At 48.0% G+C, this 70,918-nt stretch overlaps 1 protein-coding gene and 1 long non-coding RNA gene across 4 annotated transcripts in view; both read left to right on the forward strand.

Moving 5' to 3' along the window:
• Nucleotides 1-21,918: 21,918 nt before the first annotated feature.
• BMP4 (bone morphogenetic protein 4) lies at nt 21,919-25,469 on the forward strand. 2 transcript variants are annotated; one of them, XM_009558787.2, is made up of 3 exons: nt 21,919-22,065; nt 23,091-23,467; nt 24,431-25,469. In XM_009558787.2, the coding sequence occupies exons 2-3, from the start codon at nt 23,098-23,100 to the stop codon at nt 25,270-25,272; spliced, it is 1,212 nt and encodes a 403-aa protein (XP_009557082.1). In that variant the 5' UTR covers nt 21,919-22,065; nt 23,091-23,097; the 3' UTR covers nt 25,273-25,469. The 2 variants fall into 2 exon arrangements, with proteins under 2 accessions (XP_009557082.1, XP_053925076.1); XM_054069101.1 differs by having other exon boundaries at nt 21,925-22,069.
• Nucleotides 25,470-69,075: 43,606 nt separating this feature from the next.
• Nucleotides 69,076-70,918, forward strand: part of LOC128852308 (uncharacterized) — an 8,685-nt gene continuing 6,842 nt past the window's right edge. For both annotated transcript variants that reach the window (XR_008450054.1, XR_008450055.1), the window contains exon 1: nt 69,076-69,169. This is a non-coding gene — a long non-coding RNA (uncharacterized LOC128852308). The remainder of the gene's footprint in view (nt 69,170-70,918) is intronic.

Below are 70,918 nucleotides of genomic sequence, written 5' to 3' on the forward strand. Positions count from 1 at the left end.
TATACACCGTATTGTGTATCAGCTTCCTGACTTCTAGATGTGCTGCCAGATCACTGTAAATGTTTGTGTCTTGGTGTGAGAGACTCTGGGACAGGTGCCTTACTGGCTAAATCCGTCTGAAAACCAAGAATTTCATGGCAATCTGAGGGCACAAGGCCACGAGGTCCAATTGATACCTCAGGAACGTAGGATGAGACTTGCCTTTCATAGCTTTGAATGGCAGAATGAGAGGTGTCCATCCCTGTGCTTGCAACTTTTTCTCATCAGTAGAGGGAAGTTGTGCTGCAAGTCTTGAACCTGAATGCCTATTCTTCATCACTATGAGACCTGCTACTCTCGTGTCCACTGGGATCACCACCTGTAGATGTCCGCCTTCAGGGTCATGAATATCCTGTCCTAAACTGATTAGTATTTACTCTCTGGTCTCTATTTTGCCATTTGTGCTACTGAACCTGGGCTGCAGGTTCCACAGGGAAAGCATTATCCGTTCATACACAAAGTGAGAGCAGAATTCAGCCGTGCCAGTTCCAGAATGGGAAAACTTGAAGATAAACCTCAATTAAGGCCCTCATTCAGTAGGCTGTGGTTTAAAGAAGCATGGCTGTGGGGTTATTGTGTGACTTGGGTGGTGGTGCTGTAGAGGTTATACATCTGTTGGCCTCCTTGGTGGGTTTGATTCGAGAAGGAGGTTAAGTAATAGCAGAAAACCAATCTTAAACCAGTGTGAGTAGATAACAAAATATTCCTAATCAGCATCAACATGATTTTATTTAATCTCCTCTGCCCCTACAGCCAGTACTAATACTTAGTAATAATACTTCGTTGTTAAAGAACTGAGTGAGGAACACAATAGGATCGTGAGAGAATCATAGAGTTGGAAGGGGCCTCAAAGCCCATCCAGTTCCAACCCTCTGCCATGGGCAGGGACACCTCCCAGTGGATCAGGTTGCCCAAAGCCTCATCCAACCTGGCTTTGAATGCCCCCAGGGAGGGGACAGCCATAATATCTCCTGGATTTCTCAAATCTTTTAGAAATATTAGTATTTTCTAACCATTTGAGACACTAAAAGCTGAATCAAAACCATCAGAGGGAGACAAAATGGGAAGACCTCATAGAAGCCTTCGAAAGGGTATCGAAAGGGGCTCCAGGAAAGCTGGGGAGGGGCTCTTGATCAGGGAATGTAGGGATAGGATGAGGGGGAACGATTTTAAGCTGAAAGAGGGGAGACTGAGAGGAGATCTTAGGAAGAAATGTTTTGCTGTGAGGGTGGGGAGGCACAGGCACAGGTTGCCCAGGGAAGTCATGTCTGTCCAGTCCCTGGAGGTGTTCAAGGCCAGGCTGGATAGGGTTTGGAGCAACCTTATCAACTGGATGATCTTTAAGATCCCTTCCAATCCAAACCATTTTATGATTCTATGATAGCACATGGAGAAGCACCCCTTTGTTTGTTTATAACAAATATTGCAGATGCTGATTGTGGCATGGAATTTCTTGCAGTGGCAGGAAGTTGTGATATGTTTTTTAAAAGCTCTTTCATCGTCCTTTCCACTGGAGCTCAGCTGGATGGGTTGACCCAGCTGGCACTAGCAGAGCTGGGGTTCAGAACCAAACCCTGCACATGCTATGGGATTGAGTTGTCCATCTTGGGAGGAGAGGGACCTTGTCTGCCAAGGTTAGCCGTCAGTGCATGCTCAGAGAACAATGCAGTTCCATGTTTTCTGCAAAACTCTTATTCAGAGCAGTTCACGGTGGGGTGATGTATGTGGTTGTGGCTATGAGATCCAAGGATATGAGGTGGAGGAAGCCCTCTCAGTCAGGTGTTCATGCTGGCTGGTTCTGCATCAGTTCCAGACAAGACAGGGTCTGCTTGTTTGGGAGTCCCACATCTTTTATCTGGAGGAAAGCTTTTGAATGGGGCACAGACATATCATTTCATAGCATGAACCATAAGAAAAAACACGTGCAGGGGGATAGGTCTGTAAAAATATTTCTTCAATTAATTTTCTAAATGGAAATAAATGTGTGTGTCTTCAAACACAGATAAACCCAGCAGTAAATATCTCTGGGAGTGTTCAACTAAGATTTTCTCTTTCTCTGCTATGGAACAAAGATATTTGTGATGATTTTGACCGGTATAAATAGATACCAGTAGGAAAAAGGGCAGAGGGGATGTTGAGAAACCATCTATCCCTCTACCACAAGGCAAGATTTGCCAGGTCTGAGCCGTTACTGGCAAATCTTCGCCTGAACGGTGACAGAGAGAGTGTGTAGCTCCTTGACTCATTTACTCCAGTGCTCACCTGTCCTTCCTCTTAGGAAACGTATCTCATGTTTGACCTAAATCCTCCTTGCTGCAATTTAAACCCATTATTTCTTGTCTTATACCCAGCGGACATGGAGAACAATTTATTACCTTCCTATCTGCAACAACCTTTTACATAGTTGAAGGCTGTTATCATGTCTCCCCCTCAGTCTTTTCTTCTCTAGACTAAACAAACCCAATTCTTTCAATCTTTCCTCATAGGTCATGTTTTCTAGACCCCTGATCATTTTTGTTATGGAAATAAACATCCTTTAAATCAAGTTCTGTGAATCAATCTTGTGTAGAAAGGAAGGGAAACAGAGAGGTTAGAGTCAGCGTTGGGAACAGGAATCTGGTGGTGAAAGAAGTGAATTTTCTGAGGTCTGTTGAGAGTGCAGCCTTCCACTCTTCTTTGGGTTTGAGAGGTATATGGAATATTTTCTTTCCTCCAAATTTCCTTGGGAAACTCTTTTTACATATCTGCTACCAGAAGGAAGAGTGTATTCTATTTCCAGTGGTTGTATGTAAAGTGGTCCCTGGGAAAGCATTGGTACCAGAGAGATGGTATGGCATGTCCTTCATGCAGGCTTTCTAAAATCCACTTGCCTGCAGTGATATCATCCTTTGCCTTCCCACCAGGAACGTAGATGACCCTCAAAACGTAGTTTTAAAGTAGATCATAACTCTTGGACATTTAACACAACCAGAGACTCAACATGGAAGATGCTCATGAGTATTTACCTTCTGTTTTGGTTGTAATTTTCTCTTTTGTTACATGAGCTGATTAGAGAGCATTGGAAATACCACTACAACTGTTTAGACTACAAAAACATATACCAGGGTATAGCCCATTTGAAAATCTATTCTTTAGAAAGGAATGTTCTAAGGATTGCCACCATTTTCCTTTGTAAGGGTGAATATTTGACAAGAAGGAGAAGATGGCTCTTGCTGCTTCCGTATTCAGCCATCCACCAGTGCATGCATCTACCAGAGCCCAGAGTCTAGCCTTTACCTGCTTCATCAGCTCGATGGAGTATTAGCCTCTGTATAACATCCTAAATGGCTCAGACCTCCTGAAAGCTTAGTTCTCTACATCTTCTTGACCGCTGATTGGATCATGAAACTGAGAGAGAAGCGAATAAATGTCCTATTCTAAGTATGCATGGAAATGTGGGATCAAGATATTGATCCAGCAGGTCCTGAGCAACCTGTTCTAGCTGACCCTGCTTTGAGGAAGGGTAGGACTTGGAGACCTCTAGAGGTCCCTCCCAAACCCAGTTAATAAGTGATTCTGTAATCATAACATTGAACTTGTGCAACAGGTGATTTAGGAGAGTGCCTCATAGTTTAGTGTCAATGGCTGAACAGGAATAATCTTTAGATGGGCGTTCTGAGCCCTTTTCCTTTGGGTCTGCTAAAAGGTGGATCTAATTCTTCTTCCAAAAGTTTCAGCTCTTCTGTAGAGTCATTATGATCTGGGTCTTTGGTACTGGAGAATCAAGGAGGCAAGTAGATTACCACTGTCAACTTAAAACCTGGGGGCTGCAGAAGGATCCACGAGATGTTTCCTGTGCTTATCATCCTTTCCATCCTCAAAACAGCATAGGCTGGGCTGGAGCTGGATTTTAGGTGGTGTTCTAGACCCTGGATTGTGGAGGACTATGCTGCCAGTGCTTCTCGACAAGCAAAGCCTGCAGCATCCTTTTGTTCTTTATGGTTCAAATCTGTGATGCATTGACTTGCAGCATCCCTGTTACTCAAAGGTAAGTGTGAAGCTGTGGTAAATCTCGTTTCAGATCAAAGGCACTGTAGCCGCATGACGTAAAGCACTCAAATAATCACTTTTCTTTTTAAAAATATTCTTCTGAAGGCTTTATGCGGGGTTCAGATATCACCTGTCTTTCCCCAGCCTGTATAAACAGTAAAGCCAGCAGGAGCACCAGACTGCGTGCTTTGGCTAACTTGAGAGAAATGTTGTGTGCTGACATCTGATCCCGATTCCTCATTAATGGACATGGAAACATGGCCTCATTGTTCAGCCTGAAGAACAACGAATGTGGGACAGCACAAATTTTTGTAGGGAGAGCCGAATGGTGAAGACACATTGAAGTGGAGTGCAATGATGCACCTCAAAAAAAGGAGTTCGGGAAGATATGTTAAAAGAAAAAGAGATGGGGTGTAGAAGCCACAAAAGCAGAAGTTTCAGTCCTTGGACGGGAGATGCTGAAAAAGAGAGAGCTTTCACAGGATCATAGAATGGTTTGGGTTGGAAGGGACCTTAAAGCCCATCCAGTTCCACCCCCTGCCATGGGCAGGGACACCTCCCACGGGATCAGGGGCTCCAAGCCCCATCCAACCTGGCCTGGAACCCCTCCAGGGATGGGGCAGCCACCACTGCTCTGGGCAACCTGGGCCAGGGCCTCCCCACCCTCACAGGAAAACATTTCTTCCTAAGATCTCATCTCAATCTCCTCTCTTTCAGGTTTCATGTTATCCGGTGTGTGGTATGTATGTGTATGTGAAGTAATCAGTTGAAAGCATAAGGAGTTTTCAGGCAAAACTCTACTGAAAGGACTGTTTTGCAAAGAAACTTCCCAAACGTTCTCTCACCAGAGCCGTGTCACACATGTTAAATTTCAGGCCCTGTCTGTGGTCGGGATAGCTGAGAGTGCTAACGCTCTTTAGCACAGGTCCAAAATAAACAAGGTGTGGTGAAGAAAAATGCTCTTTGCTCTGTGCAGGTTACGGGGAATGGTCTTCCTTTTGCTGTTTGACTCAATGGTAAAGGCTCGCTTATCTTCCAAGAGCCAGATTCAAGAGGATGCATGAGTGTTTCCTTTAAGAAAAGCGAAGGAGGCCAGGGACAATATTTTTGCTGAAGTGAGACGCATTTTCTCTTGAGATGCCAGTAAATACACACATTCCAAAAAGTAGTTTTACTTTGATGTGTTTGGTCATCGTGATGGGACCGTGTCGTGTAACAGCCAAGAAAAGGCTCTTGTTTTAGTTATTTTTACAAATATCTAAGAAACTCTTAATTCCCTTAACTAATTGTAAAGGGTATTGTAACAGAATCAGTCTTACAGCCATTAAAGACAGGCTTCCAACATGAGACACGATACTAGAAGTTGCACTTCTGTGATGGTCTCCATGTAATTTCTCCCATATGGACCCTAAAAGGCCATATGCTCTAAGATGTGTTTAGGGCCCTGTAAGACGCAAGGCCATCATTAATTAACAAAGACCCTGAGCACGTGTTTAATTTTAAGCATGTGCTTTTCTCTCCCAGGAGTCCACAGGATTTAAAGACTTTAAGTGAATGATTTTAGGGATATGCTTAAAGATAAGCATGTGTTTAGTTGCTTTCTTGTACTGTGGCTTTATTTGTTTTTACAGAAATAAGAGAAATGAAAGATCTTATTACAGATCAAACACAAATAAATGTCCAAAACACAGCAAGGAGGCTTTAGGTCTTGGTTCAGAGCCCAGTGAGTCAATGGAAAAACACCCCAACACCTCAGTGGACTCCGGAGCAAAGTCCTTAGAGAACTGATGATGAACCCACCACAGAAACTTGTTGAATACCTCATGTTTCTTTGCAAGATCCCCTTATCTTGTATCCAGATGTTGCTAACAAGGATTTTTATTAGCTGCTGAGAAGGACGAGAGTGACAGGTTTTCAACTCTTAAAATACATGCACATATAGATGAGGTAGAAATAGTTAGCTCTGCAGTAGCGACTGTAGCCTGTGGAGCTGTGAGCGTACTTCAAAAGTTTCTTGGTTCTTGTCAGTGGAAGCATTTCTTGGTCCCCCTGATCTTCAAATGTTTGTTCTCTTTCTTTCATGAAGTGCAGTGGGGCAAGTGTGACACAGTCCCTCGGGTAAATGTTGCCTCTTTGTAGAGGTGAAGGTTTACACAACAGGAACATCAAGTTCCTTTGAACAGCATTCATCTTTTCTGCCTTTTATACCTACAGCAACACCCGAGTTACTCATTCAGATTTCCTTCTCAGGTGTGCAGCAGAATAGCTACTGTTTGAGATCAATTGGATCTATTTTTGATGTTCATTTCAGGATATGATGCTGCTGAAGATTTCTCCGGCTGGTCAGCTGGTTTTCCACCCACACAGCTGGATTTTGATCCTATGTTTCAGGCTGAAGCTTTCCTTTCTCCTGCAGAAGCTGCCCCGACCAACACCAGCAGAACCACCTGAGCCATCAGGGAAATGATCATGCGTCTTCTTGTCAGGCTTGTCATGAAGGTAAGTGTCATTAGAATAGGTGCCATTAGAATGTATGTGTTACTGCCTCGTCCTCGGAAGTCATACGGGTGGCAGTCCCAGAGCCATGGGACAGGCTTTGTCCAAGCTAGCAAGCAGAGTGCCCATCTAGAGCCTCTGGGGAACTGGTAAGCAATTAGCACTTGCTCAGCTGATGTTACTTCCTCTTCTATTATTGTGTTTGCGAGGTCAAATTGACACTGCTCTGCAAGGATGTGCTATGGCCACATCAGAGTACCCATCTCTAGTCTCCGGAGGATTGTTAAGCTGTTAGTACGTGCTAAACCCACGCCGTTGCATTGTCTATGATTGCCTGGGTTTGCTAGGTCAAAATGACACTCATCTGCAAGGACGAGCTATGGCTACACCTTTATTTTGCTCTGGAGGAATATCCTCTGTCATCCTGGGCCTTACTTCCCCATCAATGAAAACCTTCTGGTGGTCTACACTGACAGTAGGTCTTGAATTGGTAACCTGGGAAAGGGTCCTGTACCAACTGCTTAGCACGATGGAGTTGTGCTCTTCTAGGATTAAAGATAATAAAGAGATACTATATGCAGCTTGGGTGCTCACCTGGTGAGCCCCACAGCATTCCTTTGATGTTTTATTCATGTTTGATATCTTGATCTTTAACCGAGCCCCCGTTTTAAGGCTGGAGAAAAAAAAATGCCAATATTCACCAAATTCTAAAATGCAAAATCAAAATGTTGGCTGCGCTTTTTCTTTAACTTCATGGTTCAGAGATTTCAGGGAAAATGATTGGAACCATTTCCTCCTTTTAACGCTCTAACAGAGCCTGGTTTTTAAATAAAAAAAAGGGAAGCGTTGAGTGCTGAGAGCTGTCTTTTTCTTTCCAAGCGTTTCACAGCACTGGAAGATGGAAAGCAGTAGGTAAACGTGCAGCACTAGTACTGGAATTTACTATTTATAAATTATTATTTCTACTTTTCTTATGATTATGATGATAAGAAACATTTACCTTTTCCCTAGAAGAGTTACTTCTTCTACCCAGTCTTAAATTTTTGTAGTCCTCTGAACAGAACCTGCAGCCCTTACTCACATAAAAATGACCCCATTGGCTTGAAAGGATAATGTTTAAACTTCTTCAACAAGTGGAAAAATACTTCTGCTGCTTAAATGTAGGTAATTAGACTGAGGACTTTCTCCAAAGTAAACCCTGACAATCTAACTATCATCTTTGGCTTTTGCACTGCATGGAGTTTCTTTTACATTGTTAAACGCATTCCATGTTTCAGTAAATGACACCAGGCTCACCAGTGGTGACTGAGTGATTAGTTTATCATCCTCTTAGTGCAGCCATCTAGATCTTTAACTCTTTAAGCAGTGGTATTTAAGTCTTGAGAACACCCAGGATCACGCCTGAGGCTTTAGACATTCGCAATTCAAGCAAATCTTGGATATCAAGTGAAAATGAAGGAAAGAAAGTAGGTGGGTGCATCCTGATAACACTTTAAACAAGTCAGGTAAGCTAAATTGCAAATAAACACCAGTTTTTTTTACAGAGGGAGCCAATTCCTGGGACCACTTATATCATTAGGTGTCTGAGCAGCATAAAATTACACAGAGAAAATCTAACAGCATGCAAAGAGAGCGGAGAGTGACAAATCTACGTTTCCTAAGACTCAGTGATGTCGGGCAGGTTTTTTTTGGCTGGATTTATTCTCTTATGTGGCAGCTAAATGAACAGTTTGAAAAACAATTGATTATAAAAGAAATGACGTGAGCTGAAACATTCAGTAGTCGTGCCCTTGTACTGAAACCTCGCCCACGCAGAGATGTGTAAGTACATTGGTAGCAACGAAAGTCTTTGGAGAACGAAGGGCCTCGACTTACTTTGGAAAACAAAGATGCGGAAGGATTTTCAGACAGAAGGAAAAGGCTTTGACCCGTGAGCTGCTGCCCAGCTGCGCCTGCTGCTCAGCATCACGGATCCTCACCTATCATCTGATCCCGCTCAGTAACGCGAGCCAGATCGCCGTGTGTGCCCTCTGCCATGGGAGACAGCGAGCTGCTCACCCTGTAGAGACAAAGTGTGTTGGGAGCACTGTTACTGGGAAGAGTCTGAAAAGTACGAACGCTGCATTTACACGCCTCGAGCAACAGAACAGAGCCCGGCCTTTATTTATTTTATATATCAAAAATACTTTTCATCCCTTGGCTGGATTTTTAGGGCTTGTTTTGTTGGTTTTTTTTTCCAGACGAGACTTCAGGTTTTGCTGGTTTGGGTGAAAAGAGTTTTTGCCCAGAAGGGCAAAGGTGATCCTGTGTGGACAAGGAACAGATGATGCTGGGTGAGATAAATTCTCTGTATCCTGAAAAGGATTGAGAGCGGAGTGGGAACTACCTCTGAGATAACTAGAGCTGTGCCCCTCTTGCAAACATAGATAGTTTATTTAGATCTCTGGTTTTCTAGTGACTGTTACTCAGCCCCAGGCCAGAGCCATTCTCAATCCTGTAGATATGTTCAGGCAGCTGCCACAAAGATGATCCGAGGGTTGGAGCACCTCTGCTGTGAGGACAGGCTGAGAGAGTTGGGGTTGCTCAGCCTGGAGAAGAGACAGCTCAGAGGAGACCTTAGAGCAGCTTCCAGTTTTTAAAAGGGGTAGGGGAGGGCTGGAGAGGGTCTCTTTATCAGGAAGTGCAGGGATAGGATGATCAGGAATGGTTTTGAACTGAAAGAGGGGAGATTGAAGTGAGATCTTAGGAAGAAATGTTTTCCTGTGACTGTGGGAAGGCCCTGAAACAGGTTGCCCAGGGAAGTTGTGGCTGCTCCATCCCTGGAAATGTTCAAGGCCAGGTTGGATGGGCCTTGAGCAACCTGATCCAGTGGGAGGTGTCCCTACCCATGGCAGGGGGTGCAACTGGATGGGCTTCAAAGTCCCTTCCAACCCAAACCATTCTAAGATTCTATGATTCTATTATTCAAGTACTTCTACCTAACAGAAAATATGATAGAAGTGATCCAATTGTGCCGTCCATTTCAAGGTACCTCCTCTGTGGTGGTCTCATCTTGGGGTCTTGGTGGCTTACCAGCTGGGGAACTTCTGAAAAAGTAATAATGACTGTGCTGGTGGCTGCCAGTGATCCCAAGAGACAGAAACTGTCCTCGTGGCACCACACTGAGAAAGAGATTCTGCCAGGTTCACCTCAGATGGCTGCTAATTTGTGCTTTGGGTCTAGTGTTTGTCTCCACTACCATGACTCAAGTCTACACTCATTGACTCTAAGTCCTCCACTCTTCAAACACCTGTCTTAATCCACTTCATTTTCATCTTGCAGGCCCTCAAGCCCCACCTCAACCTTTTCTTTGTCCTTCCAGTGCTCAGCCCAGTCTGAAGTGGACAGGCAGCTGGATTTCCCACTCCACTGTGCATCTGCACCTAACTGGTCTGTGGGGAAAGTTGGCAATGTGCGCTCGCAACCCAGAAGGCCAACCATATCCTGGGCTGCATCCAAAGCAGCGTGGCCAGTAGGGCGAAGGTGGGGATTCTGCTCCTCTGCTCCGCTCTGGTGAGACCTCATCTGGAGTCCTGTGTCCAGTTCTGGAATCTTCAACATAATAAGGATATGGAACTGCTGGAATGGGTCCAGAGGAGGATCCATACAAAAGATGATCGGAGGGCTGGAGCACCTCCCCTATGAGGATGGGCTGAGAGAGTTGGGGTGGTTCAGGCTGGAGAAGAGAAGGCTCCGAGGAGACCTTATAGTGACTTTCCAGTACTTGAAAAAGGCTGTCAAGAAAGTTGGGGAGGGACTGTTCACAAAGGGTTGTGGTGATAGAACAAGGGGCAGTGGGTATAAACTGGAGAGGGGCGGATTTAGGCTACACCTAAGGAAGAATTTATTCACCATGAGAGTGGTGAGGCCCTGGCCCAGGTTGCCCAGAGCAGTGGTGGCTGCCCCATCCCTGGAGGGGTTCAAGGCCAGGTTGGATGGGCCTTGGGCAGCCTGATCCAGTGGGAGGTGTCCCTGCCCATGGCAGGCGGTTAGAACTGGATGATCTTTATTGTTCTTTCCAACCCAAACTCTTCTATGATTTCATGGTTCTATGAAAGCGTGATGGGCGATGGAACGACTTGCTCAGGGCCTCTCAAGACACGACAGATGACTCTGGTTTTTGCAGCCATGGCGTTAGCTCAGTGTGGGTCTCTGTGAGGAAGGTTTATAAGCTGATGACACATCTATAAATGACATTTACCCTGTGCAGTATTTCTTCAAATTGGGGCGTGATGCCACTAGCGCACATTACCTGATTCTGAGTCTTGTTGCCTCATCAGGTGTGTGTACAGAGGGTGGGAGGGAGAAGGCAGCAGATTCAGCATGGACAGAGTTGGAACAAGCAGGAATTCAGGGAGCTGTCAGGAGAACAAAGCAGTCTTCATGGAAGTTGCGGCATCTTAGTTCTGCTTTCTGTGACTCGAAGTGTAACCCCGGTGTGCCCTGGGGGCCGGTCCTAGGGGACACCAGTGTTATGCCAACCCCAGACCCTGCACAAGCAGAAATTGCTGGTTCATCCTGAGCCTTCTGCACAAAAATCTAGTTTTAAGCCTATTTCTCCTCATGTCTGGGTGATGCTGTACACCTGCCCATTGCGTCATTCCAGGTTGTCTTTGCAGACCAGTAGCGAGCCTGTGGTGACACCTTGGTGCCTTTGGCTTCGGTCCCGTTTTCTAGAATTGCACTTGGCCCTGCCTTGGCCCTTTGCCCAGACTGAATTTGTCTTCTTAGTTTTCACTTCTTTCCCATATCGGTTTGCTCTCCTGCCTTCCTGCGTGTCCTCTGGGGTCTGGCTCTGAAAACCCTTCTGCCCAGGTGGACCCCTGTGTGGATGAGCAACCCCTCACTTCCAAGGTCCTTTCATACATAAGAGAGCGTGAGATATGTGATGTCTTCACATGCACTCCCTTTTTGCCATTTTTTTTTCTTCTTCAAACTGATTTTTAGGGATTTCTCTCCCTTTTCTCCCTTTTTTTATGAGCCTCAGTTTTATTCCTCTGTAAGCTGTTTGGTGACTGGTATTCTGAAAAATAAAACAAACACATCCTGCATCCGACCTTTAATAGGAAGCCTGGTTTGCATGTGGGATTAGACACGCACGGTACGCACGTACAACGCTGGTTTGCCTACATCGTTTGGATAAGGTATCAGAGAGTACAGACTGTCTTTGCATTGAAGCCTGCGGGTCAAGAAATTGGCCTTGCTTCAGTTCACGGGCTGTGTGGCTGCCAGCCAATAATCTAAAGCCCTGATGACTATTTCTGGAAAAAGCTGAAAACCCACCTCCTACTACAATGTGTTTAATTCCTACTTTCCAGGCATATTCACTTTCTCTTCTTTCTTATGGAAAAGATTCTGCTTCTGCAGTTTTTGAAATGTCTCACAGTAATCATAGAATCATAGATTCATGGAATCATAGAATAGTTTGGGTTGGAAGGGACCTTAAAGATCATCCAGTTCCAACCCCCCTGCCACGGGCAGGGACACCTCCCACTGGCTCAGGCTGCCCAGGCCCCATCCAACCTGATCTTGAACACCTCCAGGGATGGGGCAGCCACAGCTTCTCTGGACAACCTGTTCCAGTGCCTCCTCACCCTCATTGAGAAGAAATTCCTCCTTATGCCCAGTCTAAATCTGCCCCTCTCCAGTTTATACCCATTGCCCCTCTTCCTGTCACTGTAACCCTTTGTGAACAGTCTCTCCCCAGCTTTGATGATTCCTTTCTGCTCTTCTTCTCAAGCGGGTGCGACAGAGAAGAGTCTGCCCAGGTGTTTCTTCTGGAGAGGAGATACGAATCACTGGGTGTTTCTCTACAAGCGATGGGGCAGCACAACTTCTCTTTCATGTGCCGTAAATGAGAGATCATACACAGTTGTTGTGTCGTGTTGTTTTACCAATATGTTCTCAGAAGCCCCACCGAAATGGTTTGAAAGCCTTCTGTTTGCTGAGTTAGAAATTGAGGACCAAACTAATGTTTGGTTTTGCTTTATTACTGAGAATGCTGCAAAATGCACGTGTTTTTTCCAGAATGGGGGCTCTGACATACCTTTAATTCTCATTGCCCCCTTTCCCCATTTTTTAGTTATGCTTCATTGTTAAAGATATGCTTAAACGCTTGGATAAAGGAGGTTCTTGGTGCTTAGAGACACAGTTCAGCGGTTGAGTTGGCAGTGTTAGGTTTATGGTTGGGCTTGATGATTTTAAAGGTCTTTTTCAACCTAAACGCTCCTGTAATTCTTTGATTCAGAAGCACAAATATGAACTGCTGAAGTCCAAATGAACCCCTTCATCATTAGGCCAACTTCCTTTGGGCGACCCAGTACCTACAAGCGCTGCACCAGATCTGTTCCCTTTGATCGTTCCCCGTAGCTAAAGGTCTCTTTTGGGCTGCTGAATAAGTGTCTGTGTATGATGGAAGCAGTGAAGGGGAAAACAGATGATTGCTTACGTAGAAGAGAGCCAAAAATGAAACCAAGTTTCACTGCTGTTGTCACAAACTGTGCCGCTGCTCCAGTGCTTTTGGATTTTAGTTGTTTGGGAGAAGATGTGGGCTTTGATTCTGCTTACAAATATTTTTTTTCTTGCCCCAGAATGGAGCAGAGGAGGTAACAGTAAGTAAGAATGTCTCTACCTTGACAATAAACCTGACTAACACCTCACTTGTTAGCTTGCTTTATCAATAATAAAACAGAGAGCCTTGCAGCACTGTAGCGAAGTAGGTTCTACTAAAAGCTTTGTCAGAAAGGACTGCAAGTTCCTTTAGCTTCTTCCTCTGCTGCACAGGGCATTACCCCTTTCAGAAGGATTAAACCTGCAGGGTATTTGGAGTGAACTGGGTTGTCCTGACAAAGCTGCTGCGCTAACATGGATTGTTTTGTACCGGAATAAATCATCAAGGGCTCACTTTGGTTAGGATTCTCCTGCTCTTAGTATGTTTTAGCCAGATAAGATGGATATGTGTATGTGTCTGTGTATGTGCGCACATATTTGTATACTCATGAGTGTGTATAAAAGTACGTATGAGACTGAGAAGTGGGACAGCACATAACAAGGAATACCTGCAAAGCCCTTATGAGCTGCAGCCTCATGTATGGCCAGCAGGAGCAGGGAAGGGATTGTCCTCCTGTACTCAACACTGGTGAGGCCACACTTGGAATCCTGGGTTCAGTTTTGGGCCCCTCGCTCCAAGAAGGACATTGAGGGGCTGGAGCGTGTCCAGAGGAGGGAACGGAGCTGGGGAAGGGGCTGGAGAACAGGGGTTATGAGAGGCGGCTGAGGGACCTGGAGTTGTTTAGCCTTTTCTCTTAGAAGAAGAGGAGGCTGAGGGGAGACCTCATCGCTCTCTGCAGCTCCCAGAAAAGAGGTTGTGGTGAGGTGGGCACTGGGGTCTTCTCCCAGGTAACAAGTGACAGGATGAGAGGAAATGCCCTCGAGTTGCACCAGGAATGTCTTTGCTGAAAAAATGGTGAAGCACTGGCAGAGGCTGCCCAGGGAAATGGTGGAGTCTCCATCCCCGGAGATGTTAAAAAAACACGTAGCTGTGGCACTTGGGGACGTGGTTTAGTCATCACGGTGATGTTGGGCTGACGATTGGACTGGATGAGCTTAGAGGTCTTTTCCAACCTTGATGATTCTATGGTTCTTTGATTCTCTGTGTGTGGAGAAGGAGCCTTTCCATCAGAAGTTATGTTTTTCTTGTCACCTGTCATACTCTGGTCATAGAATCATATGTTTAAGTTAGAAAGGACCTTAAAACCCATATAATTCCACCCCCCCCCAACCATGGGCAGGGTCACCTCCCACTGGATCAGGCTGCTCAAAGCCCCATCCAACCTGGCCTTGAACACTTCCAGGGATGGGGCAGCCACAGCTTCTCTGGGCAACCTGGGATAGTGCCTCACCACCCTCATTGTGAAGAATTTCCTCCTTCTGTCTGGTCTAAATCTTCACCTCTCCAATTTAAAGCCACCCCCCTCATCCTGTCACTACAGGTCCTTGGAAGAAGCCCCTCCCCAGCTTTCTTGTAGCCCCTTCAAATGCTGGAAGGTCACTATAAGGTCTCCTCAGAGCCTTTTCTTCTCCAGGCTGAGCAACCCCGACTCTCTCAGCCTGTCCTCGTATGGGAGGTGCTCCAGCCTTGCTACCCCAGAGGTGTCGTGTGGCTGTGCACAGTGGTAGATTTCGGCAGTGTTGCTTAGACGATGAGGAAGAGCGTTTGAAATCCTGGAGTCACAGCTGAACACAGACAAAGCCACCTATCAGTGCTGGAGACACCCTGCACTGGATGTACAGTGAGGGAGCTGCCAGTGCTCATGATGTTCTCAAAAGGCATTCGTGACTCAACAGATCCCAAACGAATCTGCTTATCTTAGACAGCCAGACGGCCATATGGCCTTCGTTAGAAGAATGATGGTCTTCATTAGTACCAACTACAATCTCAGAGCAGGAGGAATGTGTTCTTCATCTTCTGGAGGTCCTTTTTGGTTCTTAGGGATGAGGCTTTGATGGAGTGGGGAATAATGCAGCGTGGAAGCAAACGTGTGCTAAAGGCAACATTTCTTTCCAAAACATGCATGAAATCAGTGCATATTCTTCTTGTAACATTGATCAAGGACACCAGTCGATGTGTGGATGATTTACAACAGACCGCTTGAAGAGATGTCTCAAACACAGTTGAGGACAATTTTAATAGCAGACCATCAAAATGGCTCTACCTTTAATTTGAATCATAGAATCACAGAATGTCCTGAGTTGGAAGGGACCCACGAGGATCATTGAGTCCTATCCCTGCATTGGACAGCCCCAACACTCACACCATGTGTCTGAGGACATTGTCCAAGCACTTCTGGAACAGTCAACATTTTCATAGCGTTTGCAAAACAATAAAAATCATCGCTAAAATCTTAAAAATAGAAAAAGAGACGAGCCTACTGTTTCAGCTGCTGTGTATCTGATTACCAAAGACTGTCTTTTTATAACTCTGGGTTTTTTTTTAATGTTCCCACACAGTGGTTTTTGTATGTATTTGTAAAAAAAAAAAATACTTGGAAAAAAACACAGCAATCCTGAACCTGATTCTCTTCTTAGCTCAGGAGTGGTTCTAGATGACACCTCCACAGAGAGACATTGATGAAAGGCCAAATTAAAGTCCAAGCTGGGCCATGTCCTCTGCTTCAGGAGAAGTTTGAATTTCTTTCTTTGGGAGAAGGCAGAAAATTCTGGTAGAACTGGGCAGCTCTGAAGCTTTCAGAGAAATCGTGACAGTCTCAGAGTGGCTGTAAAAAATGTTCCTTTTTACCGTTCAAGCAGCTGCCCTTGTTTTCACTGGTTGAAGTCCTGGTCTTTAGTGAAGAGCTGCTTTGGAAAACGTAATCCCTTGGAGTTGTTTGTTCAGTTCTCTTTGTTTTAATTGACAGGCTTAGGCAGTTGAAAGGGAAGGGTAGAAGGGAATTGATCTTAGCACACTTATGGGCATCTCCTCCTCTAATTCATGTCGTTAAAACATCTCTGACATATGACTTTATTTATTTATTGATGGTTTTAGGCTTGTTACTGCTTAAACACAAATGTGGTGAGACAAGTTTGGGTTTCTTTTTTGTTCCCAAGGCAGATTGTTTGCAAACTTTGGAGCCCAAAAGGTGCAGCTGCTTTAAAAATAACATGGGATGCAAGAACTGGTTTGGGAAGGTCTTTCTCTGCCGAGTCCACAGACATCTCCTGAAATGCTGCCATTAGAGGGAAAGTTTGCCTTGTAAACAGAACTGGCCTAATTTCTAGAGGTGCTGAACATGGACCTGCAGTGCTTGCTGGTAGGTCCTGACAACACGAAATGTGGAAATGGGTCAGATGTTAGCGGTTGGGATTTTATCAGGAACACGCCTGGGCAAATCCACAGTTATGGAATTGGAACAAAAGAGAACAAATAATTGCCCCTTGGCTAGTGACCTCTGGGTACTAGCATAGCTGGGTGCCCAGACTCGGAGACCTGCCAGCTCCTGGGCTTCTTGCTGCCACCAAGAAAACAAGTGTTTTGTCACAGTCAACGTCACTCCGTAGATGAATCACCTCTTTGGCCATTCTTTTCAGATCGACGTCTCCAATGACCTGGTGCTTAGCTTAGAGGAGCCCAACAGGCTTGCTGTCCGGATTCGGAGATATAGACATAAGGAAGAATTTCTTCACCATGAGAGTGGTGAGGCACCGGAACAGATTGCCCAGGGAAGCTGTGGCTGCCCCATCCCTGGAGGTGTTCCAGGCCAGGTTGGATGGGGCCTTGGGCAGCCTGATCCAGTGATAGGTGTCCCTGCCCATGGCAGGGGTATTGGAACTGGGTGATCTTTAAAGTCCCTTCCAACTCAAACTATTCTATGATTCAGAGTTCCCCAGAAGGTTTTTCATGGAAATCAGAGAGGAAGGAGTCTGGCAGCGGAATCCTAAATACAGCTGGGACTGGATCACAGGCAAGAACCACACCAATCCCTTCTCTCACGAGATGTTGTGCAGGGGGAAGTGTGTCTTGCATTGAGCATAGACATCATGTTCTCCATTTTTGATGTGCTGGATCTTTAAAACACACACAATGTTGTATCTACCACTGAATTAAGCAGTGTTTGCTTTTCAAACCTTCGGCATTTGTATTTTTAGCTCCATTTTGGCATTCGCCTTTTTGGTTGGAGTATATAACACGCAGTTGTTTAGCGTGCCTGGACCAAATTCAGCCTATGTGTAACTCCACGAGCTTTGAGCTGAAGCTATATTCGAGGTGAATTACTCTCTCTGGGGCTTAGGAAATGCAGCTTCTGTAGAAACGCATTTCAGCTCCCTCAGTAAATGCTACACTATTTCCATCCATGGTTATTCCTTTGTGGTTTGGGTTATGTATTTACATTTTAGGGAATAAATACTACAGCTTTCCCCATGACTAACACTTCTTAGTAACCAATAAGCTACTCAAATGCACTGTTGCCTCCTACAAGAGCCTAAACCACACTGCTCTCCACCGGCTCTCTGTCCCCAGCTGGCCACCTCCTTGCGCAGAGCCATGGTTAACCAGCATTGCATAAGCAACGTTTCGGATCTCAGTTTCACGGAAGGGCTTACGAGAGCAGGCAGGGGATGCCGTGGGACTGAATTCCTCAGTGACAAACATTTCAAACACGGCTGCTCTCTGATCCTAACAAAACCCCAGTGAGGTCTGTAGACAAAGAGAGTAATGTTATCGCTGCTGCTCCCACAAAGAGGGAGCGGGTTGCTTTCCCAAATCCGGAGGTCTGTTTTAAGAGCAGGGCTATACAGGCCCTTGCATCAACTTTGTTTATAGACGGGAGTATTTTCAGTGAAAATGTTATTTAACTTTAGAAAGTTGCACAGCGGCTACTCCAAAAATTGTTTTCCTTTGCGAAGAATAACACACAGTGTGATGCATTTGAAACGGCGATAGCAATATTTCACAAATTTTGATGGATTCATAGCCCAAATACCTTGCTAACAGATGTTTCTTTTAAACTCGGAGTGGTATAGGAATAACTCAGAGATATTACAGTGTCAGCACTGCCTTTTATCTGTGCGTGTCCTTTCAGTGACATCCCTGGGCTTTTCTAATGCACGGGTCAGGTCTGAGCTTTAAAAAGAAAAAAAATCAAGTGAAATATTAAAAGAAGTTGTATCGGGATCGTGTGTGAGTTTTGGGGCAGTGCTGTGAGGAAGCCGACGTGTGCCGCTGCGGGCTTGCTCTACGCTTCGGCACAGCGGGCTGGTGGTTTGTGGGAAGGCAGTTCATTGCTTCTGAGCTGGCTTTCGGTTGTGGTTAATTGATGAACTTTGAGGAGTTCCCATGGCCGCTCCATGACCACATCTTTTGGTCTCATAAATTAACCGGCTTTTCCCTCTGTGTATGACAGTTTGCCCAACACAAAGGGATAATCCAGCAGGGCAAAGGGACAATATTTAACGCCCTGGAGGAGTTTGCTTTATTTGGCATGGAGTTGTTCCGTCTACTCTGTCTCTCCAAAGTATGTGGCATCTATCGTTCTTCTTAGGGGGTCTTTCCCGGGAGCTGCCTTCTCCCCATCTCATTGGTACATCACTCCCAGTATGCCCAGTTGATGTGTGCTAGTGGCAGACCGTTCTGTCCCCAAAGTCCACCTGGGAACTGTCATAAGCCCTGGGAAGCCTGGCTCTAACTCTTAACCCCAAAGCTGGCCCAGGACATTGCTGGGGTTGAACTGTGGAGCAGGAAGCATCCTTCTTCCAGGAGAACCCTGTTTGTACCCCTCTGGAGCAGCCGGTTGTGGCCGTACACAGCCTGTGCTGGCTTGGGAAGCTGCCTCAGGTGGTGGTCCGGGAACATTGGAAGGTGGAAAGTGGGGACCAAGTCAGCCTCAAGCCCTGGCAAGTCTGGCCCTTACTGTCAACCCCAAGGCTGGCCCAGAACAGTGCTGGGGATGAACTGTGGAGCAGGGAGCATCCTTCTTCCTTTCTTGGGAAGGTGCCTGCTTCACATCTTTTGGAGGGGTCTGGGAACCTGGCCTGGCGGGAAGCAGGGAGCAAGTGTTATTCTGGCAGCCAGGGAAGCAGGAGGAGAAGGACAAGAAAATCTGAGAATCGCGGGCAGGGAGTGGGGATAATGCAGGCCCTGGCAAGCAGGACTGCGTACGGCTTCCCAGGAGTGCAGCTCAGTAGGGGTGGTGTAGGCATGGGAGGAACCAGGTCTCCCTGCAGCTGCTTCTCATTCCCAAGCACTCCCTCGCCGCTAGTACAAGGGAGAGGCGACTCCCTTCCCGAATTCTTCTTCCCAACCTGACCCCTCAGCAGATCCACCGGCTCAGTGGTACCCACACTGCAGCCGCTGGCCCGGGGCGCTCACCAGGGGGAGAGCAGGGCAGGAGGGAACCCTCCATCATGCTCATCCCCTGGGGACCCACCTGAGCAAAGCGGGGGGACCCAGTCCCTGGGGGCGCAGTAGGGAGAGAACGGGGACCCCACATCCTGTTCACCCTCCGGGGATGCACCTAAGTGGAGGGAGTCCCAGTCCTGGAGTGCTCGGCAGGGAGAAAGCAGGGCAGGAGGGGACACCGGTGCTCAGAGGGAAGAGAGTTGGGCAGATGAGGACCCCCATATTGCAGAGCAGGGGGGACCCAGTCCTGGGGTGCTTGGCGGGAAGAGAGCGGGGCAGGAGGGGACCTCATTGTTCTGTAGGGAGAGAGAGGGCAGGAGGGGACCTCGCATCCTGCTCTTCTCTGAGGAATGCATCTGAGTGGGGTGGTGGGGACCCAGACCCGAGGTGCTTGGTGGGAAGAGCAGGACAAGGGTGGACCCCACATCGTGCCCGTCCCTTGGGGATGCACCTGGACAGAGTTGGGGTGACCCAGTTCCAGGGTGCTTGGCAGGGGGAATGTGGGGACCTTGCATGCTGTTTGCCCCCCGAGGATGCACCTGAGCAGAGCGGGGGGCACCCAGTACTGGGGTGCTCGTTGGGCAGAGGGCAGGGCAGACGGACACCCCGAGTTGTGCCCATCCTGCAGGGATGCACCTGAGCGGAATGGGGTGGACCCACTCCCAGGGTGTTCAGTAGGGACAGTGTAGGGACCCCACGTCCTGCCTGTCCCCCTGGGATGCACCTGAGTGGAGGGGGGGACCCAGTCCTGGGGTGCTCAGCAAGGAGGAGGGCAGGGCAGGAGGGGACCCCGGTGCTCGGTGGGGAGAGAGGGGAGCGGGAAGGGACCCCGCATCCTTTTTGTATCTCCGGGGATGCACCTGAGCGGAGAGGGGAACCCTGTCCTGGGCTGCTCAGAGGGAGAGAGAGGGGCAGGAGACCCATTCCCGGGATGCTCACGGGGAGGGAGTGAGGCAGGAGGGACCCCGGTGCTCGGTGGGGAGAGAGCGGGGTAGGAGGAGACCCATTCCCGGGATGCTCACGGGGAGGGAGCGAGGCAGGAGGGACCCCGGTGTTCGGTGGGGACAGAGCCGGGCAGGAGGAGAGCTGACATCCTGTTTCTCCCCCCGGGGATGCACCTGGGCAGAGCAGGGAGGGGACAGTCCCGCGGTGCCCACGGAGGGAGCAGAGCAGGAGGGACCCATTCCCGGGATGCTCACCGGGAGAGAGCGGGGCAGGAGGGACCCATTCCCGGGATGCTCACCGGGAGAGAGCGGGGCAGGAGGGACCCATTCCCGGGATGCTCACGGGGAGAGAGCGGGGCAGGAGGGACCCATTCCCGGGATGCTCACCGGGAGAGAGCGGGGCAGGAGGAGACCCATTCCCGGGATGCTCACGGGGACAGTGCAGGGCAGGAGGGGACCCCGCATCCTGCTCATCCCTCCGGGGTGCACCTGAGCGGGACGGGAGGGACCGAGTCCCGGGGTGCTCGGCGGGGAGAAAGCGGGGCAGGAGGGGACCCTATCCCGGGATGCTAACGGGGAGAGAGCAAGGCAGGAGGGACCCCGCTGTTCCCTGGGGAGAGAGCAGGGCAGGAGGGGACCCATTCCCGGGATGCTGAAGGGGGGAGAGAGAGGGGCGGGAGGGGACCCCGCATTCTGCTTCCCCGCACCCCGCATCCCCCGCATCTCCTGGGATGCTCCTGAGCGGAGAGGGGAACCCTATCTTGGGCTACTCGGAGGGAGAGAGAGGGGCAGGAGACCCATCCCCGGGATGCTCACGGAGAGAGAGCGAGGCAGGAGGGACCTCGGTGTTCCGTGGGGAGAGAGCAAGGCAGGAGGAGACCCATTCCCGGGATGCTGACGGGGAGAGAGCAGGACAGGAGGGGACCCCGCATCATGCTTGTCTCCTCGGGGACCCGTTCCCGGGATGCTGAAGGGGAGAGAGCATTGTAGGAGGGACCCCGGTGTTCCGTGGGGAGAGGGCAGGGCAGGAAGGACCCGTTCCCGGGATGCTGAAGGGTAGAGAACAGAGCAGGAGGGGGACCCATTCCCGGGATACTGAAGGGGAGAGAGCAGAGCAGGAGGGGGACCCATTCCCGGGATGCTGAAGGGGAGAAGGCAGAGCAGGAGGGGGACCCATTCCCGGGATGCTGAAGGGGAGAAGGCAGAGCAGGAGGGGGACCCGTTCCCGGGATGCTGAAGTGTAGAGAGCAGGGCAGGAGGGGGACCCGTTCCCGGGATGCTCCGTGTGCGGAGCGCGGGGACCCCTCTCCCCGCCCGCCCCGGGGATGGATGCACCTGAGCCCCTCCGCCTCCTCCATCCACGGGGCGGTCCGTGCCGTCCCCCGCGGGGCCGGGAGGGGCCGGGCCGGGCCGGGCCGTAGCGGAGGAGGGGGGGGGGTTTGCTGTTCTCCACGTGACTGCGGGGCCGGGAGAAAACCGTGCCGGGCGGCGGGGCGGGCGCAGTGCGCCGGGTGCGATCGCGGCGGGAGGCGCTCGGCAGCCGCTGCCCCGCGGCGCTCAGCGCCGGCTCCGCGCTGGCTCTGCAGAATCATGGACTGTGCTGATATGCCGTGCTTGCTGTCAGTGAGTACGGCCCCGCTCCTTCCTTCCTCCCGCTCGCGGCTCCGAGTTCGGGGTTTGGGTTTGTTTGGGGAAAACTTTTAGGGTTTCGGTCGAGATCCGCCTTTAGACACCGATCGGGGTTCAGAGCCGCCTTTTAGAGCGGGATCTGCTTTCACACCGGGCTCTGGACACGCGTTTAGAGCCCGGCCAGGACCGGGACCCGCGTTCAGACCGGGATCCGGACCGGGATGCGGACCCGCATTTAGACCGGGACCGGGACCTCGACCTGCGTTTAGACCTGGACCCATATCCAGACCCATATTCAGACCTGGACCTGGACCCGCGTTTAGACCGGGATCCGGCCCCGCATTTAGATCGGGATCTGGACCCGTGTTTAGACCGGGATTGGGATCCGGACCCTTATGCAAACCAGGATAAGGACCGGGACCTGTGTTTAGACCAAGATCCGGACTTGAACCCACATTTAGACGGGGCTCCAGACCTGCATTTAGATCGGGATCTGGACCTGGACCCACGTTTAGAGCAGGACCCAGGTCCAGACCCATATTCAGACCGGGAACTGGACCTGGACCTGCACTCAGACTGGGATCCTGACCCGGGTTTAGACGGAGACCCAGACCTGGACCACATTCAGACGGAGACCTGAACCCCCCCACCTGCATCGGGACCTGCACCCCCCCAGCAGGACTGGGACCCGAACCCACCCTCAGATGCATTCAAACCAGTTGTGGGACTGGGACCCGACCCCCCCCGCTGCACCCAGACCCCCAAACTCGCACCCCTGCCCAAGGAGACGGGTCCCCTTCCCACCGCTGGACCAGGATGCTCCAGAGCCCCCCTTTGCCCGTGGGGCAGCATCCCGGGACGAGCGGCGTTCCCACCACTCAGGACCTCTTGAATGTTCTTTTACCATTAATTATTATCATTATTTTTAAAGTTCTTCGGAAGAAGGGGGTGGGTGGGGGTGGGTTTGCTTCTCATCCTGACTTTCCTTGTTGTTTGTTGTTGCGTTTTTTACACCCCAGAGACACCATGGTTCCTGGTAACCGAATGCTGATGGTCATCCTACTATGCCAAGTCCTACTAGGAGGTACCAACCATGCTAGCCTGATACCGGAGACCGGTAGGAAGAAAGTCGCAGAGCTTCAGGGACAATCCGGATCCGGACGCCGCTCTGCCCAAAGCCATGAACTCTTGCGGGGTTTCGAAACGACTCTGCTGCAGATGTTTGGGCTGCGAAGGCGGCCTCAGCCCAGCAAGTCAGCCGTCATTCCTAGTTACATGCTGGATCTCTATCGACTCCAGTCTGGAGAAGAGGAGGAAAGCCTCCAGGAGATTAGCCTGCAGTACCCTGAGCGATCGACCAGCCGGGCAAACACCGTGAGGAGCTTCCACCATGAAGGTCAGTGATGGGAGGAGGTGAATTCCCAACCCCAGTAGCGATTGGGATTCCCTTACATTTGGAAGCCCAAGAACGCCTTTAGAAGCAGAATGTGCCCAGCCCCAAAATTTATGGGAGGAAAACCACCCCCTCCTCGCCTGCCGTGTGTGGGTGACAGGCGTGCTGCTCCGTATTTTTTCCAGCATCCTGCGCTTAACCCGAGCTTGACCATATTTTGAGGGGGTTTCGCTTCTGTTGACAACAGCGAGTTTCCTTCGGTGCCTCTGCCTCGGGGTCGCTCCCTGGGCTTGCGTGGATTTAATGGCTCTGGATCGGATGCGGGAGTAAAGTGAGGGCGGGATCTCGCCCCTGGTGTGTTTCTTTTGAACTATCAAAGCAATTGCTGCCTGGTTTTGCTCTTTAGGAAAAAAAAAAAAGAAAGCCCCAAAAAAACCCCTACTCGAATTTAATACTTACAGCTGTGTGTTTATAAGGTTTATTCAATAGGCCCTTGTAATCCGATCCAAATGTTTCCTAGCGGATGTTTCTTTTCCAAAGTAAATCTGAATTATTAATCCAGCCGCATCATTACGGTGTTGGAATTTGCTTCTCTTTCTCCCCCTGCCCCCTGCGCCCCGTAACAAGGCACCTCTGTGCTCCGTGGTGCCGTACCTCGCCGGGAAGATGATTTTGAAGAGATTGTGAAGGGAGGGGGAAGAGAAATGGGAAAAACCTCCCCGAAAGGGGAAGCAAAATGGGAAGGGGTGGCGCGGTTGGAGCGTAGGCATGTGGAGGGTGAGCAAGCGGTGCCGGGGCAGGAGCCGCTCCGGGTCTGGCTGGGAAGGATGTGTGGGGGAGCGGAGAGGTGCCGGAGGCTGCCAGGCAGGTGAAGCGTTGGTTGGTGCTGAGTCTGGGTGCCCCGAGCCTGATGTGCTCTTGTTTGCTTTTTCCTACCGATCCCTTCCCTGCCCTGCTCCCCTCCAGAGCACCTGGAGAGCATCCCAGGTCCCAGCGAGGCACCCCGGATCCGCTTTGTCTTCAACCTCAGCAGCGTGCCGGAAAACGAGGTGATCTCCTCGGCAGAGCTGCGGCTGTACCGGGAGCAGGTGGAGGAGCCGAGCACGGCGTGGGAGAGGGGCTTCCACCGGATAAACATTTATGAAGTGATGAAGCCGTTGTCGGAGCACGCTCAGGCCATTACACGCCTGTTGGACACGCGTCTGGTGCACCACAACGTGACGCGCTGGGAGACCTTTGATGTGAGCCCAGCCGTGATCCGGTGGACCAAAGACAAGCAACCGAACCACGGGCTGGTGATCGAGGTGACCCACCTCCACCACGCACAGACTCATCAGGGCAAACACGTCAGGATTAGCCGATCTTTACCTCAAGGGCGCGGGGACTGGGCTCAGCTCAGGCCGCTCCTGGTCACTTTTGGGCACGACGGGCGAGGCCACGCGCTGACCCGCAGAGCCCGGCGGAGCCCCAAGCACCAGCGTTCCCGCAAGAACAAAAAAAACTGCCGCCGCCATGCCCTCTATGTGGATTTCAGCGACGTGGGCTGGAACGACTGGATCGTGGCACCCCCGGGGTACCAGGCGTTTTACTGCCACGGGGACTGCCCCTTCCCTCTGGCCGACCACCTCAACTCCACGAACCACGCCATCGTGCAGACGCTGGTGAACTCTGTGAACTCCAGCATTCCCAAGGCCTGCTGCGTGCCCACGGAGCTGAGCGCCATCTCCATGCTCTACCTGGATGAGTATGACAAGGTGGTCCTGAAAAACTACCAGGAGATGGTGGTGGAGGGGTGCGGGTGCCGCTGACCCCCTTCCTTGCTGCCCTCTCCTCCCCTTCTCTCCCCCTCCTGTCCCACCCCAGAACTGCTTGCTATAGCTGGACTCTTCTCTAAACTAAACGTTCACCTTGACCTTATTTATGACTTTATGTGCAAATGTTTTTGACAATAATGATCATATATTTTGACAAAATATATTTATAACTACGTATTAAAAGAAAAAAATAAAATGAGTCATTATTTTAAAGGTAAACGCATTTCGTGTCTCGCCTCTCAGGGTGCTGCTGAGGCTGCGAGGGCAGCAGGGATTTTATCTTCTCTCCTTCTCGTCTTCTCCCCCCACCCTTGCTTCCCTCCCCTTTTTCTGCTGAAAGGCTTTGCAAATGTTAGTCTTTCTATTTCTCGCCGAGGTACCGCGGATCCCCCTGTGCTGGGGCTGCGCCACGTGGGAGATGAGGGTCCCTGGAGATTAAGACCTGCTTCTCCCGGCCGCTGGGAATAAGCCGACCTTGCTAACCTGGCCCAAGCCGTTTGCAAAGCAACCCACCAAAAAAATGCATTTGAAAAGAAGGTGAAGATTTACCTGAGGGCTTTATGCTAAACCCACTGGGTTTTATACCCTTCGTCCATCTTCAGGATTCCCCAGGTTTTAAAACTATTAACATTTCCCCCCCCTTCCTCCTCCCCTACCCACTGGAGATTGGCTTCTTTGGGAAGCTTCAAAGGTTTGCTCGGGTCCTTTGAAGATCAAATCGCCCCATTACAATGCCAAAAAAAAAAAAGAAGAAGAAGATATCTGGAGCAGTTAAATATGTGTTAGTTAATAGCTACCTGTGCTGTGTCCTCTCCAAATTGCTTCCGAGCAGGAATGTGAGCAGAGCCGAGCAGGTATAGTCGGAGGTATCTCGGGCCTGAAACCTCTGCCTCGAAAGCATCAGACGGGCTGTGTTTGATTCGGAAAAGAGGGAGCTGTGCTGTGGGGTGCGTGCGTGGGGCTGGTGTGGGTGATGGCAGGAGAGGGCAGGGAGGGGAGCAGGGCGAGGGTGCATGATGCATTTTTTCCCCCCCCTCCTTTTTCTTCTTCTTCTTTTCCTTTAAAGACCGAAGCTTTCCACTCCCTCCCCGAAAGGGGCAGCTTAGTTGAAACCAATAAAAACCAGAGTGGAAAGCTTGCCAAAAGCCTTGGCTCCCTGAAGAGTGCAGGTGGAGAGAGGAGATGGGAGCTGCGGGGGGAGGCGAGCATAGCCCTGCGTTTCTCTCAGAAACAACAACAAAAAGAAAGAACAGCCCTCAACCTTCTCTGCGCCAGCAAGGCTTTTCCACCCGGCCATCCCGCTGGGTGCCGGCGCATGGGAGCAGGTCACAGCATCCCCTCTTCTGACTCCGTGTCTCCCCAAGCTGGGTGCTGGGGGGGTCCCCGCAGCCTCCGGGTACCCCATCAGCTGCAGCGGCCGAGCATCCCTGGCGTGGCAGGGCTCTGCGCGGGTGCTTGTAGGGATCACCCCAGATCCAGGGAGCCTGCCACCCGTATCGGGGTCCAGGGTTATTCCTGCTGTGTCTCAAGGCCTGCTGGCCCCAAGCTGACACTCTCATTCTTGCCTTTAGAAGGGGAAATGCGTGGCCCGGGGCATCGGCGACCTGCAGCCTCCCCTTTGATGCCTGCATATCAGACATAGCCATGCCAAAGAAAGAATTTCATTTTGAAGTGGCATCAGCTAAGGGCGAGCACCTTTCAGCTGCCTGACAGGGCAATTACACACATCTCTGCCGATCTGCCCCGCCACGATAACCCCAGCGCTGCCGGACAGCCCGGAATGGGGCTCTTGGGGCTTTGGGGCAGGCGGTGCAGGAGGATGCCTTAGGAAAAAAAAGAAAATCTCTGTGCTTTTTATAAGAGAAAGTTAAAGAAAAAGGCTTCTCCCAGACTTGGTTGCCTCTTTGTTGCTGCATCCCAGGTTGTCCCGAAGGCTGAAGGCCACGAGGGTGTTCCAAAGCTAAGCAGCATGTGCGCAAACGGCTCTTGGATTTAGATCATTCTCCTTGCAGAAGTCTCCAACTGCTTTGCTGTGTTCCTGCTGCTTTATGGATCTGTTTGTTTTGGTGCTTATTTTTGCATTGCGTTGGAATGATGAAATCAAAGCTTCAGCGCCGGGGAGGCAGAGGGACCTGCTTTTCCGTAGGTGCTGCGAGGGGAGAGGTTGTCCTGGTGTGGATGTGGTCTTTAAGGAGAGTTTGCTTTAGTTTCCCTGCCCTGGGGCTGGTGAGTTCCTCCTTGGGGTCTTCTGCGTAGAAACTAAGAGAAAACAAACTGTTTTCATTTAAAAAAGAAAAAAAAAAAATCAGGGTATTTCAATTTTGTACATTTTATAAGAATTTAAGCTGTGGATATAAAGCAGCTGACAGTAAAAGTGATGTGTATAACAAAAATATACATGGGTGCTTTAAGCCACTCACTCAGTGGCGCACATCTAAACTTGTGCATTAAACACAAACTGAGTGCAGGGACTGAGGGTTTCCCACCCTGGGTGTTTTGGATCAATTCTTGATCCCCCCAAAATTGTTTAAAAATAGGAAAATACGACAAAAATTGTCAGGAAAACCAGAACTGGGTCCCGTTCTAGTTTCCAGCTTGTAACTGATAATGATTTTTTTTCCCCATTGCTTTGATCTGCGCCGGTTTTGCTGGTGATAATCAGAACTTTATTCACCGCCCCTGTGAGGGGGAAAGGAGTTGGTTTTGGGAAGCTGCGAGTTAAGCACTGGTGCGGAGAGCCCTTGGAATTCCACGCAGCATTGCTGGCCATTGTTTCATGCATTTCTTGCAGCTGTCGTGCGGTTTTAATCCTGTGCTCTGGAATTAGTGTGATGACCGGTCCTGTCTGTTTGAGCGCTCCCAATTTGGTTCCTCGCTGGCTTATCTGGATCAGAAACTACCTTGCTTGTGCAGCAGAGAAGAGCTGGAGCGTTGCTTTAATCTCAGATAACCAGTGTTTAGCTTTGCCTAAAAGTATCACAAATATATCTGCTTTATAAGTGCAATAATTCCTCTGACCATGGAATGTAGCGTTTGCAAATGTTACTTATTTCAGAGCAAGCGAGTGCTTTGTTTGTGGCAGCTCACACAGAAATCCCTGGAAGGTCTGAGATAAGGAAAATCAGTTAAATCCCCCTCTTAGACAGTCGTCACTGTGAATGAATGAAGAATGGGTTGAAGGTGAGTGTGCAGCCACTTCCCGACCATCCGGCTGTCCTCCTGGCGGCTGCAGCTCCCAGTCCAGCATCCCAAGAAGCATGAGCTGGATGATGGATGCTCTGCAGCTCGCTGCGATGTGTCTTCATCTTTGTGCCGACTGCGGGAAGGCTGTGACTTTGCTACCTAAGAGGTACTGACGTGCTGAAGTCTGTGTGGCTTATGGATATAGGAAAGGAGGAGAACATCTCCGCAGGATTTAGTAACCTCCTGTGGCTCCAACTGAATTGTTCACTGTGGTTGTTGGAGAGGGCCACTGGGTGTTGTGGAGCAGTGAGGGCAAGGGTAAGGTTTGCTGGAAAATGGGGTCCCAGCCTCTGCCACGTGTCAGGAGCTCCCCCCGGAGACCTGTGCTTACCCTGCTCCCATCTCCAACGTTGGTTTGTAGGATTCCAAGTGTCTTCTGGCAGGACTTTCTTCTCCTAGGTGAAAATTCGCCCCCAAGTCAAAGCCTACAGCATCATTCTGAGAAAAGCTGCTGTCCTGGGGATGCTGTAATTGAGGAGTGCTGCTCAGACAGCCGGGCTTTGCTCATAGCCACAGGGTCCGAGGCTTTGCAAATTAGTTTCTAAAAATGCTGATTGGTTTGGAAGAGAAGCACCGAGGTTTGCACATTGCTATTCTGGGACAAACACAGAGGCTTTGCTACAGAGCCAGCAAAGGAAGACGGAGGCCCTTCTTGTTTTGACTGCAGTGCTCAGACACCTCTGGCAAACTTCTGTTACAATAACAATTAGCACAGTTGAGCTACAGTGGCTTGAAAAACTGTTGGATCTTGGCATCGAAGGGTGCTTTGTTTTCTTTATTCTGGGGTTTCGTTGCACAATAGCAGGTCTGAAGGTCCTCCACTGTGCATAGCCCCTATCTGAAATCACAGGACCTAAACAGGTATGAGGAGATACCATTGCTCTTCCATAGATAAGGATCTTGGGCACAGAGAGATGAAGAGGCTTGGGCACAGTCATGCATGGAGAGCTGGCAGCGCCAGGAGAGATATCTGATCACCTCAGACCCTGTCCTGTGATCTAGACACAAAACTCTTCTCTGGTCTTGAGTCTGTCCTTCTGAAGATCCATCACTTAACCTCAAACCAGGGGTGGATTCCTGCATAATCTAATGAAAGAGGAGGCTATAACATCCATGTTGTTCTCCAGGCAGGCGTGATGACAGGGAGAATCAGAAATGACCCAGACACTGGGTATTCCCTTCCCTTCATGGCTTCTGTGTTCAAATTTGGAAAGGTAAAATAGGGGTTTTAATACATACTTTTCATCTGGTTACTTAAAGAAGCTCCTCAGATTTGCTCCTTACTTCACAGCAGAGCATCCACCTAGACACGAGCAGAGAAGCGAAAAGTCTATGGATCAGCATGTGCACCTTGGCAGAGCCAAAGGAGGGATGAGGCCATGGTGAGCTCTGGTGCTGTTGGATCAGCTGTGGAGGATGAAAATATGTGCTGAGACTTTGGTTCTGCATCATCCATCCAAAACTTGCCCTGACGTGGAGCCCTGTTCCGTTTTTCACACTGTCAGCATTTTTCACGCTCTGCCTCCCACCCGTGCCTTGCTACTGTGTTTTTCATCAGAACACAAAGATCTTTAAGATCCCTTCCAACCCAAACCATTCTATGGTTCTATCAACAGCTTTGTGGAGGGCATGGCCCCATCGGCGTCTTGTGTCCTCCCAAGACTCGGCTTTGCAAAGAGCTGCTCTAAACCCATTTGCTCAGCGATGGCAGCAGAGTCAAGGAAAGAGTCCACGGCATCTGTGTCCACGAGGGGCATCATCCCGTGCCCCAGAGGTGTGGCAGACCGTAAGGGCTGCCTGGACCTTTCGGATAACTGAAAGCTATCACCAGTAGGGTTTCGCCCTGGAAAGAACATGTGATGAGCTGCCTCTTCCATAACACCATGGACCTAAGGAAAGCTTTATCCAAACCCATCTGTATGCTTTGGATCTGTTGATACACTACAGTCGTGTCACCTGCCTTTGGTACTCAGTAGCTGTCTGGCTGTATTTACTTCATCAGCACTTCTTCCAGTCTTCCCTTCATTCAGGTGCTGGCACAGGATGTGTTCAGAAATGTTAAATTTCCTTTCCACTCTCAGTCTCCTCCTTTTCCTGAAGATCACAAATTCAGGGAGACCACACTGTTCCCAGAGGAGAAGTTGGCTCCCCATTCTAGCAGACTATGGATGGAAAATGTTGATGTTGCTGTAGATTCACAAAAATAAAAGTCTGTGCTTACTCTCTCCAAAGGCCCACCTAGTGCTGTAGGAGAACGCAGGAGCACAGCAAGCCCGCAATGATGTTTTCTGGAATACCCACCAGCCTCCAGCAATTTACAGGTCAGATCTTCCTGAGCCAAAAGTAGTGTCACTGTATTTAATAGCCCAGCATGAATTTTGCACCCAGAAATTTATAGAATTAAACCTTCTATATTTTTCAGATCAGCATTACCCTGTGCCAGTGATTTCCACGGTTTGCATGTCCATTTCTCTTGAGCCATTTCCTTTTATCGTTTTGAAACCATCACCTAGAAGTTCGCAATCGCGTCCTTGTGGGTTTGGACACAGCGAGCTCCTGCTTCATATTCCCTTTCTCCACACCAGAGCACGTCTCCTCTGCTCTGCCAAATCTACCACCCTTGTCCTCTGCTGTTCCTCACCAGTCTCAGGACGCCCTTAGGTCTATTTGCTTTGGTGGAAGTCAGTCCTTGCTGTTGCTCACGCATTTTGGTGCTGTCTCCAACAGTGCCACCTCCAGGAGGTGAACAGGGTTTGGGCAATAGTGGTGGAGGATGTGGCAGAGGTATTAACATCCCTTACCAAGCCAATCACCTTGCTGACTTTGTACAAATGTCTTTGTAAAGCATGCATCACTTTATGTCTTATGGTTTTTGGAAGGGCTCTGACTGATGGCAGCTCTGTTGCACACAACTGCGTGCACATACAACTTGGGGCTCATTTGAGCATTGTAAAGGGCTTTGCGCCCCATTTCCCATTTTCTTTTGCTCCCTCTTTCCACTCTCCTCTCCAGCCAGGTTTGATGTTTGTGCTGCTTGCACGTGGAAGTGATGCTGTTGGGTGGATTCTGGCCGGAGCAGGGCTCTCCACACCACCCTTTGTCTTGCCTTTGTGTTGCATTTAAGGCTGGGATTAAAAACCCTTCTGAGCTCCTGCGTTTTAGCTCTGCCTTTTCCTGATTAAATAATCTCACACCTTGTGAATGCGCTCGGTAACACGAATTGCTCCCCTCACGCTTGAATGGAGACCACAGGCTTCTTGTCACTGACAACTGAAGATTTGGCTCAGCCTGCGGTCCCACAGGCAAAGTGCAAGTGCTTTTCCAAACAATCCACCTGTCCCTCGCCGTTCCTTCCAGTAACATGAGATTACATGTTATGAAGTAAGTGCCTGAAACAGGCTGCACTGTTTCACCTGTTCGGTTACATGGAAGGCAGTAGGCATTTTGCCTTGATTTTATTGGCTTTGCTTGTTTTGGCTGCAACTGTAACGCACACCTGCTGTTTAATACCAAAATCGGTGAAATTGAATTTGGCCTGGATCAGAAATAGCGTGTCCGACAGGAGCAGGAAAGGGATTGTGGTCCTGTACTCAGCACCTGGTGAGGCTGCACCTCGAATCCTGGGTTCAGTTTTGGCCCCTCACTCCAAGAAGGACATTGAGGGGCCGGAGCGCATCCAGAGAAGGGAACAGAGCTTGGGAAAGGGCTGGAGAACAGGGGTTATGAGAGGCTGAGGGACCTGGGGCTGTTTAGCCTGGAGAAAAGGAGGCTGAGGAGAGACCTCATCACTCTCTGCAGCTCCCTGAAAGGAGGTTGTATAGAGGTGAGTGCTGGGCTCTTCTCCCAAGTGCCAGGTGATAGGACGAGAGGGAATGGCCTCAAGCTGCACCAGGACAGGTTCAGACTGGACATTAGGAAAAATTTCTTCAAAGAAAGGGTTCTCGGGCACTGGCAGAGGCTGCCCAGGGAGGTGGTGGAGTCACCATCCCTGGATATATTTAAAAGATGGGTAGATGAAGTGCTTAGTGAAATGGTTTAATAGTGGAGAGGTACAGTTGGACTTGATGATCTCAAAGGTCTTTCCCAACCTAGTGATTCTATGATTCTATGAAATCCTTCGGGCCAAATTGCCTAACACATCCTAAATTGATTCTACACATCGCTGGGGCAGTCCTGGAAAGGACAGGTTTGTATGAGAGGGCTCATGAGGGGCTGCTTCCTGTTGCTCCTGCTTGTTGAGCTTGCCAGCTCCCACCCAGGGACATGCTGGGTGCGTTTCTTTTAGTAGGGAATGAAATAAATAGAAGCGAACCCTCCACTTGAATGCTAAACTAAATAGTTATCCCCTAGGTAGAAAGACTGGGGAGCTCAGTGAAGATCCATCCATGTACTTTCTTTCCTGTCTTTTGGATTTTATGTCTTAAACTTCCTTCTGTTCTGCATATGTATGGACTTGTGGTTGGAATGCTGCATGTGCTTATAATACGCTGCTAAAGCATCAAGTGCTTCTGTGTGGTGCTGAGAGCTCTTCCTGCTGGCCAAGGAGGTGAAAGAGCTGGAACTACCTAGAGGCTGGTCCCCTTGCTGGGGGTGTCCTCACAACTCCTGGGTCCTGCATAACATGGCCAAGGCAACCACACAGCATCCACCAGACACAACACCATTGTCCGCTGCACCTTTGAGGTTGACCACAGCTTTCAGTCTGAGGGACTCATGGAAAGACTCTGAAGCCATCATGATGGGGTAAGAGTTAAGCAAAGGAAAAATTCTTCTCAGGGCTGGGAAACACTCTCTGGGGAGTGGTGTGTGAATGGCTGAAGCTGTGGGTTGGGCGTGGGGCTGGTGGAAGAACCATGGCCACATCAGTGCTGCACTGGCTTCTGATGTGGTTGGGCTCTGGGGGCTGTGCCCTGGGTTTGGTAGAGGGGGAACTCATTCCGATGTGCTGATCCCGAAGGAGGGTTTCTTGCTGTTGGCTTACATCAAAAAGGAAAATGGGGTCTTTAGGACATGACCTTATTCCTGTTTCAATTCTCATGGACCCAATAGCCAACCTGCAGCGGTGAGATGGAGGTCGGTTCCTGTTTAGGCATTTGAGTAGAAGTGCTCCAGCCCAGCATGGCACAGTGCTCCTGTTCTTCATCACGCAAGCCCTTACCCAAGAGCCTTTAGGACACGAAGAAGTCTGGAAGAGACACTGAGCAAGACATCCTGTGAAACGTGCTGATCCTTCCCACCTCTGGACATGACATATCAGAAACCGGTATTTCCATGTGTCATTTGAAGAGATTTAACATCTGCAGCTTGAGTACTGGCTATTTATTTTGGTGTTTAAAAGTATTAAAAATAATCACCGCAGTGTTCCTTGAAAGACATTTTTTAACAGAGTTGGACAGTTTCCCAGTAAGAGGCAGTCCCCAAGGATCGTTTGCAAAGATAATATTTTTAATTTGATTAACCGACGGTAGCACGAAGAAGGACCCATCTGCGCCTCTGTAGCAGGACGCAATTTGGGAGCAAAATTTGATGGTACAAACAGCAGAGCGTAGTGAGAGGGATTGCGTGGTGAGCTGAGAAGCTCTTCTCCTGGCAGAAAACAAAGACCTGGGGGTCTTTGCTGATCAGAAAACAGCTCGAGAGCCCAAGTGACAGAACCTGGAATGGGTGAAGTGACGACATCCCTCTAGAGCTGCCAAAGGCAGGGCTAAAATGCTGAGTGGGTTTCTATCCCTGCTTTCATGATAAATTATTTCAGACCTTGCTGGATCAAATGATCTTAGATCAGAGCTTGGTCTTGTTCAGACAGAAAAACTGGAGTCTGGAAAGCAATTGAGTGTATGGCTGAGAGTATATCCAAGTGAGCAAGAAAGACTTCTTGTCTCTGAGTACGGACGTTTGGGGAACTGGGTAAGAAATACACCATACGAAGCATGTAGGACTGTTAGAGTGAGTCCAGAGGAAGCAACAAATATGATTTGAGGGCTGGAGAACCTCCCTTATGAGGACAGACTGAGAGAGATGGGGTTGTTCAGCCTGGAGAGGGCTATGGGGAGACCTTAGAGCAGCCTCCAGTATTGAGAGGGGCTCCAGGAGAGCTGGGGAGGGGCTCTTTTTATCAAGAAGTGCAGGGAGAGAACAAGGGAAATGGTTTTAAGCTGAATGAGGGGAGATTGAGATGAAATCTTAGGAAGAAATGTTTTCCGGTGAGGGTAGGGAGGCCCTGGCCCAGGTTGCCCAGAGCAGTGGGGGCTGCCCCATCCCTGGAGGGGTTCCAGGCCAGGTTGGATGGGGCTTGGAGCCCCTGATCCAGTGGGAGGTGTCCCTGCCCATGGCAGGGGTGGAACTGGATGGGCTTTGAGGTCCCTTCCAACCCATTCTATGATTTTTTTATTCTAAATTCCAGCTGTCAGAAGTAAAATTCCAGAAGAGCCATTTCAACAGGTCTATCAAGGATGAAAATCTATCCTTGCTTGGAAGTGACTCCTCTTTACCGATGGGATCCTCAGGACAGCAAAGAGCAGCTCTCCTCTACTTGGGTGGGAGGGGGTGGGGTGAGGGGGTGGTGTCCCTGCAACTTTGGTTGCAGGATGTCAGATGAACACCACGCAAGGACCCAAAGTCACAAAGGGAGGACTTACAATCCCAAGTGTCACCACGAATGTCACCATTTGTGGTCAAAAGAGTCGCCGTGGTCCTGCTGAGCAGGAGTGACCTCAGATAAAATTATTTCTCGTCGGCAAAATGAGGATAGTAATGCCCTTTTGTGGGTTGATGGGTGTCAGGGGGGAGATGGGGAGGGGCAGTCTTGTCCCCAGACAGACAAAGAGATTTGGAGGTGGCACATGGAGGAAGAAAAATGGTGGGAGGCCCTGCTGCGGCTCCCTTGGGTGCTGGAAATAGCTAGCATTATACAGCACGCTTCACAAATTGCCTTTGCTGTGGTTGAATAATGGCTTATAATAACAACATGGCTTGTGTGGCCTTGGGGCAGCACAGCTTCTGAGTGGGGAAGAGGAAAGCTGGATTTTCTTCCCACTTCCATCTGTGTGGTCCAGGGTGGGTCAGTAAATGACCTCATGCCTCAGTTTCCCCCCCCTTGCAGGCCAGGAATGCACTCATCCTGCTGACAGTAATGGTGATAAGTAATATCTCACAAGCAACTGTTATTTAAAAGATCTTTTATTGCTTCCCATTAAGCTGATGACTGTTAATGAGGAGAATCAAATTCACGGCCCTGTTGCCATTAGACAAATATGTGCTCCATCTCCACCTGAAAACCCCGTTGTAAATAACGGTGGAGGAGTGGAATAAACACCGTCCTTCCCAGAGCAGGGCAGGAATGAGCAAACACAGGTGTGGAAGATTTGTAAGCTTTAATGGAGATTGGGACTATTTGGGAATCAAATCTGGTTTTGGTTAGGAGCATCTTCTGCGAGAAAAATGTCAAACCACCAATGAAAGACCCCAGAGAAGGGGTGGTGACAGCTGTCTGCAGCTGCAGGCTGGCCGTGATGGCTGGGGCGGTGGCATCCCAATATCCTGGTGACAACTGGGATGCAATGGTGCTGGCATTGTTCCTGCATCCCATCGTTTTGCCACTTGGCATCCCCAAAGCCTCGCTCTATCCAAAGCCCTGTGTGGAGAAATCCTTCTGCACCGGGTCAGCTCCTCATGGGTTGGTGTCGTTAGGTGTGTAATTGGGGTTAAGCTGCTTACTTTACGTAGCAGCCTTTCCTTTCTGTCTTTCCCCTTTCCCTTTTGAAGGTGAAGGTTTTATGTGACTGAGAGGTGTTAACGCTCCCATAAAAGTAAGTGAAACACAAGTGGACATTTTCTTTTGTTGGGCGCAGATGTGGTTGGTTTGGGCCTCATCCAGAGGCGGAGAGAGTGATGATTAGCAGTGATGAAGAGAAGGGTCGGGAAGGGTTTTCTGTAGGGAAGTGTCATTTGTGAGGCATAATGTGACATCTAGAGGAGACAACTCTGTACCAGTGCTTTGGGGACTGGTTTCTGCCCTCCCTGTTCACACAGTTCTGCTCTCATAGCAGGAGACCTTAGAGCAGCTTCCAGTACTGGAAGGGGCTTCAGGAAAGCTGGAGATGGGCTATTTATGAGGGGGTGCAGAGACAGGATGAGGGGGAACAGTTTTAACCTGAAAGAGGGGAGATTGAGATGAGATCTTAGGGAGAAATGTTTTGCTGTGAGGGTAGGGAGGCCCTGGCCCAGGTTGCCCAGAGCAGTGGTGGCTGCCCCATCCCTGGAGGGGTTCCAGGCCAGGTTGGATGGTGCTTGGAGCCCCTGATCCAGTGGGAGGTGTCCCTGCCCATGGCAGGGGGTGGAACTGTATGGGCTTTAAGGTCCCTTCCAACCCAAACCAGTTCATGATTCTATGATTGTTTTTTACCGCAGAGTTGATTTTTCCAAAGGGGCCTTGAATCCAAGCTCAACCCATCCAGCAATTAAGAGATTGCATCCAAATGAGATTGCAGGACACAGAGTTTTTACAACCTGAAAGAGGTTCCTGATGTGGTGGATACAGAGGTGGGACAGTTCGCCCAGCACCCGCTCTGATGAGCTGTGTTTGTCCCTGTTGCTTTACAATTCGGAGGCCAACAGGATGTTTTGCAGAGAGACCATGGCTTCCTGCACACATCCGCTGCTGTTGGTTTCTTATCTTGTTCTTAACAACTCATTTCAGACTCAGCAAAACCAGGAGCAAGGATGGAGTTCGAATTTCCTGACCTTGTTAATTCGTGATGACACAGGACTCTTCTTCCCTTTACTCTCTGGGAAAGGCACAGCCAGCCAAAGTGGTGCAGCAATCTGCCATTAAAATGCTCCTAAATCTTCTTCTGTCTCCACCTGGAGGAGCCACTACTTGGTGGACAAATCGTCTGCGAAAGGCTGGTGGGACTCCATCATGCCCTGTGTTCTCTGAGGCTGGGTTGTAGCAACACCACTTTCCCCATCTGCTGGGGACTTGTGGTGAGGAACATCTCCAGGTTTCTGCCTGGCTTTGGAGGCCACTGTCCCCATGGCATGCACAGAAGAGGGAGGCCAAGCAGAGAATGTCCCACAGAGCTACTGGTGTGCTCCCTGCAGCACTCAGCTGGATCCTACTGGGTGCCCCTGGGCCTGTGCTGAGCAGACAACCAAGGGCACAAAAATGATGATTATTTGACGGTTATTTCTCCAAGCTGGTATGAATCCAAACTTTATGCCAAGGTGCAGCAGCATTACCTATTGGTGGTTCACTGTTGCTGCTCTCTATGTCCTTTGGGGTGTCTCCCAACCCTCAGGAGGAGCAGGGAAGGCTCTTTGCAACCCCTAAACTCTTGAGGAAGTCAATGGTCAGACTGCATTTCCTCAGCCTGAGGTGGTGTTTTGGGGAATGCAGTTAGGACCTGAAGCGCCATCCCATGGAGTGAATGTGAAGGAAGTGTGCCTGGTGGGCTTTCAGGATTTCCCACGTTCTTCTGAAACATGGAAAAAACATGACAGTAAACCCCAGACTCGCGTGGAGAACATTTCCCTTGCTCTGAACTCGTGCAAAGCCCCAGCGTTCCAACAGCAGATGGCTTAGATGCTTTCTTAAAGGTGGTTTATTCATGCAGAGGCCTATTTTGCAGGCACTGCTGTCCTGTTCACACATCTCCAAAGGAGGAACTTCATTTGCAGATAGCTCAAATCTGGGACTTTCAATGGCAGGGTGGTGGCCTTAACCTTTGTTGAGGAACTGTCAGACTCAGACGTTATGTGTCCATGCCTGTGATCTGGGCGTCCTGTCTCCAGGACTGTGTGTGAAATGTGTCCCTTGATGTTTCAGCCTTCAAACTAACTGCTCACCTAACAAGAGAGATGTTCCCTAACGAGCAAGAGCACAGGGGTGAGAAAAAAATGGATGGCCTTGCACCACCACAAATGCACGAAGCTCCAGTGACAGCCAAGGCACTGAGCCAAGCTGCCCTGTTTGCATCCTGGAGGCGGACATCTCTCCAAAAAACATCTGCAAGCGCCTCCATCCACAGGTCCTGCACCTGCAGATGAAAGGCCAAGTCATCACAGAGCTGGAACAGCTCTGAAAAAATCCCTCCTGTGGGCTCTGGGATCACGTAACGCTTTGGCTCAGGTGGCCCAAGGAGAGTGCGGCTGGGCGAGAGGAGACGTGGAGTTGCCTGGGCCAGTGGTGAAGCTGCTCTCCACCGTGTACACCTGCACGTCTTGGCAAAACAGGCCCTGCGGCCTGGCAGAACTTTCTGCTGAATATTTTGGCTGGATCCATGAACTTGTGCGGCTTTTGTGGCATGGAAACTTCCTATAATTTAGGCTGAATACAGCCCCATATATTACGTTGACAGTTCCAGAACATTATAAGATCATTTAGTCCTTTCTCACTAAAAGCAATTTCAAACCACCGAGTAATCATCTAATGATCGGTAGAAGGGCCTTGCATTAAGCCCAGAATTAAGAAAAAAATCCCAACGCAATGTTTTTTTTCACCCCCAGCCCTCAGCAACTTAAAACCTTCGACCTATCTCACCTGCTATTGCATCCACTGTCTTGAAATTGCAAAAGCGGTGATGGTTCCAGGGGATGAGTGTGAAGCAATGTGAGGTCCCAGCATCTCAACTCAAGATGGGTGTGTGGCCAAGGTTGCCCGGCCTGCAATGAGTTTGGGGGCAAGTTGAGGAAGATGCATTTAGAGAAGAGATTTAGGAGGAGAGAAGAGCCTCGATGGGTTTAGATGACTCGTTCCCTCCATTTGCCCTGTGCTGGAAGGAATGTCCATACGGCATTTCCTCTGTCTATAAGTACAGAAGTCCTCTTAAATGTCCACAGATCCAGAGAAAATAATTGTTAACATAGCACCAGCCTAAGATTGCTTCAGGCAGTCAGCAGAGATCCAGTTTTTAGTCTTTCTGGGATGTCTTAAATACATCTCAGGAGATGATATTTTTTCCCAAGGGAAAAAGATCCAGTGACACTGCAGTGATTTACGTCTCTGAGGAAATGGTGCAAAATCCTTCCTTTGATTCAAAACCTTGATAATATGTAGCAGAAAACTCTGTACCTCACACAGAACCTCCTGGAATTTGGCGGCTACAAAGATGATCGGAGGGCTGGAGAACTTTCCCGATGAGGACAGGCTGAGAGAGTTGGGCTTCTTCAGCCTGGAGAAGAGAAGGCTCAGAGGAGATGTTATAGTGACCTTCCAGTACATGAAAGGGCTACAGGAAAGCTGGAGAGGGGCTATTCGTAAAGGCTTGTAGGGATAGGACCAGGGGGAACAGGAGAGGGGCAGGTTTAGACTGGGCATTAGGAAGAATTTCTTCACCATGAGAAGGTGAGGCCCTGGCCCAGGTTGCCCAGGGAAGCTGTGGCTGCCCCATCCCTGGAGGTGTTCAAGGCCAGGTTGGATGGGGCCTTGGGCAGCCTGATCCAGTGGGAGGTGTCCCTGTCCACGGCAGGGGGTTGGAACAAGATGATCTCTAAAGTCCCTTTCAACCCAAACTATTCTATGATTCTGTGATTCTGATTTCCATCCTCCAACATGCAGAGATTAGGCAGTTTCCTAAGCAAATATCCCATTCATCCCAAGAAGGCAAGGTCCCAGGTGTGTGGATGTCCCACAGGGATTTCTTAGTTATCCATCTCTCCAGTGTGAATAGATTTATGCTGTTCTGGAACTTCTCCTTGCAAGATCTCTGGATCTCCCCAGGGGGCTGAGTGGTGCCTAAGCTCTGAGCATCCTGATGGGTGTCACCTCCCATCCCATGCCTCAGCCCCACCAGCCCGCCTGTGTTTTGTTTTCTTGCCCTTCTCAAGAACCAGCTGCAGGTTGTGCTTTTCCTCCATCAACGTCGTTGCTTTTATCTGTGCTGGTAGCAGCGATCACCGCAGTGCAGGATTTATTTACATTGAAGGACAAGTGGGAGGCTGTAATTGGGATGGGATTTGAAGAGGTCAGAAGGAGCCTGTGGGGGAAAACTGTAAATGAGGGAGGGCTGGGAGTTTGCTGAAGTCGGTATGCACAGATCGTTCCAACTTCCACTCAGTGCCATTAGCTGGGGGCAAAAGTGCTGTCCAGGGATGTATGTGTACACATTAATGGGGTTTTTAAACAGACAATCAGTAATGAACTGTTAATGTTTTCCAAGCAGTCTTTCAACTCCATGCTCTGATTTCCTTCAGTTGTGCAGCACACACGAGGATTTCAGATCTTTCCCTCTCCATGTGAGAGAGCAGCTCCCTCTCCATGCACCAGATCTCTGCTCAGTCTCAGCCCTCTGTGCTCTGTCCCTGCCCATCTCAGCTCCTTCCAGCACCGCGGCAAGCCCTGCGGCTTGGAACCCCATGAGAAGGTCAGAGGAAACCCTTCTCACCAGGAAGGGGGACTGGAGCCCCGAGCTGCACGTAGGAAAGGATATTTCAGTCGGAAGGGACCTACGATGGTCACCTAGTCCAACTGCCTGCATGGATTTGCCATGCAGTGGGTTGATGTGCCCAGTGTGAATGCGGCTGGGAGGAAGGTGTAGGATGAAAATTCAAGGAATTGTCTTTCCAGGAAACTCTGTTAAATCATGAGGTGAAAACTCACGGCTTGCGGCCTCAGGCGCTCTCGGGAAAACAAGACCTAAGTCACTACACCCCCTCTCCTCCCACCCCTGGCTCGTTTTCTGGGGCACCCTTGGGAGGTCACTTGAAGAATCACAGCAGTGATAGAAGCAGTAATTGAGGAAACTGATGCAAACGTGATCTCCCAAAAGGTTGTGTGGGAAGCAAACTTGGGAAGGATGCTCAGATAAGTGGAATTTTTGCTTTTGTGCCTTTTCTGAGCAACATCATCCGACCTAAGAGTTTCCTGTTTATTTATTCAACAATCACCTCTGTATTGCACGCATAGGAAATCACAAAAAAAAATCTTGTTTTGAGGACAGGTGAGGTGGAAATAAAGGCTGCTGTTTAGGCTGTAGCATATTGGCTGTGCTGAGCATCTTGTCTTCTGAATATATTCACACATCAGTGAAGTGAGCACAAACACATCCTGTGAACATCTGGCTAGGAAGATGCCTCAGCTGTGCTGAACACTATCGATAATAATAACATTGCTCTGGTATAACCTAGAACAGCCCTAGAGCTTCTCTGCTCTGGGCTGGGTAGCAGAGGGGCTCCTACACTGGGCTCTGGGATGAGCCGTGGCAGAAGGCAGATGTAGAAATGGTTTTACACCACCCCACGGGCTGAGTTTCATTGGTGTGAAATGGCTGTAGTAAAGCTTGGGAGCTGGAGTGGACCGTGCTGCGTGAAAACCAGCTAGATAGGAACATGTCATCAGCATCTGTTCCCCCTGGGGAGGCTTACATCCAACTGTTCTCCCAAGCCAGCCCACCACGCAGCCTCCTCTTACTGCAAAAATATGCTCAGATGACTTAACTTAATGACTTCGCTGAATTGAATGGTTTCCAGTAGCACAGTAATGTGTTTGGAAAAGGAAGAGCTTTCAAAAGGGAGCTGTTTGCCCATCTAACGCAAACAACTTTCCATTGCTGATGGGGAGAGAGGAAAGTCTGAGCGACTCGCAAGCGAGCGCAGGGTACCCATGACTTCACTCCTATGGTGCTTGGCAAGAGAAGCACACATCGGGCAGTGAAATTCAGTAATTTGGCTCTTCCCCACAGTCCGTAGCTATGGGGCAGCCGGCACTGGGAACTTACAGTGACTCCAGATGCAGTTGCAGTAAGATGGCTTGCAAAGAGCTTGATGTGTGCCAGCGCTTGCCTGGGTACCACCCAGCAATGCCAGCAGGGTTGGACTCCCAAAAGATAGAATTTCTTCTCTTTCTCAGGACTAACTGGATCCCCTTGTTTCTCCTTGGTGGGTCACAACTGATGATGCATGAGAGGACAGGGGGTATTGGTTTTAAATTGAAAGAGGGACATTCAGACTAGATAGAAGGAAGAAATTTTTTACAATCAAGGCAATGAGGCACTGGAAGAGGTTGCCCAGAGAGGCGTTGGATGTCCCATCCCTGGAGGTGTTCAAGGTCAGGATGGATGGGTCTTTGAGCAGCCTGATCCAGTGGGAGGTGTCCCTGCCCATGGCACGGGTGTGGAACTGGATGTTCTTTAATGTCCCTTCCAACCCAAATCATTCCGTGGTTTGTTTCAGGAAATGAGGAATAAATGGGCTGATTCTATATCCTGAGGCTGAGAAGGGTAAAATCCTTTAGGTTCTAAAAATATGCAGCTACAAATGCTGCTTCAGTCACATGTAATCGCTGTGAGCTCCATAGGACTGTGAACAATGATATTGTTTCACCCACCTTTGCTCATGTGAGGCCCCAATCACAGTTTAGCAGATCCACTTACAATTTTTTTAACTGTAGTTTTCTCCAACGAAATTTGCGATTTTGTCAAAGAAAAGGGGTAAAAAAATTATATTGCTTTGCCTTCTGAAATTCATAGAATCATAGAACAGTTTGGGTTGGAAGGGAACTTAAAGATCATCCAATTCCAAGCCCCTTCCACGGGCAGAGACACGTCCCTCTGGATCAGGCTGCCCAAGGCCCATCCAACCTGGCCTTGAAAAAGTCTTTCAGGAAGACTGCGTTGTTTCACTGCAAAATAAAAATTTCAGTTCCATTTAAAAGTGTGGATTCTTACATAGAAGTTACCCTAACCTTTTCCTTCTACATTTTTTGTGATATTTTATTATTATTTTTTTCAATTTTAATGGAATACCTAAACAGGTGGAGTATTGGAGTATTGGTATTGGAGTTGTTCCTCAGACTGCAATTCTGGCTTCTGTTCAACCCCCTCTGATGCTTTGACCCTTTCTAAAAACTCAGCAAGTGTGATAGTGTCATGACAGAACTCCAGGTAAAAACAGAGGTATCAGTTGCTCTCGATGGCGTTTTCTTCAGATCAAAGTTTCAAGACTGCTTAATATGCAAACAAATGCAATTAGAAAGGGTGTTTTCCATCTTCTTTTTTCTCTCCTTCATCTTGCAATGGATCAATCTCATAAGAACTGACCTGAAGAGAAGGCTCTGGGGAGACCTTATAGCAGCCTTCCAGTGCCTGAAGGGGGCTACAAGAAAGCTGGGGAGGGACTTTTTTACAAGGGCATGGAGGGCAAAGAGGAATGGCTTTAAATAGGAAGAGGGAAGATCTAGATTAGATATTAGGAAGAAATTCTTCATGGCAAGGGTGGGGAGGCACAACTTCCCTGGGCAACCTCTTCCAGTGCCTCACTACTCTCATCGTGAAGAAAGTCCTCCTTATGCCCAGTCTAAATCTGCCCCTCTCCAGTTTATACCCATTGCCCCTCATCCCGTCACTACAAGACTTGCATCCCCCAAGACTTGCACCAGTCTCCTGTCTGGCTCTGAGCAAACGATGAGAAAATTGGTCAGCCAAGTGTTGTCCCTTCCCATGGCAGCGGGGAGTTAGAACTGGCTGATTTTTAAGGTCCCTTCCGACACAAACCATTAAGTGATTCTACAATTTTATGTAGTGCCGATCACTGACTTCCCCTTGGTCTCTCCACCCAGCATCTCCCCACCTAATATCTTTTGAGGACCACCTTATTACTAGCAAGGATTGAAATCCTGGAGTGCCGCAGGCACAGCTTCGTACTAGAAGCACCGTTGACAGGCACATCACTCTCGTCATTTCGCAGGCTTGGTTTGTTGGAAAGAAAAAGATAAAGGAGAAAAAAATATCCCATCACAATGCCATGATGCAGCGGTTGTTTTATCTCACAGGGAGGTTGAATGAGGCCTCGTAATTGCCAGAAGATTTATGAGACTGGAATTACGCTTGGCTGTTGCAGGCTAATGTATCCGCAGCGTGGCTGTTGTGAAAGCACCTTATGAGACAACATGTAAGGAAACTTCAGAAGGTGTGTGATCTCTGGAGGCGAAATGAAAGAAACCCACACCCTGCAGTAAGCTGGTTTGTAAGTGGTGTTGACAGGGAGCCATGGTCCCCCATGGCCAAAATAAAACCTCTGGAGCTGACGTACTTGTGCTGCATCCGATAAACAGCAGTAGGGTGAGTATTCGGGTTTCAGGCTGCCTGTAATTCTCCAGGGCTTTCGTGTGCCAAGGGATTGTGTGTGAATTAAATTTATTGTTAATAAACCTCTTTCAAAGCAGAAGGTGTTGGAATAGCTACGTGGTTTTCCTCATTCAGTGTTCTCCCTGTGAGCGTAACCGGCTCCTTTGGGAAAGACTGGTGTTTAGGGTCCAGATTGGGGTTGGGTGGAAACACTGTGGGATAATCCAGAGCCACAATGGCACCTGGGAAGACATCAAGGGACCCAACTGGCTCAGAAAATTCATCTTTTCCCTCGTGACTTCAGGGTGATTTCACTGCAAGGCTGCAGCTCGCTGTGCACGAATCCCATAGCTCAGCTGCCATCACGTTATCATTGGGTGCATTTACCCCACCGCTCCATCAAGATACGACCATGGACTTTAACATTTTCATACCAAAAGCATCCCTGTAAGAGAATTACTTTTATTTTTGCACTTCTCTAAAACCTCTTTTCCAAGCTTTTCTTCTGCGCAGCTTTGTGCAGCTCTACCTACAAGCCAACAGAGGTGATGACATCTGCCCCACACTGCACAGAGTGGGGTGCTCCTCACACCTTGCAAGCCTTTCCCTGTTTATATTATGTCTTCTTCTACTATATCTGACTGCTGTCTTTGATTTTGTACTATACAAGGTTAGAAAATGCTCCTCCTTGGAATGAGGTTTGCAATGAGGTGAAAACAATGTTTTGCAGGGTTTTTTTTTGGAGTTTCCCCCTGAAGAACCCATCCATCCATGGGACAGAGGGGAGTTTGGCTGCCCTTAGGTGAATCTGCCACTGTAGTGAGGACCTGGATGAAGCAAAAGCAAAGCTGAAAAAAGCTAAGTGCCTGCAATTAACGCCTTTTTATAAACCCGAAAAAGGGCTACAGGACTTTTTGAAGCACAGCACTTTGCAGTCTCCATAATCCTCCCTGCAGCTAACAGAGAATCAGGGATCATATTTTCACATCCTTCAGATGAGCTGTTCCCAGGGGAGGCGATGCCAAGTGTGCACCTGGCCAGAGGGCAATGACATTTCGGTTTGCTGTTGCCTTCTCTTCCTGCAAACACTCACAGACCTCCCCAGCCATCACCTTCTCATTCCCAAATTCTCGATAAAGGGACTCTTTCCACCAAGTAATTCCCAAGCACACCCTTGTAAGCCAAGACAATCGTATCTGTAAAGACTACGCATCAGGTTTGGCACCTCTGAGAAATCTAGAGCTGGAGGACTTTTCTCTTTTCCTTTTTTCCTTGTCTTTAAAGGATTTAACAAGTATTTCAGCACATTGGCTTGGGTTTTGTCTTTACTCTGTATTCCTAATGAGCTTCAGGAAGTGGGGAAGTGCCTTTCTCCAAGGAAGGGAACATGTTTCTGGTCTTGTGGGTTACCCAACGGCTTCACACCTTGTTTGCGAGATGCATCTGGAAGGCTGAGTGAGGATATAAGAAATGCTAGAAATATGTATTAACCTGGAGGAGAGGATGAGATAAGTGACATAGGTTTGCACAATACAGGTGAAATCTTTGTGCCTGGAAGATGGGAATATCACTGAGAAGGTGGAGAGATAGAGAGCGTCAAAAACTTAAAGCTGATCTCTGTGTATTTTTGTCTTATGAACTTTGAATTGAACTTCTGCACCGGATCTGATCTGGATGAAATATCATATCTGAGGCTGATCCTTATCTCTTAAACCTTTCCTTTGTTACTTTGATTCTTTGGGCTTTACCCTCTTGTTTTATTGTGAGTGTCCCAAAGCTTTGATCTTGCAGTGAGCCCCCGGCGGGCAGTACAGACCTTTGCTTTGGTGCGAGACACACAGAGGGACATTGGGATACTCAGACTGTCTAAACAGACAAGAGGTTACTTCTTCTGCAGCGAAGTCCGAAGGCAAATGGGGTAACTTCAGAATTTATTGTCTCCTCTTACATGATGGGAAACTAGAAATTCACACGGGTATTTCCACAGTAGGAAAATACACCTGTGGGAACTCGGTTGTTGTATATCTGTTTCCAATTTTATTTACAATCCCTTTTATTTTTTTAAAGAGTCTGAGCAATTTAAACTTACCTATCCTTTAATATGAAATAATTGGAACCAAAGCTCTTAAATGCTTTATAATGTCTTTTTTTTTTTTTCCCCCCTGTGTTTTTTACAATCCCGAGCAGAGGTTTTATTCTTCTAAAGTATCTAGGTTGCTAAGCTTGAATTATGTTTTACCTTTTTGGGAAATTCCTTTACTAGAAACAAACAGCTGGTCTTAATCTGATCCGATGATACCTGCTGATCTATACAGTAAGAGAAAAGTGTGGCCAACTGCATTGGAAAACATTGTGGTCTTCTCTGCAAATATTCATTCATTGTTTTGGACTTATTTTTTTTACAAAGTAATGATGTAGAGAGACATTTCAGGCTTATTCCCCACGTTTTCCATTACTGGTAATTTAAAACTTTGAAAAATGTACAGTAACTTGCCTAGGTCAGCTGAGTATCAGCATGTAGCTTTTCATTCACATTTTTCATTTAATCCGGTGGCTTTGAATTCCTTGCCTTGTGAGTTCCTATATATGAAGATTAGAAACTGCTTCTGGCTATGGAGAATTACATGCTTTTAGATGAAATTTAATCCCTTGTAAAAGGTTTTGTTAGCAGTGATCTTTCCTGTTCGCAGCAACGGGTTGCCTGGCTGAGAGGGGACGACACAGGTGAAGACATCATGAGACAACGGGCAAGGAGGAAAAAAGAATTAATCACAGCCTGCATTTAAGATCAACTCTTTATCAGAGGTTTCAGGGATCTGGCAGCTTAGCGACTTCTGCCTTTGATTCCAGGAAAGCAGGACAGCAAAACGAAAGTCTGCAAAACCTATTGAGAATAAATCGGATGCATCCGCACCGTCTGTGTTTTGACAGGGTTTGAAGTGGGAAGTCTTGGCTTTGGAAAGGTTTGGGGTGTGATCCAAGCGCTCCCCATCCCACGGTCCAGCTGGGACTTCTGCCTTTGTAGCAGGATGGAGACCTTCCCCCAGACTTTGCGCCCAGAATGGTCTCCAGTGAGGGAAGAACCAGGGCTCACCTCCCGCACAGGGGCAGCTGAAATCAGATTTTTTTTCCCTGAGCAGCTGGCAATTTACACATCTCGTGATGCAAAACCTTCCAGAAAGGTCTAAGGCTGAAGGAGATGTCACCTCAGTACTTTTTTTTTTGGACAGTGACTCCTCAGGCTACCTAGAAAAACGTTCCAAAACCAAATGAGGGGCCCAGATTGAAAAGCTGTACTTAGTGCAAGTGACTTTTTTGTATTCCACCTGGGAATTTGTGACAGTCAAAAAAAGAAAATAGTTCTCTGCTTCCTCCATGCTATTCCAGTCTGCTGTGAAAAGCTGTGAGAGGTTGAGAGAGTTGGGGTTGTTCAGCCTGGAGAAGAGAAGGCTCCGGTGAGCCCTTAGAGCAGCTTCCAGAACTGGAAGGGGCTGCAGGAAAGTTGGGAAGGAGCTTTTTACAAGGGCCTGTTGTGAAAGGACAGGGGTTTATCGTTTTAAACTAAGCGAGGGGAGATTTAGACTGGTTATAAGGAAGAAAATTTTTACAATAAGGGTGGTGAATCACTGGCCCAGGTTGCCCAGGGAAGTGTTGGAGGACCCATCCCTGGAGGTGTTCAAGGCCAGGTTGGATAGGGCTTGGAGCAGCCTGATCCGGTGGGAGGTGTCCCTGCACATGGAAGGGGGTTTGGAGCTCGATGACCTGTAAAGGTCCCTTCCAACCCAAGGCATTCCATGATTCTGTGATTCCATGAAAATTAACCCTGCAAACAGTCAGCTGGTTTTCCCTTAGCTGTGCTTCCTACCTTGCCTCAACCACCCCTGGTACCAACCCTGCAATGAGATGGCAGGATTCTACATGGGTCTTGCCCAAGGATTTTCTCACCCAGCACCAAGAAGCATCCATGGGATATGTCAGGAGAGCAGATGTGGGGAAAATATCTTTGAAAACAAAGGGCTTATGGATTCAGAGCGGGGTTCTGAGTTGTGTTTTCATGAGCGTATTGTTGGGGCACATTGAAACCTCCAGTAGAGGAAAAGAGAAAAAAAGCCCAGGTGACTTAGGTGACAAATTAGATAGTTTATATCACAAATCTTGCAATTTTAGCCTGGAGAAGAGGAGGCTGAGGGGAGACCTTATTGCTCTCTACAACTACCTGAAAGGAGGTTGTGGAGAGGAGGGAGCTGGGCTCTTCTCCCAAGTGACAGGGGACAGGACAAGAGGGAATGGCCTGAAGCTCTGCCAGGGGAGGGTCAGGTTGGATATCAGAAAAAAATTCTTCACAGTAAGAGTCATTGGGCACTGGAACAGCTGCCCAGGGAGGGGGTCGAGTCGCCTTCCCTGGAGGTGTTTAAGGAACGGGTGGATGAAGTGCTGAGGGACATGGTTTAGGGAGTGTTAGGAATGGTTGGACTCGATGATCCAATGGGTCCTTTCCAACCTGGTGATTCTGTGATTCTGTACAACCTTTATGAAAAAGATTTGGTAAACCCCACTATTTTCAGGCAATCCCAGAAAAACAAGGAGGATTAAAAAAGAGGTCATGTAGTGACCATGCTGCTCATCCAAGCCACTCGCTCAGCTACGGCAGAGTTAAGAGTTTGGCTGAATCGAAAGAGAATTGAAGAGATTTTTCTTCTGAGTAAAGCATGTGAGCCTGGCCCTGAAGTGGGCTGCTCTCTTCCTTTTATGAATCAGCCTCCAAGATATGCTCACATTCCTGAGGAACAAGCCTGGAATAACACGGCTGGCTTTTGGGTTGCAGTGCTCTGAGGACGAGGAAGCAACAGTCTCCGGTGTATGAATAGCTTCTATGTCAAAATAGGTCAGCCCTATAACACTCCTTGAAAAATGGCTTTTTAATGTGCTTTATGGGCTGTCAGGGCATAATGAATGTAAATCGTAGACCTGCCATCGTCAGAACTATATTTTATTTTTTTGCTTTATCGACCAGGGGCAATGAATCTCAGATCAATTAGTTTTGCTTTGAAGTTTGCTCTTGATCCAGATCTTCAATAAAAAGGAAGTTTCCAAATCACTGGTCTGTGAACAATGTTTGTGATTAATTACCCTCTTATAATCTGAGGAATTCTGGTCATTGCTGTATTTTGAATACCTCAGACTGCACGGGGTGTTTTATTTTGGCTGGTATATTTGGAAACTGTTAATAAACACCCAGCTTCCTGTTTTTCTTGCTACTGTGTATAACAAATTGTTGAAAAACTTGCTTTCCCATTTCAGCCGCTTGCCTGTTCGACCAGACCTGAACCACGCTATTGGTAAATCAACTTTGTGTATCATTTGCCAGTGAATTTTCTCAGCTGTTAAAAGCAGGACTTTGTCTCTGGCTGTAACAAAAATGTGAGTAACTTTGCACTGCAATAAAGGCAGAGGAAGAAACATTATATGAAGGCTCTGCTAGAGACAAATAATGACTGATACGATTTCAAATTCAAAACCGAGTTTTATGCAAAGCTTCTTAAAATAACAGCATGTTTTCCTGTCAGTGTGTGGGTTAACTGGAGTGTGGGGATGGTCGTGGATACGGAGGGGTCGCTTCATCCTGGGAAACAATGCCCAGCCGTGCCCGCTGTGCGAACATCTGTTTGGGCAAAGATTTTAAGGTTAATATTGTATGGAGGATGTTTGTTTAGACAGGATGAATGCTTTTGTGAAATCTAATATTAGGCTCTATCTAGGTATGTCCGGTTGGCACCGGCTTCTGCATTTTGTGCGCGAACAAATGTTAATTAGCAGGGAAAAAAAAAAAAATTCCCACTTTGTCTCTGAAGTAATGCAGCGTAGCGGTGGAAATAGATTAGTTATAGCTGCTGAAAGGTCCTTTGGTTGTTGCCTTGCGCAAGTGTTATCAGTGTTGGTGTTGTGCTTTGGGTGTTTGTTTGCCGGCAGCCGTGGGCTGGTGCCCACTTGGAGCGGGTGACTCATGGCCAGCTCGCTCCAGCAAAGGCTGTTTTCAGCACGTCGGTTGGACAAGCTCATTAAATCTGTCGCTTTCACGGCACTGGCGGTAATAAATGCTTTCAGAAATTTCCCTGAAATTGTGTGTACAGGTTGTTTTGAAGTTTCAACTCTTGTTTTTAGAGTGCCTGCAGCTTTTAACCTTTTATAATTCAAATTTTCGAGTGTCTATTGTTCATTTACCTCCATCATCCTCCGGCAGCCCTCTGGGGTAACTGGCCCCAGGTGAGGAGCTCACAGGGTTTTTGTGCCAGGCTGGCAGGTTGGGTTGTTGTGCCACATGGTGGAAAGGTGGACAGAAAGGGCATGGCTTTTGCAAAGCAAGAGTGGCTTCAGCGTGTGCCTCCCGGGTCTTGCCATATCCTACATTTCCACCACTGTGTATTTGGGGCAGCTATGTGTGAACCACCTTCTGAAGACAACTGCTCTCCAGCCTGTGGGACCTCCTTCCTGTTTCCTGCTGATGGGGTCTGGCAGTATCTCAACTAGCTGCCGCTGGGCAGAGATCTGTGAGGTTCAGATCCTCTAAATTCCCGTTGCTGCTGGACGAGGAACCCTCTCCCCCATCCAGTTGTGGTTTGGTAGCTTCTGTTTGACTCTGTAAGATGTCCACACTTGGAAAGGCCACTACAACTATTAAAACGAAGCACAGCCCTGAAGATGCAAGGGATTGGTGTGTTTCAAACCAACTGCAGAAGCCAATCCTGATTTCCAGTGGATTTGGGTCCTTGATGCCCAAGATCAAAACAACCTCAGACTATTTCTGCTGTGGTGCTCTACTGGGGTGTTGAGGCAGTGGAGGCTGTTGGTTGTTTGAGAGGTGTTGGTTGGCGAGCTGCGTGCGCTGGGCAGGCACCACTGGTCAGAAAGTACTCTGAACATCTCTGTTCCTCCAGTTCCTCATTTTCACAAATCTTGTTTCTTTTCCATGTCTACTTTTCCGTCAATCCTCTTGCTTGTGCCTTGGTTAACTGCTTATTTGTGGCACCATTAGCTGCATCGTTTCGAAATGACTGAGGCTGAAGGGTAAATATGGAGTGGAAAAGCTACAGGGGTGGCTGTACAGCAGGGAAAGGGTCCCCCTTGCCTTCTCACAGGCTGGAGCATCTTCTGGCTGCTTCACCCAGCATAATAAAAGTGACTTGCGTTTGCCCAGGGACAGTGCCAGGGCTTATCTGTTGCCATGCAGCTTTCCTCTCCAACACTTCCCCTCACAGCAACAGCCCCTGTCGTGTCCCTGCACCATGCCCTCTTCTCAGTTGTCTGCAACCACCAATCCTTTAAAAGCATTAGAAAAGAGAGGGAAAGGGAAGGAGGTGGAAATCTCCATGAGGGAGGGCTGGGAAATCCACTTGTAGTTTTGGGCTATCACAGTGTGATCTTTTGGGTTGAACATCCTCAAACATCACTCAGACATCACCATTTGAGTCATCATGCAATGGAACAGGATGTGGGAAGGAAAACCAGTGGAGACCACAGAAACCTTTGAGTCAAACAGGTCTCCGGCAGTGCTGGGAGGGAGTTTGGGACAGAGAAGGACTTTGGGGAGCTTAACATCTCTGAAGGAAATGTGCTGGAGAGACGATGGATGCCCCAAGGAAATGGGGCACCCCTCCCTTTGCTCAGGTGGCCAGCAGGTATCTGGTGGCCCCGGCAGCATCAGAAGTGCTGAGCTTTGCCAAAACATCCTTTTGGCTGTGCCTGCAGGGCTTTACTCTTGACTTGCCACATATGCAACGCATCAGGGTAGCCTGCAGCTGGCCTGCCGCCTCTCCCAAGTAACTCCCCGTGAAGCAGCACACCTGAACAGTCACTGTTTGCTTTCCACCCACCATGTTTTTGTTATACTTAGAGCTGATTTTTGGCTTGGCTTCCCCAGAGTTAGGTCTGGCTGATGCTCTCTAGTTGGAGTTGGCTCAGGGTTTTACACCCTGCCCTCAAATGGTGGGTCCTGCCCAAGTGGATGAAAACTTGCCATCTGTGCAAGCGTGGATTTTGGCAGCAGGGAGGGAAAGGGTAATGGATGAAAATACCCATCCTTCATGCCAGCTCCCTCGCAGCAGCCCGATGAGCTCAGATTATCCCAGTACCATACAAAAACCTGTTTCACTCTGAAGGTCTGCATGTGAGGTATTTGGGATGTTGTTGCATTGGATGGAAAAGAAATCTCCCATGGAAGATTTGTCAGGTTATTTTACTGACCCAAAACATAGGGAGGTTAAATGATCTGCCCACAATCAAGCAGAGACTCTTAGCCAAGCACGGAATCACAGAATGGGTTGTGTTGGGTTGGAAAGAACCTTAAAGCCCATGCAGTTCCAATCCCCCTGCCATGGGCAGGGACACCTCCTACTGGATCAGGGGCTCCAAGCCCCATCCAACCTGGCCTTGAACACCTCCAGGGATGGAGCAGCCACCACTGCTCTGGGCACCCTGGGCCAGGGCCTCCCCACCCTCACAGAGCAACATTTCTTCCTAATATCTCATGTAAATCTGCCCTCTTTCAGATTGAAACTATTCCCCCTCACCCTATTCCTGCATTCCCTGATAAAAAAGCTCCTTCCCGGCTTTCAATCTTGCCATTGATTCCAGATTTCTGCATCACAGCTCTGTGCTCACCCCTTTTGGGCACCATTTTTGTCCTGGTAAAAGTCCATGGGAGCAGTGAGAGGTTGGTGTCACAGCATTGGGCTTCAGAGATGTCTTTGCAGGCATTGCAGCCTCATCTTGTCCCCATGCTTTCTTTGTGCTTCTCCAAAAGGATGTGATTAAAACCCGACTGAAGGGACAAAGCACCTCACTTGACTAAAATTATAACAGAGGAGGAAAAAAAACCCAGACCTGAGGAGTTGATGTGGAGAATGTTTGACCACGAGCCCACTTGTGTTTTGAAATGACACAATGTGTGTGTTTTATGATAGCTGCAACCACTTTGCGTGAAGATAAGCGATTTAACATAATGGTTTTTTTCTTCACCGTCACTCAGAAAAAAAAAGAAGCCAACATACCATTGCTGAAAAACATAAACAGAGCCGCCTTTTATATCTCTTTCTTCAAACTCATGCTGTTCCAAATGTGTTTTTACTGAGTGGCTGGTGTTTTTTGGGTTTTTTTTTTTTTTAAGTAGCAGAAACATTGGTCAATTTTAAAACAGTTCCTTACAGCTTCCCAGATAAATAAATTAGAAGTTAGAGCTGGTTTAGTAGCCACTTCCTGCCATGAAGGCCAAACAGGATCCATTCTCTGTTTTCTCTGTCACGCAAAGACCAGGCTGGGAGCACACAGGTTATGACTAGGGGAGTGTTTCAACCTCCTCTCTATTTAATTAGTCATATAATTAACACTTACTAAAAGGAGGTAATTTTTTCCGAGCTCTTGTAAACCCCTAACCACTTCATTGAGTTATTGCTAGATTCAAAAAGGTTGCTGCAGAAAATGCTGGTGTTTTCCAGCCTCAGATACTTTTTTTCCCTACTAACACACAGGAATTACACAGCATAGATTAAATCTATACCAAAAAAAAAAGCCAAATTATTCACTCTGTCTCTCCTAAAGCTACAGTTGTTTTATTACAGGTGAAAGGGAAAGAGTTTGAATAACAAATCGGAAAAAATTGTGGTGTAAAAGAGGTCTTAATAAAGTAGTAGGGAGGAAAAGATGACAATCCTGGAAAACCTGATCTGCAAAATGACCATTTTTAAGACTCCTTGATAGGAAGGGAATGTCCCTGCAGCTGTATCTGCATCCCCATCCCTCCAAAGTACTCATAACCCAGGTGCTGACTGCCAGGACCAGTCCCACCCATGTGGACTCTCAGGGATGGTTGACCTTCACAGTCACTAAGCAGCTGCGCTTGTGGGTGAGAAGCAGCTGGGTGGGATGTAAGGTGAGATGCGATGTCCCCTCCCTGCCCGTTGCCGGGTGACAAAACCGTCTGGAGTCTGGGTTGTGAACCACATCCCTGAGGTGATCCAGACCTGTAAAAATCTCTTCACACCCCCAATTACTGTTTTTTTAACCTGGATCAGTTCACCGGGTGAAGGGGGTCAGCCGTGAGCAGCTTGGTGGATGGGAACGTCCTTCTTCAGATCCTCAGCTTTGTTGGTGGACAGAAACCATTAGCGAGCCCTAAACCAAATGCACCCCTTTTCCTTGGGAAATATCTCAGAGGGAAAAGCAGGGAGCCTTTTTTTTTCCCCACCTCCTGCTAGGCAGTTCCTGGAACAACCCGAACAACTTCTTCCACGTTCCAAAACTTGCTGGTACAAGGTGCAAAGCTGTGAGAGCTTCCTTCCCCTCCCAGTAGAAAGATGAGCCCTCTTTGGGCCCCCTTGGTGGGACAGGGTAGAGGGAATGGGACGATGGCCTCGTGGTGAGACTGGCCGTGCAGCTGGCTTTGATCAAAGCCTGGCAGCACTCGCTGCGCCCGACAGCCCTGTTTACATTAGCCAGCGGGGAGCGAGCTCACATGGCCCTTGCAAACGTGGTTGCGGGTCCCATCTGCCTCGGGAAGTATCGTTGCCTCAGGCGAGCTCGGAAAGATGGGGAAGAGCAGACAGACCCTTCCTAGCGTTGCCAGATGGAGCAGAGGGACGGGCTTCATACACGGGGCTCTTTGGGCCACCTGGCCCCGTGGCACGATGGACGCAATGCAGAGCAGATGTGCTGCCCCAGCGAAGGGGAATGCTCCCATCGTGATGACGGGAAACGCCCTGCTTGTTGGATTTTTGGCTGATTGGCTGCCCCTAGCACGCTCGGAGCATTTAGGTAGTGGAGTCACAACATAAACACTCCTGTTCAAAAGGAACGGAGTTTCCCCCCTTTTCTTCTGCACTGTGAACAAAGGTTTGAGTGATTGTGGAGCCAGGAAGCTGCTGAGCACCAGGGGCTTGGGCCATGTGCATCTGCTGAGCTCTTGGGCCACCACAAGCCAACAGCAGCATTTGCATCCCACATCCATCCCATAAGCATCCCAACATTTGTGGGATACAAATTCAGGCAGCGCTATCCTCCAAAACCCTTAGGAAGAGAAAAAAAATCTTCCATGTCTTCTGCTCCAGGCAAGAGGTTTGGGGAAATACAGCAAGGCACGGAGCACAGGCTGGATCCACTAATGGAATTGAAATCTGGTCTCTTGGAGGTGAATGAAAGGTATAGGTCATTCAGAGAGCCTGGGAATCATAGAATCACCAGATTGGAAAGGACCCACTGGATCAGGGCTTTGAGGTGGTGAGGGAAGAGGTGAGATACCGGTCTTGCATGCTGCTGTTGTGCAGCTTGAGCATGCCCGCTTGGTGATCTACAGGCAGACAGGAGCACACCTCTGCCTGCAGTTAGTGCTTTTTGGCTCCTCTTTTATTACTGTTGCTGGAAGCAATGGTGGGTCTCAGTCCAGGGAACCAAACTCTGCCAGGAGACTGTGTGTTCTTGGTTTTGTGCTTCATTTGTGTGTCTTTTTACCTGTGCTGGCCAGGAGCATGAGCAGCTCCAATTCAGGGTTGCTTGTCAGAAATCATATCTATGGTTCCCCCTGCAATGGTGACGTGTCCGATAGCCCGGCATCAGAGGAGGGGTGCAAACCCCGTTGTTAAGGACACAAGGAGGGTTTAACAACATGCAGGTGGTTTTCAGTTGTCAACACGGACAGGGACTAGCCCGCTGCGGTGCCAGTGGACACCTTGTGAACATCCTATTACGATGAGCATGGTGATCCTATGGATGAAGAGGTCCTCCCATGATGCGTACCCTGTCTATGCAATGTTGTGGGCACCACCAACACCATCACTGAACTTCTCTTTAGTGACAGCTACAGTTTTTCATAGGGAAGGGACATGTGGTGGCAGTCTGTTCTCCACGATCCTCACGGTTGTTAGCACAGTGTCTTGGCCTTGAAGAAGATGACATTCATATAACTGACTTGTTGCTCCCTGTTTTTTTCTCTGCTGCAAAAGCGTTATGTACTTTATTACAGCTGCTCTGGCCCTGGCTTCCTTGAGTGACCCTTTTGTGTTTGTTTGCAGTTGGCAAAATGAGAGCAGTGATCTTCAACAGCTTTTTAGCTTGTCTCCATAAGGAAAACAGAGTTTCTCTATCACGTGCTCCATGCACACACGTGAGAGAGCAAGACAAAGCAAACCTACACGGGAAGGAGTTATGCTTTCAGAAATATGCGTTATTGTGGTTGCAAAAGGACTACAGGGGTCTGTCAAAGTCCAAGGTTTGGTTTGGAAACTCATGGTGTGAAATGGTCGCTTGGTCAAATCATCCATGTCAGGGTGAAAATGAAATAATATTACAGGGCTAAATTCTCTCCACTCCATTTTTAAGAGGCAAAAACCTACTGCCTGCAGTTGTGGCTGGCTCGTTGGTCCCGTGTTCTGCTGAGGAGGGTCTTGAATTTGACACGTGTAGTCGATACTCTAAAGGAACCACTCATTAGTGGGTGACAAACTACACGTTTCGAGAGCAGAGCTGAGCATCCCTGCAAAACTCTAGTGGTTACCTGCCACTACTCATCACTCCTCAAAACTGTCACCTTCACTTTTTGCAGGATGTCATCCGTCACATTTCCTTGCACTCCTTGGAATGCACTAAATAATCAAAAGAGCAGCTGACAAAATAAATGAGGAAAGTGTGTTTTTCATAGAGACCTTGCACAAAGGGCATGACGGACCATTTGAGATGGGCCTCTCCTGCCTTTCATGAATGTTCATGTTCATGGGGCAGCTGGCAGAAAGGGTCACTACCATCCTTTGTGCGCACAGACACGGTTCTTCTGTCCTGGGCTTTGTTTGGTGCTATCTGTCTGCTTTCCTCTTTAGCCACCGTGCTACTACCTCTCCTAGCAGACATGATGCAAAATAAACGACCTAAGAATTCCCACCAGAACATGGCTCATTAGTGATGGACCAAACACTGGGAAAAGCATGAGAAGGGCCAGTCGGAGCCCAGGCAAGGAGGTGAGCTAAGTGATCTATCAGCTTCTTTCCCTTCACATAGCATACGGCTGCGATCGGTGTTACACTGGCTCCCACCCTGCAGCCGAGGAGCTCTGAGTGTGGTCAGGCTGCCTCCGAGTCCACAGTCCCTTCCCAGTTATTCCACAATCTTCATGAACATATGGCTCTTGCAGTCTTCAAAAGATATTGGATAGAGCCTTTGTGGTAGGCTTGATCTGTCCGATTGGGTCATCCGATCTCTTTATTCGCTGGACTCTGATCCCTCCACTTGCAGCGGAGATAATTTGAGTAATGCTTCTCTTGGGTTTTGGTTTTTTCTTTTTTTTCATTTTCCTGCCTTGTTTTTTCTCCCCGCTAGGAACTGAAATCTTCTCTTTCTTGGCTTCAGGGATAAAAATGGTGTGGCTTGACCGTGGCTGCCCGGAGAGATTTGTTTAGTCTTTCCTATATTGCAGAGCGCACAGTGCATGCAGCTCAGCAAACCTGACCAAGTTCAGCGGTGTGGTTTGCAGTGAGGTACCCAAAAGAATGAGAAATATCATGCTCTGACCCGGAGGCTTTGTTTTTTTGTCACAGTGAAGTAGCAGTTGGTCTTTACCTTTTTATTTCCTAAGTCTCTGTAGGCTGTGAGCCTGTCTCTTCATTGTCAATGTGCACAGCACCTTGTGTAGGACGGAGAGGAGATGAGGAATCCCTAAGGGTCACTTCCATTACAATTCCTCTCTCTTTTTTATCAGACCTATTTTCTTCCGGACCCGGCTCTGGCTGAACTCCGGTGAACTTCCTCTGCAACTCTGTGCTCTTCCCTCTTCCCTGTCCGTGTGTTCACAGCTGTGAACTTCCCATGCCCGACCCGAGAGTGTCTCTGGGAGGTGTGATTCAAGTTGTGGCGGGAATGGCTACAGCCAGAGGAAGGAGATCACTGACCCACCCCTGGCTCACACTCAACCTTCCTAATCAAGGGAGGAATGTCACTGGATATGAGTGCTCCTTGCTAAACTGCACCGTGGGCCACTTGGCTTTCCACTGCAAACGTTTCCTTTGCGAGCCATCTGTGCGGGTCACGCCGGGCAAAGCATGCCACGTGTCCTGGTGGATCCACATGTTTTGTTGCAGTGACACTGACGAGGAGAAATAGAACTGTAAGAGAAGGACAACACATAGTCTGAGGAAGGCCTTCCTGGTGACTAGGTACCACTGCTGTTCCTCTCATGCTGTGTGGCAACGTGAGACTTCTCCCGATGCAGACAACTCCCCCTTGCTCACTATGGTTGTTTTGGGATGGTCCACCACATCCTTGCCATCCAGTGCTTGTTTCTTGATGTGAATTTGGAGGTCAAACAGCAGCTGCTCTCCTCTGCTTGCTGGTGCATGAGTGAGCAATAAGGAGGAAAGACATCACAAACAGGGGATTTGAACTCGGGGAACAGTTTTAAACAGAAAAAGGAGAGATTTATATGAGATCTTAGTAGAAATGTTTTGCTGTGAGGGTGGTGAGGCACTGGATGATGTTGCCCAGAGACGTGGTGGCTGCCCCATCCCTGGAGGTGTTCCAGGCCAGGTTGGATGGGGCTTGGAGCCCCTGATCCAGTGGGAGGTGTCCCTGCCCATGGCAGGGGGTGGAACTGGATGGGCTTTGAGGTCCCTTCCAACCCAAACCGTTCCATGATTCTACAATTCTATGGATCTATCATATTGCCCTTTGTCACCACCATTGCATTACCCATCAAAGTGCACATGAAGACAAACTTCTCTGCCTTCGCTGCTGGGATCCCCGCTGTGGCCACCACTGCTCCCAGCAAGCCCCACAGTGCCATAGCCTCATAGCAAAGCCTCAGATGGATGTTCTCCGATGGTGCGGCAGGCAGAGCTCTGTGCCAACCCTTTGCAATCACCTGCAGGCCATGCATAGCAAAGAATGTGCCGTGACCCACTGCCTACACAAGGCCATGCTGGCAAATGCTGTCCTTGATGGTGACAAACATCTCATTGTGGTGGGTCTTGCGGCATTGTCTGGGGGCACCATCCAGACCCCGGCATGGTGCCTGAGGGTTGCTCAGGGCTCTCCACATCCTGCAGAACTGGGGACAGGTCCCAGCATCAAAGCCTGTGGCTTTCCCAAAGCCATCGGTGTCGCTTGAGTCAATGGGGCTCCACGTTTGAGGAAGGCAAACAGGATTTAACCTTTGCCATGGCATGTCCTAGCCAAGAGCTGTCATTAACTGTCTTGGACCCTGTCCACTTGGCCTGGGTGACTATAAGAATGGAGAGTAAATAATCTGACATTTGAGAGAAGTTAATATTTGCAGCCCCAGGGCCTGCTCCTGCTGCCATTGCTGTTGAGGGAAAAGGTTTTGCCATGGCTTTCACCTTTAGAGGAGCACAGCTCTGCAACAGAAAGGATTGCGAAGAATAGCAGTGCAGCTAAAAATCCCGTAAGCAGATTTTACACCCTGCCCTGCAAATACAATGGCTGGTACTGTTACAGCGTGGCCTAAGAAAAAAATCCCCGCTGAAAATATCCCCTTTACACCTCCATACAGGTCTGTGGAATGTGATTTCTTTATTTGCCCTAGTATTTTCCTTAATAATTTAAGCTGACACCTCATCGGTGGCATTTCTAAAACATTAGAAAAAGATTTTTTACCAAAATGACCCCCATATTTTTCCAAAGCCACCTCTTCCTAAGAGGATTTTCACCCTCCCACCCCCCTTACATCCAGTCATCTTCACAGTACTTCCACTCCTGCAAAGACACAGGCACATGCTTGACTGTAAGTACCCAATAATCCTATTCACTCCGTGAATGTTTGAATGCTTCCCGTTCAATATGGATGTAGGCTTGGCAGCCCTGGGGTCCTGGTTCTCAATAAATAACCTCATTGATGGATCAAGCCAATGCCTAAGGATAACTCCGAGCTATCACGGAAGTCGGAGCTGGAAAAGACCAGCAGGTTCCTCCAGTCTGTCTCCTTGCCAGTGCAACGCTCTTTATTATTTCTCGTTAGAAAGGAGATCCAGTTCCCTGGATGTTTCATTTAGCTTGGACACATCTGCTAAGGTCTGCAGATTTCAGTCCAAAAAAAAGAGTTATTTATTCAGTTATATTTTTAAGTATTTGGGGAATTTATTTTTTTTTTTTTGCCAGAGCGTCCTTTATTTTTTTCCCTCCTGTGCTTCAAAGATGTCTATTTAAGCAATTTTGCGCGCACCTGTAATGCGGAGCCCCACGTATTTATTTTAAGGGAAAAGGTGCAGGTGATGAATGTCTCATTAGCACTGCTTTGATCACTTAATTTTGGAAGGAAGCTGACAAGCTCTGAGCTGGACATTGTGTTTCAAGGGATTTTATTTCTCTCAGAGTTTTCTTGGCAGTGGTGGGTTGCAAGAATAGGTAGCTGAGCAGCTTATGGAGCTATAATCCAAAAATTGCCTGTTGGGCTTGCCAGGTAATAGCATGCACAGATAGCAGGGCTGTTCTCACGTGCAGATGCAGTAAATTTCAGCTCCTTTTGTGAGCCCCACGCCTTGCTCTTGTGGATTGTGTCTTGGGTGCGGGTGGTGGTTCTTCTCGGTGCTGCCTCTTGTGCAGTGGGGAGGTCCTGCGGACTGGTTGCAATGGGTGAATGAGGGAGAGGAGCTCAGCATCGCACGGTGAACACAGGAGCCATGCACCGAGTTAAGGGGCACCAGAGCCTCTGGGAAAATCTAGGGGAATTTGGGAAGGAGCTGGGTGCCTCCTGTGCTGAGCATTCTGCTGCTCCTCAAGAGCCTTGGAGGCTCTGACCTGATCTTAATCCTGAAACTAAATCCTAACTCCAATACTAAGCCTGAACCTAAACCTAACCCTGAAGCTGATTACTGACCCTAAGCCTAACCCTGAACCTAAATCTTAATCCTAACGCTGAATCTAACCTTACTCAAAACCTAACTCCTAAACCTCACCCTGATCCTAACCTTACTCAAAGCTAAAATCCGAACCCTAGCCCTGCAGCACATGGACTTCACTTAGGTACACGGTTTAGGGGTGTACTTGGCAGTGTTAGGGTAGTGGTTAGATTCAATGATCTTAAAGGTTTTTTCCCAATTTAAATGATCCTACGATTCTGTGTTCCCTTGGAGGGCAAAACACGGGGCAGGGTGACTTTTCCCTTTGCAGTGGGAATGAGTCTTTGCAGCATGCAAGGAATGGAGAGAGCAGAACGTAGAGCTGGTGTGGAGAAGAGAAGGGAGAAACCCTAAAATACACGCCCAGAGAAAAGCAAATAGTTTAATGAGGAAGACCAAGGTGGTGACTGCTGGATTTTCTAGGATTGCCACACAAAAAAGCATCCTGATGCTGAATTGCAGAGCATTTTTGCACACATGAAGGAGGTTGAATCAAGGGAAACACAGAACAGGAGTTCATGGTGTCAGAAATATGGTGCCCCTGTGCTGAGACATATAACAAACTGCACTGTTTATAAGCTCAGGGTTTTTTTAACAGAAGTTTTAGAGCAGAGTTGAAGATACCACTACACTAATATTGCTGTTCTTCCTCTTGGGTGGATTTAGCAGAGTTAATGGGTGGACTATAACCCTTAAATTAGGCTCAGGTGCAAAAGTAGATTTGATAAATATCACTCGCAAGATAGAAGGTAGAACTAAAATCTAAAAAAACCCCTAATACATTGAATACATTTCTTCACCTCCATCCAAACAAGCAGAGCAGTAGCGAAACGCTTGAGTGGTTAAAAATGTAGAGATAAAAATAAGTCTTGGGTTTGTAGGGCTGAATAAGACACTCCCTGCTCAGTGGTGAAGACGCTGCTGTGTGGACTGAAAGAGAAGCTCTGTAAAGATCATTGGCTGTAGATATCCTTCCATCAGTAAGCAGGAGAAAGATGAAGCAGATCCACTGGTTGGTCAAGAGATCCACTTGGGTCGAGAGAAAGTAAGGGCCTTACAGCGATGAGAGGGACTTCTCAACCTGAGTGGGCTCCTGCAGGGTGTTGGATGGAGCAATATGGTGAGGAGAGGTCCACTGAAACGCGTGTGGTGCATGGAAACACCCTGGGCTACTCCAGAATGGGTGTTCAGAGATGGCAGGTAAACCTGAGGCACTTCACTGATAACCAAGAGATTCTGTGCCCTCAGGGTGAGATTCTGGGCAGTAACAAGCCCACTCTTCACAACTTTTCATGGAGTAATGCCCATGCACACTGATATTCAGCCACTGTGACCACCGAAGAGTTATCTGATAGATCAAGGATGATAATTTGGTCTGAGTTAAAATTATTTATATCTTAGGCAAATTAGAAATGAATTTCAGAGGCTGATGATGCAACAAATGTAAACTGAAAACCTCCCGTATGTCTAGCAGGGATGATAATAAGCATGGATCTGTTGGAGCTTGTCCAGAGGAGCCCGCAAAGATGATTTGCGGGATGAAGAACCCCCATATGAGGACAGGCTGAAAGAGCTGAGGTTGTTCAGCCTGGAGAAGAGAAGGCTCCAGGGAGACCTCAGAGCAGCTTCCAGTACTGAAAGGGGCTCCAGGAAAGCTGGAGATGGGCTCCTTATCAAGGAGGGCAGGGACAGGATGAGAGGGAAAGGTTTTAAGCTGAAAGAGGGGAGATAAATGTTTTTCTGTGAGGGTGGGGAGGCCCTGGCCCAGGTTGCCCCGAGCAGTGGTGGCTGCCCCATCCCTGGAGGGGTTCCAGGCCAGGTTGGATGGGGCTTGGAGCCCCTGATCCAGTGGGAGGTGTCCCTGCCCATGGCAGGGGTGGGACTGGATGGGCTTTAAGGTCCCTTCCAACCCAAACCATTCATGATTCTAAGATGAAGCACCTCCAACTGAGGGCTGGTGCAATGTTCTATCCTTTTGCGTGGACACCATTTCTCATCTCACAACAGTGTGAGAGAGGTTTCAGACCTCCAATATTTGTAATTTCATGGGTGTGGGTGAGAAGTAATGCCCATGTCAGGAGGGGCTGACGGTGCCAAGACAGTATACACCCAAAAGCTGCTCCAATAAAATTAAGTCCTAGCAAGGACTAGCACTAGGAGACAGCCAAGGACTGCAGGCTGCTTCTCACCAGGGCGAACCAAGTGGTAAGGGAGCCTCCATGCATGTGGGAGTTATTTAGGTCCAGGTCTTATTTCCATAAGTTTTGAAGGTGCTCAGCTGCCTGCAACTGTCATTGGTTGGGTTTTGGGAGAGTATAGACGGTATTTTAGGTAGGGCCAAACTGAAATGCAGAATTCAGAGGTGTCTCTGGGAAAAGTAAAAGCAGAACTTATTTTATTGTACTGGAAAGTCTCATACACTAACTATCAATTATTGTTTGCGTGAGCTGACAAACACAGTGTTATTTATGGGACGTGAAATCTGTATTTATTAGCTGTTTAATCCTAGCAAAACCAAAACGTAGTAACAGTCCACATGTCCCCAGCAATGGAGTTAGCACATAGAATCAGCTTTTGCACATTCTCCCCGTTATTTGTCAATGCTAGGAGGGTGAAAGTGGAGCTGCATACACACAACTGAAAGAAATGACATTACAATCCACAGCAAAAGAAACAGCCAGAAGAAACATAGCAAAGGTTTCCCTCAAGGAACTTATGCTATGTCCAAATTACGCATTGGGCGTCTCTTAAAACTAAAACCAACGTTTGACCCGAGAGCCAAGAAACGCATTGCCGAGTTGCAATCACTTTCGCACATGCATGTTTTTATATGACCATTTCAGAGTGTGGTGTTTCAGCACTCCTGGATTCTTTCCCAACACCCCCTTCTCTTTTTTGCTGGACTGTGACTCAAGACACCAGTCCACCAGACTTTGCAGAGCAGACGTTCCTCAAAATGCGATGTGGGAGGGTCTGATGACTGCAGAAGTTTTGTGTCCTGCTCCGTGGATGAGATATGCAAAAAATTGCACCTGGGCTTGGAGACACATTGATCTTCAGCACTCCTCTGTGGTACTTTTGCAGTGATCTTTCAGTAATGCAAATGCTTCTGTTGCTATGGCATTGCTCCCATGTGCCAGGGAAAAGCACTAATTAGTACTTCTCCTTCCTCCAAGAGGTTGGTCAAGGGGGGCAGATAAAGCTGCTGATGCCCCACAGCTTCCCTGCCTGCTACAAGCCTTCTTGTTATGGGTGTGAAAACGCCATCACAGGAAGATGATCGAGAGGTTCATTGCGAGATCTGATATCCCCCCTTGACAGATCACTTCTGAAAATCCCTCCAAAGTAATTTTTTTTCTTACAGCTGGACAGACAAATCCTGAGGAAGCAGTGTTAAGAGAAATAACTTCTCCATCAGCATTAGGAATGGTATTGTAGCTAAGATAGTCTGTGATCAGTGATAGGATGAGAGGAAATGGCCTCAGGTTGCACCAGGGGAAGTTTATATTGTATATTAGGAAAAATTGCTTCTCTGATGGAGCGGTGAAGCCCTGGCAGAGGCTGCCCAGGGTGGTGGTGGAGTCCTCATCCCTGGAGAGGTTAAAAAAGCATGTAGACATGGTACTTCAGGACATGGTTTAGTAGGCAAGTTGGTATTGTGTCGATGGTTGGACACGATGACCTTAGAGGTCTTTTCCAATCTTAATGATTCTATGGTTCAATCTGCAGATAGAAAAGAGGCAAGAGCTGTAAGAAGAGGTGATGGGTATGTATAAAAACACATATATATAACGAAATAGAAAAAAAAAAGCTGAGCTTTGTGAACCAAACCTTTCCGTGTAACTTGTATCTGTGATTATCTGCTTTGTCGTCTAAATGTGCCAACACCATAACGTTTTTAAATCTAACCCAAATAATTCAAAGCCTTATCTAAGATGACTGCATTTGAAAGCAGTGAAAACGTTAATGCTAACAACATATTTTTTTGTTCTCTAAATTCTTATCCCTAATTTAATATAATACACTGCTGTTTTAAAGGGATATTAATATTCTTTTCAAAGTGTTTGGGACTTTTACATAATTTAAAAAATATTTGCAGCTGTTTTGAATGGATCTGTGAGTACTGATAGACAAAAGGCATGGATATCCATAAGAAGGTTGTCATAATACATTCCATATTAACGTAAGCAAAAAAGAATGTTTGCTCAGGAATACCAAAAAAGGTGATTGGAAGACCCACTTCTATGGCCCTAATATCTTCCTGATAAACAAGTTACACTCCTTATTTTTTTCCCTGCATTCTTACTTAATTGGTTACTTGCATCTGCGTTTCGGAATTAGCAGCTTTTTTGCATTTGGATCATCCACAGAGCTGAGCTCGGGCCATTTGTTTTAGATTTCCAGAAATGATTTATTTGTACTGTAATGGGATGGAATCATACAGTGTTTCCCATTTGTTTTCAGACTTAGTTCAGAGGATCATTTAAGCTCTCATAGCATATCTGGGAGTGCTGATTCCACTCTCATGTCCAAGGCCCACAAATCTTTTCTTTCACGCTGTTCGCACCTTTCTCTCACTGCATAAAAATCAGGGTCCCAAGGTCAATATTACATTAGGGGAAAAAAGGGAGAGATTATCACAGAGGCTGAAAAATTTTGCTCCTGGCTTAATCACTAAAGGATGGTGTACATCTGTGGGTGTGGAAGTAGAGTGGTAAAGAGCAGGGGAAAACGCTTCTCGAGTAAATTTCTTTTCCCTTCCATCTCCTGCATTATTTTAGGAGTGCTGACACAAGATAGGATTTTACCTGGGCTTTGCATTGTGCATAGGTACGGAAGGACAACCTCCTTGAATCGGAGCATCCACTAAAGTTGCTTTATTTGCTTTATTTTCTAGTTATTGGGATGCTATGTGGGCGTAGAAGATAGTAGTCTTTTCCTACTGACAGTTGCAGAAACCTGGAAAACCAGGGGTAGACGGGACCACATGGAGCTGTCTTGTCAACCCCTACTCCCCACAGTAGGATTGACTGTAAAAAGAGAGTCTGCTTCATTTCTGTTCTTTAAGTTAAAAAAAACCACCAAACCAGTCAAACAGCCAACGATGTTGGGGGAAAAAAAGGAAGCAACCACTTTTTATGACATACTCAAAGTTGCTTATGGCTGTGTCTGAGGGCACTTCTGTGTCCGTGATGCTCTACGGTGATTTTGATCAGTCGTTGCACTGATCTGGGCTTATAGTGAATGGACTATCCCTCTCGCCACGCTAACAGAACATGAGATTATAAAAACTTTGAAGTGCAGGAGGCAGCTGAAAAGAAAACAATAAACTATGTATATGAGACTAGCTTGTTGCTTGGTGATTAAGAGATGAGGACCTCATAGGTCAGCTTCCTATAGGTACAAACAGATGTTTGCACTGTTTCACAGCTGCTAAATATGATATAAATTCAAAGAATTTCTCATGTTTTTATAGAGTAAAAAAAAATACCCAGACAGCAAATTTTTGGTCATTCAGATACTCTTACCAAATGACATCTGGTTTCTGTACTGCTTATTTAAGCAATCCTTAAAAAAAATGTTTGCCAAGGGGAATAACTCAAACCTTTTAGTTCTTCACCATATATAACTGTACAGTTTAGATTACAATGTAGCATGCAGAGCTTATTATAAGCAATGCAGTTCTTCATTTCTTAGCTGGTGAGTATTACTTTAAAGAAAATAGGATAAATATTATGTGATTAGTTCAGGGAAATTCATGTATAGTTACATTTCAGAGTACCCTAGTTTCAGATCCAAACGATGACAAAGAAAATTAATTGTTTCCATATGTTAGGAGATAGCCTGACAGTTATGAGCAGAGAGTTAAGGCATAGAAATGCGATGGGGCTCCCATCAAATGGAAAGAAACAAGAGCAGTAAGTGGACAATTGCTAGCTGTTACGTGAAGGTGCTCTGAAGGCACCTTAGCTGCCATCAAGACCAAAAGAGAAGGAGAAATGGGTGGTTTCACAAGCAGGAAATCAACAGGTCTTGTGCATTGATTTGCTGATGTCTAACGAGACATGAATTTCAGCTGAAGTTGTTGCTTCTTGCATGCCTGCTTGGGTACTCATGAGATCCTTCTGGATTCTCTGAGGTCTAAGAGTTTTATCTATACTGATGCCATTCCTTCAAGGCATGCTCTAATGAGTCTGCCACTCCCACCTGGCCACCTACTATCACAAAGCATATGGGAACTTAATACCCTTAAGACCTCTATCCCTCTGCCAAAATTGGTTGAAATTGGCTAATGGGCTCAAAAATTATTTTCTTTGGGGCTGAGAGGGGACAGACAGACTCACTCCTAGGGAAAATAATTGCCTTCATCTCATGTCTGTTGGAAGCCAAGCTAAAAATCTCAGTATTAAGCTTATCATATAAATTATATATGCATGTATTTTACAGAGAAAGATTTATTGCCTTCAATATCGCGGCATTTTATGCTTTTGAAGTAATGCATACTTTGATCCAACAAATACTTACACTTCCAAGCTGCCCAGTGAACTGAGGGTTCAATAAGACTGCATTTTTTGAGCAAAGCTAAGTCCCAAAGAACCTAAGGACCATAACTAGCACATGATCTGTGTGTTTTCTCTATGGCCTCTTTTGCCTTTGGGACTTTACAGTTTCAAAGGATTAAGGTTATAAAGGGTGCGTCAGGTCCACCAGGAACAACATACACATAGGCACAACAACCCTATGCAGTGCTACAGACTGGGGGAAGAGTGGCTGGAGAGCTGCACGGAAGAGAAGGACCTGGGGGTGCTGGTTGACTGCCAACTGAACATAAGCCAGCAGTGTGCCCAGGGGGCCAAGAAGGCCAATGGCATCTTGGCTTGTATCAGAAATTGGGTCACCAGCAGGTCCAGGGAGGGGATTCTCCCTCTGTACTCAGCACTGGTGAGACCACACCTTGAATACTGTGTTCAGTTCTGGACCCCTCACCACAAGAAGGATGTTGAGGCTCTGGAGCGTGTCCAGAGAAGAGCAACGAAGCTGGTGAGGGGCTGGAGAAGAAGTCTGACGAGGAGCGGCTGAGAGAGCTGGGGTTGTTTAGCCTGGAGAAGAGGAGGCTGAGGGGAGACCTTATTGCTCTCTACAACTACCTGAAAGGAGGTTGTGGAGAGGAGGGAGCTGGGCTCTTCTCCCAAGTGACAGGGGACAGGACAAGGGGGAACGGCCTGAAGCTCCGTCAGGGGAGGTTCAGGTTGGATATCAGAAAAAAATTCTTCACAGTAAGAGTCATCGGGCACTGGAACAGCTGCCCAGGGAGGGGGTCGAGTTGCCTTCCCTGGAGGTGTTTAAGGAACGGGTGGATGAAGTGCTGAGGGACATGGTTTAGGGAGTGTTAGGAATGGTTGGACTCAATGATCCAATGGGTCCTTTCCAACCTTGTGATTCTGTGATTCTGTGATTCTGTGAAATTTGGGTGCTGCTAATTGACCTATTCAATGGTCTCAGCTGGTGTGACTCAGTGACTTCCACTCTTTTTGAATGGGTGGATACGCAACTTTTTCTGGTTATTTTGAATCTAATGATTATGCTTTTCCTAATTTCTTTTCACAGGTCTGCCTGTTAGTCTGCAGACGGAAATTCACACGTCCACAGTGACCATAGTATTGAATTTCTCTGTATCTGTGGTCTTTCTCGAGGTGCCTGGTAATCAACAACTTTCTTCTGTCTCTTTGTTGAGCAATTCCAGTGTAACAATTGTAATGAATCATCCATTTTGTATAGATCTCAATGACTGGTTGGGCTTATTTTCATATGAATACACACATCCCATAGTACTGCTTGATAGCTAGAAGCAAAATGTGGTCATATGTTCTGCAACCATGATACGATTGCATTTTTGTCTGTATTTTTTGGCTCTTCTTGGTTCTGTCACCACCATTGTCAGACGCAATGGACTAATTGCCCGTCAGATGACAGGAAAACGTGCAATTCCTTGAAAGTGGAATTTGGCTTATATATATAGGAATGGAGCAAGCAGTGCGTTTATAGGATCATAAAATGGTTTGGATTGGAAAGAACCTTAAAGCCCATCCATGGGCTTTTCCAACCCCCCTGCCATGGGCAGGGACACCTCCCACTGGATCAGGTTGCTCCAAGCCCCATCCAACCTGGCCTTGAACAGCTCCAAGGGATGGGGCAGCCACCATTTCTCTGGGCAACCTGGGCCAGGGCCTCCCCACCCTCACAGCAAACATTTCTTCCTGACATCTCATCTAACACCCCGCTCCCCGTTTCTCAGCTTAAAACCATTTCCCCTTGTCCTATCCCTGCACTCCCTGATCCAGAGCCCCTCTCCAGCTTTCCTGGAGCCCCTTTCAGCACTGGAAGCTGCTCTAAGTTCTCCCTGGAGCCTTCTCTTCTCCAGGCTGAACAACCCCAACTCTCTCATCCTGTCCTCACAGCAGAGGTGCTCCAGCCCTCAGACAACCTTTGTGGCCTCCTCTGGACTTGTTCTAACAGCTCCACGTCCTTCCTGTGCTGAGGACTCCTCTACAATTGAACACAAGGCTCCAGGTGAGGTTTCATGAGAGCAGAGCAGAGGGGCAGAATCCCCTCCCTCACCGTGCTGGTCACACTTTTTGGATGCAACCTAGGTTATGGTTTGTGGGCTGCAGCACACATTGGTGGCTCATGTTGAGCTTCTCATTCACCAGCACCCCCAAGTCCTTCTCTTCAGGGCTGCTCTCAACTCATTTTTCTCCTTTACCATCTCCTGCAAAAGCACATACTATCTTACAAACCTTCTTTTTGGGACCTTATTTTGTTCCACATTTAAGCAACTCAGTAGAATCCTCCTTCAGGGCAGGAACACCAAACCCTGTTGCAGTGCAAGTATTGCTGCAGTTGTAATTAGTGTAATAACAACTATTGTGCTAGCTATTATAAGAAATATTAACAGTGGGACTCTGGTTTAATTATGATAGTCCTCATGCATCTGGTGGTTTTACCCTCTCCTTTTCTGAAGCTCTTACAGCTTGCTTTCATTTTATTGCCAGTCTTCTCGAACCGGTTATTGCCCAAACTGGTACATTTGCAGGGTATTTTCCTGTCAAATAAACAAAAAAAAACCCCCAGTGGTTAATTTCTATTATTCCTCTCTGCTCTTTCTCTAGCAAAAACCACAGATTTGCTCCTCCTCCCACAGTCCCACAACTTCCTGTTTAGTAGGAAACTTGATTAACTTGTTGGCTCCGTCTGTCTTGGAGCTCTTGATTTTATTAGGAAGAAAATCATTTGTTCTGCTTGCACAAGAGCCGGGAAGAATTGTTCACAGTCAGGTGTTTCAGATGCAGCTTTTAACTCGAGTTAGCTTGGGACAAACTGCCATGGGGGCAATTCCTGGAGAAGACACCATGCCTTGATATTTCCGTGGACTTACCAAGCTGAGATAAA

The sequence above is a fragment of the Cuculus canorus genome, chromosome 5 (assembly GCF_017976375.1).
Source record: "Cuculus canorus isolate bCucCan1 chromosome 5, bCucCan1.pri, whole genome shotgun sequence".
Taxonomy (NCBI): Eukaryota; Metazoa; Chordata; class Aves; order Cuculiformes; family Cuculidae; genus Cuculus; species Cuculus canorus.

Bases quoted from the DNA above. Each gene is read 5' to 3' on its own strand.
- BMP4 (XM_009558787.2), top strand. From the start codon at position 23,098: ATGGTTCCTGGTAACCGAATGCTGATGGTCATCCTACTATGCCAAGTC. The intron at 23,468-24,430 runs GTCAGTGATGGG...GCTCCCCTCCAG, and splicing joins GAGGAGCTTCCACCATGAAG to AGCACCTGGAGAGCATCCCA.